Source organism: Pristis pectinata, chromosome 12 (assembly GCF_009764475.1).
Source record: "Pristis pectinata isolate sPriPec2 chromosome 12, sPriPec2.1.pri, whole genome shotgun sequence".
Lineage (NCBI taxonomy): Eukaryota > Metazoa > Chordata > Chondrichthyes > Rhinopristiformes > Pristidae > Pristis > Pristis pectinata.
This window is the reverse complement of record NC_067416.1, coordinates 19,823,518-19,895,606: the sequence shown is the minus strand read 5'-3', so window position 1 is coordinate 19,895,606 and position 72,089 is coordinate 19,823,518. Positions and strand designations below refer to the sequence as shown.

General features: G+C 38.3%; 2 protein-coding genes and 1 long non-coding RNA gene across 3 annotated transcripts; all 3 read right to left on the bottom strand.

Moving 5' to 3' along the window:
• Nucleotides 1-22,448: 22,448 nt before the first annotated feature.
• Nucleotides 22,449-38,432, bottom strand: LOC127576913 (deleted in malignant brain tumors 1 protein-like). The gene is made up of 10 exons (XM_052027734.1): nt 38,313-38,432; nt 37,279-37,302; nt 36,399-36,471; nt 35,162-35,173; nt 30,967-31,114; nt 29,545-29,753; nt 25,364-25,539; nt 23,790-24,190; nt 22,633-22,904; nt 22,449-22,553 (listed from the first exon to the last, which is right to left on the bottom strand). Exons 1-9 carry the CDS (start codon nt 38,430-38,432, stop codon nt 22,652-22,654), a joined length of 1,416 nt encoding a protein of 471 aa, XP_051883694.1. The 3' UTR covers nt 22,449-22,553; nt 22,633-22,651.
• A 124-nt stretch (nt 38,433-38,556) lies between these two features.
• Nucleotides 38,557-41,392, bottom strand: LOC127576507 (uncharacterized). The gene is made up of 3 exons (XR_007957242.1): nt 41,285-41,392; nt 39,758-39,787; nt 38,557-38,568 (listed from the first exon to the last, which is right to left on the bottom strand). It is a non-coding gene; the product is annotated as an uncharacterized LOC127576507 (long non-coding RNA).
• A 1,089-nt stretch (nt 41,393-42,481) lies between these two features.
• LOC127576912 (uncharacterized) lies at nt 42,482-60,374 on the bottom strand. The gene is made up of 16 exons (XM_052027733.1): nt 60,333-60,374; nt 60,065-60,220; nt 58,477-58,506; nt 57,221-57,247; nt 56,974-57,096; nt 54,886-54,912; nt 53,894-54,049; nt 52,306-52,335; nt 51,050-51,076; nt 50,803-50,925; nt 48,715-48,741; nt 47,720-47,875; nt 46,120-46,149; nt 44,864-44,890; nt 44,617-44,739; nt 42,482-42,523 (listed from the first exon to the last, which is right to left on the bottom strand). The coding sequence occupies exons 1-16, from the start codon at nt 60,372-60,374 to the stop codon at nt 42,482-42,484; spliced, it is 1,146 nt and encodes a 381-aa protein (XP_051883693.1).
• Nucleotides 60,375-72,089: the final 11,715 nt, after the last annotated feature.

Sequence of the window (72,089 nt, the reverse complement as noted above, 5' to 3'; positions counted from 1 at the left end):
CAAGGTAGAAGGGATTGTGGGATGGAAAGGAAGTGGGATATGAGATGAAGGATTCAAAGAGAGCATAATGATATCCTCATTGATCTCTGAAACACAGCAGACCACTCTTTAAGATCTGCCATATGATTGCCAGCACCCTCATCTGAGGCATGGTAAGACCCCTTTGCCAATCTTCTGCCACAGTCTGAAGTTGTGAATAACCTTCTCCTGCAAGACAGAGAGAAGAATGTATGTGTGTTGCAATATGTATAAATGTGATATATAAATAGCTAGTGGTGTGTGTAAGGTGTGAGATATATGAGTCTGTTGGAGAGGTGGTAAGTTACTGAGTGCAGTAGTTACTGATAGCAACTGCTAATGGATGGGAGCCATCCCTGCTTCCACTAATTCTGACCACTGATCATTAATCTCTCTGGCTTCCTCCTTCAGTGCTGTATCATTTATTCTTTTGGTAGCTTTCTTTGTCCCCGAATACATGGGATATTTCTTCAGTTGTCTATTTCTTCTACCAGGATGTCATAGAAGAAATAAGAGCTTGATCACAGGTCTGCTCTGCACTTGTCAGTTCTCCCAAGCTGCACAATGACTTTCAGTAGGGATAAAACAGAAAAAGCAGGTAATACTCAGATGATAGGTCTTAAACCTAAAATGTTAATTCTGTTTTCCTTTCCACAGATGCTGCCAGGCCTTCTTTATTTTTATTTCAGGCTTCCATCAGCTGCAGTATTTTGATTTCATAGATTTCCAGCAGGGATTGGTTTTTGTGGTTACCTCTCATTTAAGAGGTGCACACGTGAAAACCATTAATGATGGTTAGTTTCTTCAGGTATACAGAACTCTCAGAATCAACATTGTGTGTGCTATTGTGGGAACTTATCATGTTCAGCAGTTCCTGTGAGCAAAGTCCTTGCATGAGATGCGCACAGAACTATTGAGCACTAATGGCATACACAAAAACCAGTGGAAACCTCTTTGCAAAGATAGTTTAGTGTTGGTAGTTCTACAAAATCCTCACAATTAATTTGACAAGACTTTCTCAACCCTGTAGTCATAATGACTTTCATGTGAGATGTGCTGTTGAAGTATATCTTTTGATAACTTTACAATGAATATTTGGATTCCTAGGGGATTTATCTGAATTAAACAACCTTGTTTGGACACCCTAGACAGAAAACAATAAAGAAAAAAAGTTACTTTTATTGCTGACACTAAATGCAAAAAAACTGACCACTAAATGTACTTGACTGATACACATTCAGAAGTGAAATTTAGAAACTAGCAACTAAAAAAATTCTCCATGTTTGAATTACATACATCAATCTTATACCTGCCATAAAATATTATCCTCTATTACTATCTTTAAATACTAATTTGTACTTGATGATTTGGTTTAAAAGCCCCTCCTTCAAAATTCAGGGAACAGTGTAAATATGTAATGAATATAATTATTTTAATAAAAGCAACTGAATAAGGGATAAAGGGTAAACATTGGATTCAGTTAATTAAATATATCACATTGTTCCAGCATGTTAGATTTCTGAAATTGAAATATGGTCCTAACTCCATAATTAACATTTCTTTCTTGATCAGTGGAGAAGGTAGATAGTTAAGAGATCTTGCAGAAACCTGGTATTTCCCTGAGGTCTGAATGGATCTTTCCAGTCTATCCATTCCCTAGAATAGCTTGCCTGTGGATATTGGATCTGATACATGGGTACAATTTGGACTTCACTCCCCGTTCTTGAAAAATGATTTGACAAATGTTTACCTCAAATTTTTAATTAAACATCATCAGTCAAAGGAGGAGGTACTGGGAAGCAACTGCTGCATGTTGAACATATTGCACAAAACAAGAGAAGAAGGTCATTTAAACTTCTCTGAGCTATAAAACAATTCATCCAAGAATTCTCATCCCAACCTTTGATAAGAGCAAATTTGTTATGATAAAGCAAAATACTCCAGATGCTGGAAATCTGAAGTAAAATCAGGGAGTGCTGGAAATATTCAGCAGAGCAGGCAATATCCAGGGAGAAAGGAACAGTGCTAATATTTTTAAGTTTGATAACCTTTCATTCTTTCATGTAAGGTCATCGACCTAAAAGATTGACTCTGTTTCTCCTTCCAATTGACACTGTAGATAACTGGAAGTTGGAAAAGAACAAAATGCAGCAATGAACAATTACTTCTGAATGAGCAATGCCCGATCATTTAAGGGGTGACCCAGCATTCACTATCAACATTGGAGTAAGAGTTTTTGTAAGGTCCAAGAGTGTGATTATTACCCATCAAACTGTAACCTGCCCAAGAATGGAAATCTGCAGAATAAGCACATTTATTGTATTCTGAAAGAGATTTTTTATTGCCAATCATTTCTTTATCATTACTAGTTATAATAACCTGCGGAGGGTTCCTTCTGGCTGACCGTGGAATTTTTCATACTCCAAATTATCCATTTGATTATCCAAATAACGCCGAATGTAACTGGTACTTAAATGTGGACAAGGACCAACAAATAAGGATAGAATTCATAGAAATGCAGTAAGTAGCGGTATTTCTACTTCCCATTTAAACTGCAGATAATTTCAGAGATAGCTATTGCTCAATAGTTATTCTCAATGGATTCACTTAAGGATAATCATTAATATGGGTGAGAACTTTTAATCCGAATTAATTACTATCAAAGGGGTGGTATTTCTCTTGTTTACCAGCTGCATTGATAGATTTCCAGTACAGAAAAACCTAATCTGACTCAAGTACCAGTTTAGTTCCTCTTTAGACAACTGCATTGCAGATCTTTACAAGGTCCTACGAGTTGAGCACAACTCAACATCTCACTATCAGTCAAGCGTCAGAATTAATCAATTCAGAAATAATGCGGGCTCAGCCTTCATCAGCAGCTGTGGAGCTGGAGGTTGAGGTGGAGGTGGTGGAGGGGGAAGAGGAGGAGGAGGAGGAGGAGGAGGAGGAGGAGGAGGAGGAGAACATCCTCCTGAAAAGACAGAATAGCACTTTTCTTGGAGGGCAATATCAGAACAACAGATCCTAGTGAACCCACTTCCAATTCCTTAGGCCACTACAATCCTTTTGTTACTGACTACTACAGCAACTGGTTGAACACGACAACAGACAAAGTGGAAATTATCATTCCAAATCATTCTTATAAACCCAGCCAAGTAAAGATTAGCTGATCACATTTGTTCATTCCTTTGGTGCCTGTCTTCCATATTCCTTTACCTGCCCTGGTGCTACTACAGGCTGCTTACCCAGTGGCTACAACACAGCTGGTGGCAGGGGGCTGACAGGCAGTGCAGGAACCATCAGTAGGCACTGAAGAGTGACTTTGAGGAGTTCTAGTCCTTGAGGGCCCAGCTCCAGTCTGCACGATTCTGCCATCAGCAAGGGAAATCTAGGCTGGCTGGCAAACTAGACGACAGCAAGGTTACTGTCAGCATGACTGGGGTAGGATCACAACTGCTATCATCCAATGAAAGGACAGCAGATTGGTGTTCCATGAAGCCACAGCCACACCCCTCGGGCAGAAATGCAGACAGTTTTCTCATCTGTTGTTTGACATATTGCTTAAATGCTGTGACACCTGTCGTGGTATCCACATCCATGAATGTAGTGGCCTTGAGTCTGCAGAGTTGAAGGATGAGCTTATTGGTTTCATTTGTGTTGAAAAGGGATATCTTGTTTGCCCTGCAGACCATCAAACGGCCTTTCATTATGCATATCAAACAGTGGGCTGCCTCATTGCAGTCAAAATCTGCATCCTCTGCAGCTGAACTTGTGGCTGCTCTCATTCTCAGTGAGTTGGTACTTATCCTTCACCCCATCCATTCATGTCCAGAAACCAGTTATGTGTAACTCCCACTTCTACATTAACCTCATTATATGAGGGTTACTCAGAACGCAGTGTCTGAACTGGTGGCTGCATGCCTTAGATTGAGAGGTAGATTTCTTTGACCTTCACTCTCATGCTGCAGAACCATCATTGCCTGGATAGGAGTATATATTATCTATCTGAAAGGTGAAAGGCACAAGGGTATGGTTGGACTGAGGGGGGAGGAAGTTAGAGCTACATAGTCACTTCACCTTCAGGGATCTGAGATGAAAGGGAAGTGGAACTTGAGAAAGAGGATTAGATATTAGATATTATTATCCTCAATGGACTCTGTTATTCAGCTGGCTACAAATACTGTGTTAGCTGCACCAATAATGGTCAGCATTTCCTCTGTGTGAGAGTGTCCTGGGACATACAAAGTTAAGTCTTGGTCGCGATTAAGAGAGATTGGTGGTAGGTGAGTGATAGGTATGTATTTCATTGAGCAGCACTGAGAAGTGGGATATTGGATCTGGACCTTGACTACGTGTGTGAGATCACTCAACATTTTCCTGCACTGCACATGTCCTTTGGGCTCGACGGCTAATATTAACTTCAAATGTAATTTCCCATTGCCACACTTGTGTCTGACTGCTGTAGTTTCTCCCCCACTTGCCTCATCCACCAAGGCCTTGGAGAGGGCCAGTGGGGCAGTAGGGAGGCGGAAAATAGCTGCATCTATCCCATTTGCAATCAGCATGACTTCTAACAAATCCAAAAGACCTGTGGGTTAATGCCACCAGTTTAAGAGGTGTGGGTTGGCTTTAATCAGCTCTTGCTCATGAAATCAATTCAGCCACTGAAGAAAATAGACCCTGTGGTGATGCACTTAGGCTGTAACTGAAGACACAATGAACTTGCAGCACAAGTTCTATGTGCATCATGCACTGGATCAAGCAGGCATGGGTAATCATGTATTGCAACCCCAGACCTGTTTACCAGCTATATCTAGTTTAACCCTTTACCTTTTGGATACATATCTAATATCTCCCAATGGTGTTTTCATATGCACATATGAGTTGCATGGTTTCTGAAGTAGCAGCTTTTTGAGACAAGGAGAAATTTCTTTACTCAGAGGGTGACAAACCTATGGAATTCTGTACCACAGAGGGCTGTAGAGATCACATCGCTGACTCTGTTTGACAAGGAGATGGACAAATTTCTAGACACAAAAAGCATCAAAAGGTATAGGGAAAGAGCGGGAATATGGTGTTGAGACAGATGATCATCCATGATTGTATTGAATGGTGGAGCAGGCTCAAGTGGCCAAATGGCCTACACCTGCCCAGACTTTGCTAAGTTGCTATGTTTCTATGTAATCTATGGTCATTCTCCACAGGCTGGAATTTGAAACAAATTGCAGATATCATTTTGTTGCATTATATGATGGGCCTGGAACAGAATATCCTCTGATTTCAACAGTGTGTAAAGGAACAGGTCTATCATTTCTATCATCGTCCAACAGAATGATGGTTGTTTTTAAATCTGGTAACACTGGAAGTGGTCGTGGTTTTCTTGCTTATTATTGCTCCGTTGCATTACAAACAGGTGAGTCTAACCCTGTTCAATGCAGTTTACTTAAGAACAAAATAAAAATGTTTTAACATGTATAACTAGCTTCAAACAGTTATTATGACTCAGCCATCATTTCCATCCAATCTTATGTCAGGTAAATTAAACTCAGTTTTAATTTCATTACCAAACATTTAAAGAGAACTTTAACAAAGAAATCAAGGGCATTATGGTCAAATGCAATTTTTCTGTGAACTTGGAAATCATGCTTTATCTCATGAGTAACAGAACCAAACAGGTTTGGAGATTCTGTGTAACATGTCTCCTCTACCTTTGTTCTGCACACAATCACCTTTCTATTTACCGTTCCTTGTCCTTATTCCACTATACCATAGAAAACTTAGAGTGGGACAAAAGTGTAGGGATGAAAGTTAATTGAAAATTAAGAATGTAAAGTGGAAATGGAAATAAATTTGCTGCAAAATTAAGGAAAATCCAAAGATGTTTAATTATAAAGAGTAAGAGGATAACCATGGAAAGAGTAGAGCATAATAGAGACTAGAATGGTAATCTGTTTATGGAAGCAGAAGTCACGTATATAGTTCTAAACAAATGCTCTGTGTCTGTTTTAACAGAAGAACAGGGTGATGGGGGCATTCTAGTTTGGGAATAGGGGAGTGACATTTTGGATGAGATAAAATCTTTGAAATTAGATAATTCACCAGCCCCAGATTAATTGTATCCCAGGCTGTAAAGAAAGAAAAAAAATTATTGAGGAATTAACCATTCCAATCCTCTCTGGCTTCAGGTCTGGTGATGGAAGGCTGAAAACCATTAACATTTTACTATTGTTTAAAAAGGGAGAATGCAATGGACCAAGTAATTATAGACCATGCACTAGACAAATTATCGGAAAAAATTCTTGGGAACAGTATTAATTATTGTTTAGAAACCCAACAATTAATCAAAACTGTTTTTTTCTTTTCTTATTTCCCTGATTCTACCATTGGCTTCTCCAAACATTGATTTTCGATTACCTTCACCTTGAGCAGGTGCTGTGGGCACAGTCTATTCAGCTGATTAACTCTTTTTAAAGTTTCCCTGTTCGTTTTTAAATTTCCCAGAAACATCCTGCAGTTCATCAGTCACTCTCTGTGGCACAAGTAAATCATGAAAAATTTCACCTAAAGCTGTCATTTAGTAGCATAAACTCCACAAAAGTAAAGCAATGTGTATTTTTGTTATTTTAGAAATTATATTTCTATATGTAATCTTGCAATCTATGAATGCAATCTATGAATGCAATCTATGAATCCCTACACTTTGAGGAAGCCTGCAATGGCAGCAAATACTCATGTCAGGTTTGGCTGCTTGTATGAATTGATGTGGAAATGGAGTAATAGAGTCATACAGCCATTTGGCCCTCCATATCCGCACCAACCAGTGGGCACCATTTGTATTAGTCCCATCTTCCAACACTTGGCCCGTAGCCTTCTATGCCCAGGTGATTTAAGTGCTTGAAAAACATGATGACGCTGGAGGAACTCAGCAAGCCAGGTCCTGACCTGAAACGTTGACCGCCTGCTTTTCTCCATGGATGCTGCCTGGCCTGCTGAGTTCCTCCAGCATCATTGTGTTTTTCATTTAGATTCCAGCACCTGTAGTCCTTTGTCTCTCTGATTTAAGTGTTTGTCTAGACCCTTCTCAAATGCTGTCAGTGACTTTGCTTCCACCATTCTCTCCAGCAGTGTTTTCCAGGTACTAACCACTCTCTGGGTGAGAAAGTTCCCCCTCAGATCCTCTCTAAATCTCTTACCTCTTAACATAAATCTATGTCTTCCAGTTTTATTCACCTCCGATAAGGGGAAATGTTTCCTGAAGTCTACACTATCTGTACTCCTCATAATTTTACACACCTCAGTCGTTTCCCCTCTTAACGTCCTTCACTCCAGGAAAAACAGACCCAATCTCCCCAGTCTTTCCTCATAACTGAAATACTCAGGCAACATCCTGGCGAATCACCTCTGCACCCTCTCCAGAGCTATCACATCCTTCCCATAGTGTGATGAGTCAGACCTGCACACAGTACTCCAGCTGAGGTCTGGCCAATGTTTTATAAAGTTCTAGCATAACTTCCCTGCTCTTGTACTCAATTCCCCAACTAATGAGAGCCAGTATCCCACATGCCTTCTTAACCATGTTATCTACCTGCGCTGCCATCTTCAAGGATCTTTATACTTGCATGGCAAGGGCCCTCTGTTCCTCAATACTCCCTATGACCCAGGACATTGTGTATGTCCTAGCCTCATTGGTACTCCCAAAATGCATCACCTGGCATATATCTGGATTAAGCTCCATCTGTCATTTCTCAGCCCATTTCACCAACATAATGATATCACCCTGTAGCCTAAGACTACCATCCACATTGTCAGCAACTCCACCAATCTTTACATCATCTGCGAACTTACTGACCATGCCTCCTATATCCACATCCAAATCATTCACATATATTACAATTAGCAAGGGTACCAGCCCCAGCCCCTGTGGAACATCATTGGTCACAGCCATGCAATCACAAAAACAGCTATCTACCACCACCCTCTGTCTCCTATTGCCAAGCTAATTTTGGATCCAATTTGCTAATTTGCCCTGGATCCCATGGTCCCTGATCTTTTGGGCCAGTCTCCCGTGTGGGACCTTGTCAAAAGCCTTGCTGAAGTCTACGTAAGCCACATTACTGCACTGTTTTCATTAATACACTTTGTTACCTCTTCAAACCAATCAGATTGATGAGGCAGGATCTGCCCTTGACAGAGCCAAGCTGGTCATTTCTGATTAGTCCCTGTCTTTCCAAGTGATCATTAATCCTGTCCCTCAGAAACGTTTCCTATAACTTCCCTGTTAGTGATCTTAGAACTCAAGCCTGTAATTGACAGGTTTTTCCCTGTGCCCTTCTTTAAGCCCACTGAAGCATCAAGCACCTCCTGTTTATTTATGCAGACTTGCACCAGAACTTCACCTTGCCCTTCGCTGAGTCCTCCAACTACAAAATCCATTTCCTTTGTGAATACCATTGGAAAGTATCCCATTAGGACCTTATCAATACCTTCTGGCTCCATGCACAGATTGCCCCTGTTGTCTCTAATGAGCACTATTCCTTCCCTGGTTATTCTTTTGTCCTTAATATATTTATAAAACACATTGGATTTACCTTAATCCGGTCTGCTAGTGAAAGAATAGATGAAATCCTATCTTGTGGAATAGCAAGTGTTAATGAAATTCTTTATGCAATGATGAACCTGCAAAGTGTGATGGTGGCATATATCAACAAGAGAGTATTTCAGAAACTAGGAAACTGAGAGCTGGGGTGATTTTGAACTTGTGCTCAATGCTTTATGAGGTATATTTGAGCAAGGACAGACTTCTGTAAAAGCATAACCTGCATAGACATTGTTTCTCTAAGAAGTGTGGATAAGAGCCTGGCTCTCTGTGAATCCTTGATGGATAGGGTACTGAACCCTTATTGCTTTCTGTAACATGGTCTCTGTGGGTGCCAGCAAACTGTCTTTTGCTTGCCATGTAATTTATGAAGAAATATGTTAGGTCTAGTAAAATGGGCATTGGGAGACAGGTTTGATGACAGAGAAGTGCTTAAAAATCTAAGGCAAATTTAAATGTGAACAGCACTCAGAGTATGCTGTGAGTAAGTAGAGCAGCCATCTGTCTATGAATGCAGATTTAGTGCAATTGGCCCTTAAATAGTATTGTTCTTGAGCCTTCAACCTTAGTAAAAACTGTTCCTTCTTTGAATGAACATTAATAGACATTTTTCAAACCAATGTGGACAAAATTCTTGTTGATGACAAATATTGGGCTTTGCACCACAGTTGACCTTCGGGCAAATTTGATGACAGAGAGAAAAAAACAGCAAATATAAAAACCTCTCTAAAAATTAAGCAATTAGTAAATGATCAGAAGGTGACATTGACTGGTGCTAAGACACCCAGAAACATGCAATTTTTTACTACATAGCATTAGCGCTATTTTCAACAACACAAAGCTTTTGTTTTGGCATTGCCCATATAAATAACTTGGCCAACATTTCTTGACAATATCTCCTACTATCCAGTCAAGCTGCTTATCATGTGAAGGATGTTCAGGTACATTCTATCAATTATAGTTCAAGAATACCAGTTAGGACATTACATATTTGTCAACAAGGCACCCCAGTGTGTTAATCTAATCTCTGACATTTAACAGCAATCCATTCACTTGTTGCTTGGAGATGGGAAGGCTTGTACCAAAAAAGCTTCTTGAAGGCATTTAACCTCCATTCACTGACATGGTATCTAATAATTTTAAAATCCAAATTATCTGAATGAAATAATTTTACCAAGAAGTGCAGGATGTGATATTGTAATTTATTTATGTTGACCTATTATTTGTCAAATATATTACTTTATTATTTATGCCCAACACCCACAGTTGATGAGTTTTAATTTACCTTTTACAGACAAAATTACAACATCAAAAACAGGTAAAGCAATTATAGATCTTCCTTATCCAAATTCATAATCAAGAATTGTAAAGAAACATAGTGCAATATAACCTTACCTAATCAGGAGTGATGTGCTTGTTGGATATTGTATTTGAATGGAAGAAATCCATCCATTTTAAAAGACTATGCTGCTCTACAGCCCTGCTCACAGCAGATTGTCCAAAATTTCATACCTATCTTCCACTGTCAACCTGCTAGATGTTCATCAGTTGCAACATGAGAGAGCAACCAGTCAAAAGTTACCAACCTCTGGATAGCTCACCTTCTGCCTATCTCTGCACCGGTGAAAAAGCAGCAGCAAGCAGTCGTTAATGATTTTCCTGAGGTTGCCTATGTTCAAATTAATAAGGGTAGCTGCTGACTCCAGTCCTGGGGAACTCTGGAAGAAGTGCAATGGTCCCAGATCTGATTCAGTGAGCATTCATGTAAAACCCCTCCTTTGATCAGCACATCATCTACAAGAGAGTTCTTCCAGCAAAAAGGAGTCTTACTAATTTTCTTTGGTGACATAAAAATAAATATTTGCAATAAAAATGTAATTTCTTGGGCTGAAATCAAAAAAATTCAAGAAAAATGCACGCCTGTATTTTTATCTGCAGCCATTGATTGTAAAATGTTATTATACTAGTTCCAGTGCATTATGCCCCATTTACAAAGTTTGGTTACATTGTCTTCAATGGAACTAAATTATGGAAGCAAAATATTATGCATCACTGCTGCTGAAAAGAGCATTTAGCACCACCTTCTGGAGTACATTTCTGGGTAGAGTTCTTTTATTTTTAAGGTTTTCCAGCAAGACAGAGTTGCCGGATATTAAGAGAATTAAGGGATACATGGTTGGTACAGGAAAGTATCACTGAGACAAAAGATTAGTTATGGTCTTATTCAACGATGGAGCAGGCACAGGGGCCAAATGACCTACTCTTGCTTCTGGTTCTTATGTCTCTAAGGTTCAGGTAAATTTCCAAATAGGTACACATGAGTTGAATTGTTGCAGAGTTCTTTTGGAAAGGACGTGAATTGGAAACTTCTAAACAAAAATGTCCTGAAATATTCCTTAACTTTGAATTTCTATTCACATCATGCATAGCTTCCTTTTTTAAAGTCATCAATTGTTATATGATGCAATTTGTGATGAAAAACTTAATATATGAAATTTCCGCAGGGAATACAATAGTTTCCAAAGACGCACTTTGTTCATGCAAATCTATACTGGTCAGCAAGGCCAAGCAAATCCCAGTCTAGTAGTTAGGCTGACTATCAGTGCAGCATCTGTGCTGTTGAGGCATATCTTAGCAATCATAGTTTGAAAATACTACACTTATGGTAGTCTATCATTAGAATTTCTAATTACAAAAATCATGGGTGAATCATACATTATACATCTTATACTGCCTTCAATTAGCACTGAAGTGAGCACTTGTAATCATATAAACCAATCACAAATTTGTCAAAAATGTATTTGTTTAAAATTGACTGCCACAATGATTGATTTTTAACATGCTTATTTACTCTTTTCAGAAGATCAAAGGAAACCATTAACAGGTAAAGCCACTTGGCATGGTGATCTTCCTGCTTCAAATGCACACTAATGAATTTCAATGAAATAATAGGGAATTTTATAATGTTCCATAATCAGAGGGATTGATCAGCAGATTCTTTTATGGAAATTCAAACTTCTTGAGTGTGCAGCATATCGATTACCCAGCATGGTCAATATCTTCTGCATCAACATAAAACAAGTGACAGATACCTTTTTTGATGGGGAAACTTAGATTTTCTTTCCTTGTGTAAGGTAGAAAGTGGCATGAGAAAGCTCAGAAATGTTGTGGTTTGGAAGATTCCTTCATGAACACGTTTTTCATTCCAGCAACTGGAAAACAATCCGTTTACACTAATAGGAATGGCTTTCAGGTCATTAGCTCCATTCCACAATGTTGTAAACCACTATGGGATTATTGTTGAAAGAAGGAACCTGTTTGAATGAAGACTGCTTGGGATTAAGGTACATAATGCAGGCCCCTTAAGACATCCACACAGTTAGGATCCAAACACAGTAAAACAATTGTTTATACAAGAATGTTGCACCAAAGATTCTGACTGCTTAGCAGGTCAGAAATTCCATTTGTTGAACCCTGACAAGAAACATTAATAATAAGTATTGAATTCACATTGAATAATTTCACCATCAACAGATGAACAATCACTGAACAAGAAAAAATGATTGAATCAAATCTGAAAAAAAAATTCAACAAGTTAAGCACTCACCTTTGGCCACTGAAATCTTCTACTTCCCAATCCAAATATCAGATTAAACATCAGGTGAGGTGTTGTTGACATACATCACAGCAATTATAGTCCAACTATTGCACAGTGAAAATTACAATTCCCAGGGAATTTATCAACAGGAGTCAGAGTCCCTTTGATCAGGTTAAGGTCTGAACACAGGCCAGTAATCTGGCCTCACAGTAACAAGAGGAGGAATGGCCTGCAAATTCTTTGAAAGTGATTTCAAATTATGTTGATTTAACAAATGGTATTCTGACTCCTTTGAAGACCAAAACATGTATGACCTATAATGATGTGAAGCAGCACAGGGTGGAGAACTGATAATTTACATAACTCAACTTTATGCTTATCAAACATGTTATTTTATTTAATTATGATTGACTATCACGGTTGATTTTTAATTTTTTTCTCTTTTTAGAAATTGGCAGTGAACTAGCAACAGGTAAAGCTTTGCTGCATGTTTATCATATTTATTGAAATGCTGAATTAAGAATGTTAATGAAACAGTATAAAAAATTCTCCGGCATCCAGTCTGTCGATCACTGTAAGAATTCCATAAATTTCAATGAGATTTCCCCTCATTCTACGAAATTCTAGAGAATACAGGCTTTGTCTACAGCAACACACACAAAATGCTGGAGGAACTCAGCAGGTAAGGCAGCATCTATGGAGGGAAGTAAACAGTCCATGTTTCAGGTTGAGACCCTTCTTCAGGACTAGAAAGGAAGAGGGCAGAAGCCAGAAAAAGGTCAGGGGAGGGGGAGGAGCACAGGCTGGCAGGTGATAGGTGAGTCCAGGTGAGAGGGGGAAGGTAGTGGTGGTAGGTAGAAGAGGTAAAGGGCTGAAGAAGAAGGAATCCAGTAGGAGAGGGCAGTAAACCATGAAATGAAGGGAAGGAGGTGGGGAATAGATGGGCAGGTCATGAGGGCAGGGGAAGTGAAAGAGAAGGGGGAGGGGGCCACAGGAATGAGGGAAAACAAAGTGAGGGGGTCAAGGGGGGGGGGGGGTGTTACCGGAAGTTAGAGAAATCAATGTTGAGGCTGTCAGGTTGGAGACTACCAAGGCCAAGTATGAGGTGTTGTTCCTCCAACCTGCATCTGGCCTCAACGTGGCAGTAGAGGAGGCTGTGAATAGACATGTCAGTATGGGAGTGGGATATGGAATTTAAGTGGGTTGCCACCAGGAAATCTTTGCTTTTGCGGCAGACGGAGCAAAGGTGCTCGACGAAGCGGTCACACAATCTACATTGGGTGTCACTGAAGTAGAGGAGGCTGCACCGGGAGCACCAGATGGAATAAATGGTGGTGAGGGAGGAGGTGTAGGGACAGGAGTAGCACTTTGTGTAGGGATAGGTGCCGGGAGGGTCGTCCTTGGGGAGGGATGAGTGGACAGGGAGTACTTATCCTTGGCACTTACCTCTGCAACCGCACAAAGTGCTACACCTGCCCCTACACCACCTCCCTCATCATCATTCAGGGCCCTAGACAGTCCTTCCAGGTGAGGCAGTGCTTCACCTATGAATCTGAGGGTGTCATTTATTGCATCCAGTGCTCCCAGTGCAGCCTCCTGTACATCGGTGAGACCCGACGCAGATTGGGTGACTGCTTCGTCAAGCACCTTTGCTCCATCAGCTGCTAAAGCAAAGATCTCCCGTTGGCCAGCCACTTCAATTCCACATCCCACTCCCATACTGACATGTCTATCTATGGCCGCCTCTACTGCCAAGTTGAGGCCAGATGCAGGTTGGAGGAACAACACCTCATATTCCGCCTTGGGTGTCTCCAACCTGACGGCCTCAACATTGATTTCTCTAACTTCCGGTAACCCCACCCCTCTCCCCCCACCCCTTTGTCTTCCCTTATTCCTGTGGCCCCCTCACCCCTTCTCTTTCCTCTTTCCCCTTCCCCCACCCTCATGACTTCCCCATCTATTTCCCACCCCTTTATTCCATGGTCTCATGTCTACTCCTATCGGATTCCTTCTTCTTGAGCCATTTGCCTTACCTACCTATCACCTTTCAGCTCCTTACATCTCTCCCCTCGCCCAATCACTTACCTTCCCCCTCTCACCTGGAATCACCTATCACCTGCCAGCCAGTTCTCCTCCCCCTCCCCTGACCTTGTTATTCTGGCTTCTGCCCTCTTCCTTTCCAACCCTGACGAAGGGTCTTGACCCGAAACGTCGACTGTTTATTTCCCTCCATCGATGCTGCCTGACCTGCTGAGTTCCTCCAACATTTTGTGTGCGTTGCTCCAGATTCCAGCATCTGCAGCCTCTTGTTTCACAGGCTTTGTCTAGTAACTTTTGCAGTTTGTGCTCATGTTACTTAGATTGTTGTGGAGTTCTATTAGAAGGGAGAGAACTAGCAAATGTTCACATTTCTCAACATGAAATGTAAATCTTTAAATAAGTATTGAATTTTTTTTTTCATTTTGTACTTCCCAACTATCTTAATGATTATTGTCATGTGAGGTGTGTTGACGAATTATGTCATGGATATCCAATTAGCAGCACTGAAAATTATGATTTTCTTGAGAACATTACAACAGGAGTTGCATTGCCTGGTTAATTAATTTGAGCTTCAGGGCAGAACAGTAATCTCCCAGGCACTGGAACTGGGTGTACAGGGAAAACATCTCAAAAACATTTCTTACCTACATTTATAGCTTTCAAGCTATTAGATGGCTTTAAAGACAAAAGGGGTGATGGTAAGAAGGCTGGGATAAAATCCTAATTTTTCAAATCGAGTTCATATCTGTCAAATATAAGATCAGGTCCTTGTTTACTATCAACCACACTGTTACAGAATGTTATTTTCTACTTGCTTACTCCATTTGATAGACCAATAGAAGTAAGAAAAGGCAGATATACTGTATATGCTTAAAACGTTTATACAAATGTGTGCTAAAGAATATTAATGAAACAATATGAAACACTATAATCTTATGTTAACAGGAGGAATGGTCTGGCCTGCCTTTACTGTTCCCCTTCCAATGTTCTCCCCATCAACATTCACAGTCAAAACTCAATTAAGAATATCAGGTTGATGAATGAGCTATGTGAGCTGTTATCATCAAAAGGATCCAAATCTTAATGAGAGGAGTGGTGAAATTATTGGATGAAAATATGTTATTTTGTTGCTACTTATTTACAAATTTCTTTGTTGTTTTTAGCTGGACAAGCATGTAATGATTACCTTACTGCAAGTAATGGAACTTTTACAAGTCCCAATTTTCCAAACCAATATCCAACCAACTCAGAATGTGTCTGGTATATTAGTATAAGCAAGGCCAAAAGGATAATGGTCGTTTTCACTACTATTGAGTAAGTAATAATGTTTTCATTTTCACTTGCTGTAAATAATGTCAGAAATATCTAAAGCAGCAGGAAGCAGGTATTAGTAGGACCGTTCAAATCAGCGAGGATAGCCACCCAGTACAGCAGCAGAAACTCCCTGAAGAGTTTTTTGGCCATGTTTTAATTTGAGTCAGGACAGTAGGAATGTCAACAAATGAAAACCTATTGCATCGATTTGTGAAATCTGATCTGTATAAAGAAAAGGAAATTGAGTAGATATTTTGAGTTCTCCCAGAAAATGTAGGTCTCATCAGTCTTTATTGTGGCATGAGAACACAGTTTCAATAGATTAAACTCTCATTCCAGAAAAAGAACTACCTTTTATTTTTGAAACACTTCTTTGCTAATTACTCTTAAGAGATTTTAGTAAATTTTTCAGAGATGCTCACACAACTCATAGTTCTGGGGCATAAATTGATCCTTGGTCACATGCGTGACATGCACAAAATTGGACCACTTGCTTGTTGCACTTCCCTTCAGTTGCATTGGCCCCAGTGTGCTCAGGTCATAAGTACAAAATTATTAGAAGGAAGGAAACAGTCAATGAGAGTTGAATGTCGGAAATAGTGACTAAAACATTTTGCTGTCTTCCTTGAATGGCTTGGAGAATTGCTTCAGCAGTATTCCTTCAGGAGATTAACAAAACCAGGTAACGTCCCTGTTCAGCCCAATAATTCGTTATAAGTGGAAAGTCTGAGCTGGATATCTGATGAGCCCATTCTTATTTCATGTTTCATTACTTTTAGAATAGCAGTTGGTGTCTGAAATATGTGTTGCAAGTGTTATTAAATAAAGAGACATTTTTTAAAAAGAATTATGATTGCAAAATACTTTTTCAAGCTATGATTTGTCTCTCCACAGCTTGAATGCTTCAGGAGATTGCTCAACTGACTATATTGAAATATTCGATGGGGCTTCGTTAGACTCTCCTTTGCTCGGAACAATATGCACTGGATCAAATATAGAATTCATATCAACATCTAACAATATGATCATCACTTTTACAACTCATTCTAGTTCAACTGGATGTGGTTTTAGTGCAGAATACAACTCTGTGTCTTAGTCTATTCTTGCTCAATGCATACATTTTGAATGCCATAGTAATGATCTAAAATGCATGACTAGTTTCAGTGAACCATTATGAACCTACAAAGAAATCCATCCATTAAGCTTTATAGAAATTAATCCATTTTTAATTGCAACATCGAACATTTAAAGCAGGACTTTAAGTGACACCCATTTCTGCACCAGGCTTCTCTCTAAAATTGAACAACATTTTTCACAACCTTGATTTTATTTTTGACATTGAGATTTGTTTCAGGGTATGTTTCATTGCGACCATTAATACAACATATTCCCACTTGCATAACATGCTTGACACTACTTTTGCCTCACGCCTCTGCTGCTGAAGCCCTCATTCATCAAGTTATTAACTCAATGCCAGGTATTCAAATACATTGCTCATCAGCCTCTCTTGTTCTACCCTCTGTAGGTTTGACATCAGCCAAAATCATATCTTAACTGACGGCAAGTCCAGTTCATCCATTTTGCTGAGTTACTTTAGAATGTTTTAGAATTTCATTTACAGCGTAAACTTTATTTGAATTTTATTTACCTTCTAGCCCAACGAGTCCACGCCGCCCATTTTAAACCCAAATTAACCTACCCGTACGTCTTTGGAATGTGGGAGGAAACTGGAGCACCCGGAAGAAACCCACGCAGACACAGGGAGAACATACAAACTCCTTACAGTCAGTGACGGGAATCGAACCCCGATCGCTGGCGCTGTAATAGCGTCGTGCTAACTGCTACGCTACCGTGGCTCCCAGTTTCATGGTCTTTTCTTATGATATGGAATAAAGCCATTCAGCCCACTGAGTGTATGCTAGCTCTCAGAGAAATCCTAAGAATCCCATTCCCAACTTGCTCATTTCCCCTGCCATCCACCTACACCAGGAGGTAATTTACAGCAGCCAGTTAATTTACACCCAGCATGTTTTCGGGATGTGAGAGGAAACAGGAGCACCTGAGGGAAATAAAAGCAGAAAAAGCTGGAAAAATTCAGCTGGTGAACAGCATCTGTGGACAGAAAAACAGTTAACATTTTAGGTCTGGTCCTTCATCAGAACACTTTTGCCTGAGGGAAATCCATCTGTCTCAAGGAGAATGTGCAAACCTTGCATAAACAGCACTGGAGGTCAGGTTCGAACTCAAGTCACTGGAGCTGTGAGGCAACAGCGCTATTTGCAAACCATATCTGTAATTTCTTCCAGCCCTATAACCTTCCAAGATGTTGGAAGTCTTAAAATTCTTCCCTCTTGAGCATCCCTCAACTTCCACCACTGACAAACATTCCTCCAATTGTCTGGAATTTCTTAAATTCTCCTAAATCGTATATCTTTGTACAAATGTTTTGTGATCTATTATTTACTATTCTTTATTTCTATTAATGGCTTAACATAAACTTTTTTAGAATGCCCCTGTGAGTATTCTTGCCACCTGAAAGGTGCAAAGTTAATGGATGCCATAATAATTGTTGTCATTCACTAATGCACAAATGGAAGACTCTGATCGTGAGGTGCATCTGTGCTGCACAGACCCTTCACTGTGCCATTTGAGAAAAGCCACTTCAAAAAATGAACAAGGAATGTGAGATGCACGGGGCCATAAAGGATGCGAATAAACAGAAAGGAGTCCAAAGTCATATAAAGAGATAGTGTGCAGATTGTAATGGAGGATCACAGAGTCTAGGAATCAAAAATGTCCATTGGCAAATGCAGAGTTTGAAGGGGTGGGAATATAGAATCTGAAGAAAAATGACTTGCTGAAATAGACCTCTGGAGCCCAGAGACAGAGAGTGCATTGTGAGGATCACTATTGGCTAAACTATAGCCTGAGAACCACGTCCACTCACATACTGAATAAAACACATGTTAAGCACCCTGCTTGCTGGTTAATCCCTTAGAATATCAATGCCAGTTTCCAGATCCATGCCACCTCAGCAAAGCACAGTCAATTAAGAAATGACTTCATATCTAATTACTTCATAGTTTAAATTTAGTGCAAAGGACTGTATGAAATTTAGTTATTTGAAATTAACAATATATTAAATATAAAATAGTTAATATATATATACAGTATATATGTTTATAGCTACATAATTGGTTTGAAACTATAATTCTTTAAATATGCAGACTCACAAAAGCACACTACTTAAAAAACAAATTCAGTGTGACATTTATCCTGTCTTTGATGAATCTCATCACTTCAACATTGAAACTGTGGAGGAAACAACAGAGAGAACATTCTTCAGTAGCTTTGTGACATTCTTCCTGGAAAATCAATCACCAAGTGCCTTTAATGAAAACATAGGTAGTGGTTTGATATTTTAAAATTGATTTACTCATAACAATCACAAAATACTTGAACTTAATTCTGTTAATCAGTGGTGTAACATGTGTAACATAAAAGTTGATAGCTAGTCAAATCACTGAATAATCAAAATTAAGACAAGCTCTTTAAATTGCTTCATAATGATTCTCAATTGACTTATGTTGATAATATAAATGTTAACCTGAATAAATGAGAATAATTTACAAATATTGCAGTATCTCAGTATGCCCTTTAATGCCCTTTGTTGGAATTTACTGTGAATTGTTGAAATAATTTGTTTAATCTCAAATGACCTCCAGGAATAAATAAAATCTGCTGTTAAGGCAGATGGTGGCTTTTTACAACCTTTAAAACAATAAATATGTATTTCATAAGTTCCTCCCCTGAATTTTATCAGAACCATTCAGTACATACTTCTCATGAGTACAAAGATTTGTGGGACACTCAGACAGTAGAACTTTAAAGTCATGTTTCCCAGGCTAGATTTTCTTTTGACTGCAGGAAATCTACCTGGTTGGCAGTGAGTAAGGAAATTCTACCAAGAACATAGCATATGAAAAGCAGACCAAAGCTGCACACAGTACTTCAAGTACAATCTCACCAAGGCCCCGTATAATTGCATAGGTCACCTTTACGCCTGTATTCAAATCCAGTTGCAGTAAGGGCCAACATACCGCATGGTCATGTTGGGCTTAATGGTTCATATCTGTGCTGTACAACTCTATGGCTCAATGACCATTTGCCTTCCTAATCACTTGCTAAAGCTGCACGTTGGCTTTCAGTGACTTGTGTTCTGGGATACATAGATCTCTTTGAACAGCAACATTACTCAGTCTCTCACTATTTACATAATACTCAGCTTTTCTGTTTTAAGCACCAAAATATATTTTTCTTCATTGTATTGCATCTGCTGTCTTCTTGCCATTCACTCTGCTTGTCTATATCCCCTTGAAGCTTCTCTGCATCCACTTCCCTACTCATAATCCCACCTGGTTAACACCATCAGCAAAACCAGAGATAAAACATTTGGTCCTGTTGTCCAGATCATTATCATAGATTGTTTATAGTGAGTAGCTGGGTCCCAAATTGAGCCCTATGGTACCACCAATGTCACAGCCTGCCAACCAATAACCATTTTTCAATCCATGTGCCTTAACCTTGTTGCCCAACACTTGCACTGGACCTTAGAAAAAGCCTTCTGAAATTCCAAATTCACTATATCAAATAGTTCTCCCTTATCTATTCTCTTAGTTATATTCTCAAGGAACTCCAGTAGATTAGTCAACTTGGTTTTGCCTTCATAGATCCATTCTAACTTTGCTCAGTCTTATTACTCTTTTCAAAATATTCTGCCACTACATCCTTCATTATCGATTCTTCATTATAGATTTCAGCATTTTCCCTGCTAACATCATTAATCTGTAGAATGCCTACTGTGATGAAAACGACTTGGAACTTACTTTTTGAATGTCTAAATTCATCCTCACTTGAATCTTCTTTTTTTAGTTTGAGGCCCCATCTTCACCCTTGTTTTAGTGATTTGCCAGGAATCTGCTTTCAGCCAGATTTAACTGGAACCAATTCCAGTCGAACAGATCCTTTTTTTTCCAGTATTAGTGCTTGTGTCCCAAAAATCGAAAGTCTTGGGTCCCAAGCCAAACATTAAACTGCCTGATTTGTTTGACCCTGTGTGAATCTTTGGGTGGCTCGGGGAACAATCCCTGGAGCATTACCTTTAGTTTCCTATTTGCTCCCAAGTCCCTCAAATTCTTTTTAGCAGAACTTCTTTCTGACTTCGATGGTTGCTATGAGGAGCAAATGGACCCTTCCCATGGGGACTTCTGATTCTATATGCAAAGTACATTACATATCCCCCTGACTATATTGACCCAACAACTACCACATTCTTTTTCACAGCTCCCACTTGAGTCCTGCAGTCTTTGTTCTCATCCACAGAAGTAGCAAATATCTCATACCTGTTGGGCAATTTCAAAGACTGAGTCTAGGTCCCCAGTACGTCCTTGGTCCCCAATCACAATTACTATGGTATGAGGACAGAACTGGCTAAAGTGAACTGGGAAAATAGAGCAAAGGCCAACTCAGCAGTGACAGACATTTAAGAAGAGGGATCATGGGCTGAAAGTCCATAGCTCCCTGAAAGTGTCAACACAAGTATATAGGGTGGTAATGAAGGTACTTGCCTTCATCGGTCAGGGTGCTGAGTATAAAAGTTAGCAAGTCATTTTGCAGCTATATAAAACTTTGGTTAGGCCACATTTAGAGTATTATGTGGCCTAATAGTATTAGCCCAGAGTATTCTGGTAGCGCAATACAGGAAGGGTGTGGAGACTATGGAGAGGGTGCACAAATTTCACCAGGATGTTGCCTGGATAAGGAGAGGTTGGACAAACATGGATTGTTTTCTCTGGAATGACAGAGGCTGAGAGGTGACCTGATAGAAGTATATAAGATTACGAGTGGGTAGATGGAGTCTTTATCCTAGGATGGAAATATCAAATACTAGAGGGCATAGCTTTAAGAGAGAAGGAAAAAGTTTAAAGGAGATTTACAAGGCAAGTATTTTACATTAAGAGCAGTAGGTGCCTGGAACATGCTGCCAGGGGAGATGGTGCTGGCGGAGACGATAACAAAGTTCAAGAGACATTTATTCAGGCACATGAACAGGCAGGGAAGGGAGGGATATAAACCATGTACAGGCAGATGGGATTAGTTTAAATTGGCATCACAGACGACACAGACATTATAGGCTGAAGGACCCCTTCCTGCTCTGTGCTGTTTTATGTTCTTTCATTAGAAGTCGGAAAAGGAAACAAGCATGGGAATGGGTGAAGAGAACAATGTCTGTGATAGGTGGAGACGAGGAGAGACTGGATAAGGCATATTGCAGTAAGGCCAGCTGAGAGAGCATGGTGAAGGTTTGTTAATTCCTGGTGACCTGAAACATTAACACCATTTCTCTCCCCACAGCTGCTGTCTGACCTGAAGAGTGTTTCCAGCATTTTATGTTTTTATTTTATATTAATAAAAGGAAGTCTCCACACATTAAAGTAAACACTGATTAGATTGTGCCTTGCTTTGAAAATGCTTTATTGCTTCACTTTTTAATTACAGTCAATATTTTTTGCACTGGGTTAATGGAAACAGAAACAAATGGACAAATAAATACAGATAAAATTTGTGTTCTAATTAGGAGTTATGATAGATGACATATTCTCATAAACAAATTCAAGAACCAAGTTCATCACTTAAGATAATCTTAGAGTTAATTTTGATCATGCAAGTAAATTTGCTGTACAATTAGTTAGGAGTATTTTAGATCTGATCAGGTAGATTATTGATTGAAAGTATCACTTCACAGTAGAATTCCACATACAATGTAAAAGACACTCATAAGCATGTTCTCTTTGCAGGTTCCTGAATAGTTTTATCACAATGGCAACCAATAGTGAAACAACTACAGACAGAGCCAGCAGAGGCAGGATAAATGGTAAATTGGATTGGATATTTGTCTCATCAGCCTTGTCCACTTCTTTTCCAGACCTGAAAGATATTACAGTTTATTACTTTCAAGACAGTATCTCTGCAGTGAGGAATTCAGAAAATACTATGCTTATCTCACCTGAACCTTCATAATATTTTTAATCTTTTTTGAGTTCAATTGGTCCCAACATAACATCGACATTTCCCTTTGAAGAGACCATGGCTCTCTTTTGCCGAGACATGCACCCACGGTAACAGCGGGAGGAGTAATCGTAAGCTTCACATATCACAAGTTTACAATGCAGGTAGACTGAGGAATGCGAGTTCAGGAATTTAAAGGCACTGAACCTGAATCGTGCAATGTTGTTGGCTGGTGAGGGATATGTTTCATATGTCTCATCTCTCACACACCTGTAAAACAAATATTTCAAGATTACTTCCATGAAAAAAGCAGAGTTTCAATGCAACTTTAAGCACATTGCTTTACAGCTAATACATTTGAGAGTGCTTTGCGCAATATGCAAAACAAGTTAGGTAGCTAGCTAGCAAATTGCAGTTCCTTATTTGCAAAGTTATAGACAGTAGCATTCTCAAGTTCCAGTTGAATTATATCTTAATAAACAGCCAGGTCCCTCCTAGCACTATCAAGGCAGGTAAAAACAAGTGTGCTTGTACTTTATTCATCACTGTTTGGTTACGCCATCAATAAAGTCAAGATAGTATTTGGTCATTGACTGACCAACATGTTGGTGGAATGTCTGGATAGGTGGAAGATGAAATTTAATGCTGAAAAATGAGAAGTGTTATATTTTGGTCAAAAGAATGAGAAAAGTAACATAAGTCAGAGGACACAACTCCAAAAAGGGCACCAAAACAAAGAGAATTTGGAATGTATATGCATTATTCATTTACAGTAAGAGAGCATGTTGAGAAACCAATTTAAAAAGGTATATGGGATTTTCGACCTTGTAAGTGAAGGCATAGAGTAAAGAATCATGATTAATCTTTATAAAATACTGGTTTGGATTGAACTATAGTAACATGGCTAAATTCCGAAAAGATGTAAAGGATTAGGAGGCAATGCAAAAGAGATTTACTTAATTGATTCCAGGAGTGAAAGACTTGAGTTCTGTGGATATTCAGGACACACTGGAGTTGTTCTCCTTGGATAGAGGAGGTTGTAATGACATCTGACTGATGAATTTACACAAGTGTGTACAGTGGCTGTTGCCTTTCTAATTGGTTAACTTGGATAATTAGGAAGGAAGATTACTTTTTAGTTTTTCCCAAGCTTACCCATTCTTGATTAGATCATAGCTCTTTGATGTCCAGTTGAAGCTATAAGGAGATGCAATACAGGTGTCCACAAAAACTTTAAGACCAGAATCAGAACTGTTCAGGTTAACCTGTACGAAAAGATTCTGCAGGAGATCCACATAGTAAGGTGAACCTGACACTGTTCTGTTAAATAATGATGATTCATAGAACATCATGCTTGCTCTAAACATGCCAGATTGTGTTATGTTCTGAGATATTTCAGCTGCTGAGTTTTCATTTGCCAAATACATTATCTTAACCATTGTATCCTGTTGCATTTCACAGCCAATATTGATCTGCAGGTATTGTGTACGAATTATAGTGGAGCCAGAAAGTGAAGATCTGATGGTGTTGGAATAAACAATATTGCCATTGTTTACCTATGAGAGCAAAATGAAGAGTTAAATTCAAATATTTTGTATAATTAAGTACTTTCTCCACAATATGAACAAACTTTTTTTTCAGTTTAAAAAAATCATGAAATTGAGATTTATAGTCTGAAATGCAATTCATCAGGAGAAAAGAACTGCAGTTCCATATGACTAAACTGCACACAATGTCAAGACTTTCAGGAGAAAAAAGATGTGTAGAATCTTGTATCTTCAGTTCAGAAGCAGCAAGAAAAGAATAGACGGGCACCAATAGTGAAAATAGAGAAAAATACTAAACAATTTGTGAAAGCGACTACTGGATGATGCTTTTTCAATTATCCTGTCGGGGTGTGGAAGTGCAGTGCAAGAAAAGCATTCACAAGTATTTGAAAGAGTCAAGAACTGGGCAGAACTAGGCCTTAACCAGACCATTAAAAGACTAATGTAAACTGTTTAGCATAAAAAAGAACCCCCTTTTCTTGGTTCTGCAAAAGGGAAGAGGTAAGAGACAAGACACAACATTAATATAAGAATGGAATGGTAGATTCATCAGAGAGAAAAGTTTGGTTCTAATGGTTTATCTTATAAGCTACTTGTTTAAAGTGAAGAATTGAAAGACTACATTTTCATTACACTAAGCAAGAAAAATGAAGTTCTTTGAAATATATTGAGGGTATGAATATAATAAAAAACAGATGACAGGTGTTTCTGAGAAAGTAGATGAATGTGGAGTTGAATGGTCAGAAAAAGAGTAGGGGGGACTCATTGATGTTAAGAAGAAGAGAAGACCACAAGCACATTGGGATCAATGGAAAACAAGTCAAAGAATGACCCATAATTTGGCAAAAGATAGATTGATTTAAAGGCAGTCAGGATCATAGATGGGAGGATATTAATGGAGAAGGATTGGTATAAAGCCACATCAGCAGACATTCAACTTTAATACAAAGATTCTCCAGTGTCTGAGAGCAGAAAGGTCATGTATTAACTATAAATTGTATTTAATCTGAATGTTACCATTTGCATATATTACATCAGAAAGTATTTAATCAAGGGCAAAAGTGTAATATTGAAAGAATAAGAGAGGTAATCTTAAATATTTTTACAACTATATTGGCATGAGGAATGGAAAATTTGTTGTATTTTTTTGTGTGGATCCAATCCCAGAACTATTTTCTTTACCTGTCGTATTGTACCACATTGATTAAGTGGTATTTTGAATTCCACTTCATTAGCTGTTATTATTGGCCTGCAGCTTTGATCATTCAGATAGAGACTGGACTCATTAAAGCCCAGAAAACTGAGGTAGGATTTATCAATTTTTACTTCCATAAAATTTGTTGAGCAGGTCAACATTGCTAGAAAAAATAAAAAGTATAATCTCATGAATCCTACAAATTAGAAGTATAATTTCTTTGTGAGATGGAAAACTTATGACAGTATTATATCATGTGCTATATTAGTGCACTTCTCTTGATCAATCAGTAGGATTATTGATCAGTAGAGGATTAGACATTAAGTTAGACAGAACTGTGATCAATCATTGTTTCACTAAAGGAGCACACTGTCACACGTGCCTTGCTGCAATAGCAGTTATTTCTGTCAGTTACACTATCCTTATTGAACATCATCCATCTTTTTCAAACTAAATAACCTATACATTAAGAAGCAATGCCTTCTTTCTTCCAAAAAATAAAGCAAAACACGTTATACTGCTGTAAAAAATGAGCTCTATTAAATCAGGAAGCCTTTTCATTCAACGTTATGTTGCTCTGCTGGTATTTCTCAGCACTAAATCACAGAGGGGAAATCAGGGACTGAAAATGAAGTTGTTTTCAATTACCAATAATCAGCTTCATCTCTTTACTTTAATATTTCTTTGTAAGATAAAAGCAGAAGATATACTAATGCTGAGTTTTCAATAGAACAGGGAAATTCCTGCCTTTGCTGATATTTGTAAAAGATCCTTTGAGCAGGATGTATTGTTTTTCACTAAAATTACCAAAGAAATGATGTTCCATCTCCCTGAATGCAAGCAAACAAATTTATATGTAACACAGGGATGGATGGTATTAACCCTAACCTCAACCTTAACCCTAATGCACGATATTGATATAGTTAAAAAATACTGGTATTAAATGTGCAACTGTATCCAGGGTAAAATCAATCATCCAATACCAAAAATTTCTCTTACGTGATTCTGATGAAAGGTCATTAACCTGAAACATGAACCCTGTTTCTCTCTCCACAGCTGCTGTTGGAACTGCTTTTTTGTTTTGTTTGGGAATTTATTCTTGCTTTACCACTTTTTAATTTGGGCTGCATTTTTAATGTGCACAGGAGTACCAGAGAAATTTCATTCTTTTGTGGCGATCAGGTGTCTTGGGGTTAGAGAGATTAGGATTCAGAAGAACCCATTTCCCTGAACTCCTGCCTATTCTTTTTTACTCATCCCTTACATTCTGAGTTCACTTTTGAAGGTACAAATAGCCTGGTACACAAAATCCATTAGCAGCCTACTGTTAAAATTGCAGGTAGCTCAACGAGTCAGAAAGGGAAACCTGTGGGCCCAGAATACTAGATTCAAATAGCAATCAGATCCCCATTAAGGAAGTAATAAGTTTGTCTATGGACAATATTGCCTCTACAAGACAAGGGAAAAACAGAGTTCTGGCGGAAGTTCCACAACACCACATATTTATTATACAAAGGCCTCAACCTGAATTTTTATATTTATATATTTTCATCATTATTCATCAGCGACATGTATACAGTTGTGGACAGAGTGAATTTGATTCTCAGCCATGGAAAGCACATTGTCCTTTGTCTGCAAATGCCATGCAATTTTCAAAAAGCCTCAGATCAACAATTACATGATGGATTCCTAACCAAGGTTTGGCCATGTGGAGTTAGACAAGTTTGCTACAAGAAGGAACAATAGGGATTAGATGTGCAGACTCAGACTGCAAATGATGGGAAGTGGTGATCCACAAAGATCGGTGTTGGAATCATTGTTGTGCACAATCTGAATTAGAGTTTAAAAAATGTCCATGGTACCAAGTTGGTGGTATAATTAGCACAGAGAAGGATTTGGTAAAACACACAAAGACTTTAGTAAGTTAGCAAAACTTAATTTGTAATTGGTAAACAACTATCAAAAGTAAATATGAGGTAATATATTTAGCTAAGAATAATAGGAAGACCACAAGTTCTTCATCAATATCATCCATAACTCAGCTGCCAATCCTCTTGTCTCTTTGGCAGAAGGTTGTGGGTCTTTGAACACACAATAATCTAGGTGGATATTTGAGGACAATGCTAAGAAAAGACTTCCAGAAGGATAGATTTGGAAGTATTTTAAACTTGCATAGAATCTTGGTCAAACACAGTTGGAATACACAGTTTGATCTTCGTATTATAACAAAGATTTTAGAGGACCTGGAGATAGTACAAAAAGAATTTACCAGAATGATAGGAAATGAATGTGAGAGTTTGTATCTGTCAAGACTGGTTATATTTTCTCTAGATGCTCTGACAGATGTCTTGAAAAGGTTTGATAAAGAAAATGTAGGTGTGGTGATTCCACTTCCTGAAGAAGCTTGAAAAGGGCTGCATATATATCTCAGTCACCAAAAAGTTCTCTAGAGGATTTAGGAGTAAATTTACCAAAGGAACCTAGAACCTGCTACAACAGGGAGTAGTTAAAGTAATTAACATAGATAATTTCATGGGGAATTTAGATAAACTAATAAGGGAGAAAAGTATAGAAGAATACATTGAAGCATTTAGCTGTAGAAAAGTGGGAGAAGGGTTATATTCACTTACTTATTATAATGCAAAAGGAGGTCATGCAGCCCAATAGGTCCCAACCCATTAGTGCAGTCACCCCTCCTTATTTCCTTGTAACCCTCCCTGCACCTTATCTTCCTTGATGTGTCCATCAAAATTCCTTTGGTTCCATTACATTCACCTACACTAGATGGTAGTTTATAGAGCCAGCTAACTACCAGAAAATCTTTGGGATGTGGATGTGGGAATGATTGTAAACACCACACAGATAGCAGGCCAGGATAAAGCTCAGGTCCCCAGAAGTGTGAGGCAGTGTGCAACCAACACTGAGCATAAATGTCAACATAAACCAGCTGGGGCTCATGCCCTGTTCCTGTATTGTGAATATTTTGTAACTTATCAATTTAAATAATGTAAGTTTACATAATTTAGTCTCTTCCCATTCTGGATGAAGCCTGAAGGAAATTCTATATAGTGTTGAGAGAAACATGCTTTAGCAAACAGAACAAAATGCTTGCTTTGACCTCTCAGGTCTTGCTTTCATCTTGTAGTAGGAGATGATCAAAGAGATGGGAGTTGTTGAAGTTGAGTAAACAAAACAACCCGAGGAGTAGATTTCAGTGGTGTGTTGAGGAGATAGGATGGATTATAGATTAAAGTGGGAATTAGAAATTTAGAAAAGAACTGGAGAAAAGATATAGATAGCTGCCTGGAGTTAATTGGGTGCCATAGGTAAGTGAAGAAGAGATGATCAGGGTGTAGAGAAGAGATCAGAGGGAAACCAAGGAAAGGTTTGGAGAGCGGATTTGGGAGGAAATGACAGTGTCACAAAGAAAATGGCAAATAATGATGAGAGACAAGTTGAGGAAGAAAAGGATCAATGGGGACAAGGCAGGTGGAAGATTGGTTGGGGAGGATATTGTTGGGAGAAATATGAAGACCAAGGAGTGGACAGGATGCCAGTAGTAGTGCAGTCCAACTGCAATGGGTGATTAGAGGAGAGAGAAAAAGAGATGAGGTGGGAGGGCACAGTCAAAGACTGGAAAACCACTGAGGCTTTTAACACAAATTAATAACTTCTATTGAGGAAGAAAGACCAGTCCTACCATCTTCATTACCAGACTCCCTGGATAGGAGGCCAGGCAGGGACAGGCCCTTCAAATTATTCAAGAATAGGTTTTAGCCCACCAGGGAAGATTTACTCCTGTAATCAAAGCTTGCCACATTGTCAGCCATGTACGAATGGTAGAATAAAGCACAAATAATGTGGACTCTTTGTATGATTGCAAATGACCCCGTGTCCTCCAACTGGTTCTGCCTCACATGCACAGAGTACCACACTACAACTTCCTGAAGTGGACCATGGTTCTCCATTATGATTAGCAAACAGGTTTCCAGTAGAATTTAATGCATAAAAATGATATGCAACGTAGTAAATTTCCAAATAGCTATTTTTAAACTTTATGATTTTGTTTGTAATAAAGGCTTGTTAAGGTAATTTAAATGCCTAACATCCCTCAGTTTCCAATTTCTCTAGTATGCAATTTTGAGACAAGTATTTAAATAAAGCTCACCATCACTGCTGGGCAGAGTGTGGTAGTTTGCAGTGAAACCACGTCTGGTTACGCTGGAATCTGATCGAAAATAAACTGTCATACTGTTGGATGATGATATAAAAGGTTCATTTGGTTCATTGCAGAGCTTTGCAAGCAAAGGAGAATTTGTTGTAGGTCCATTGTATATTGCAACATAATCATATGAGCAACCTGTTGTAGCCTCGAGGCTGTCAAGAACATAATTGCGGTTAATAAATGAGACAATGATAATTATAAAAGAACATAAGAAAAAACTGGCCAGTCTTTGGTACCCAGTCCGTCCAGACCATTCCTTCAATGTATTTGGTGCAACACAAAATCTGAACTATTCATTTGCAAAATCACTTTTCTGACCCTTCAAGTTGAATCAGCATTTGCTGGAATATTTACCCAGTTTCAACTACCACTATTTAACACAGTCTTCTTTTTTCCTACATATGATAATTTTGTACATGTACCCTTACCTTTCTAATCTCAATTCACATTAAATAGCTTCTTTACATACTAAATATGCCTCTTGATATTTACCCCATCTTTGTGATGTATCCTAGCATAGAATTGGTAAGGCACAAGAGGAGGCCACATGACTCATTAGGTTCATGCCAGCGGTTTGTACAGCAATCCGGTTCGTTCCAGTCCTTCCCATCTTCCCCCATTCCTGCAATTTTGCTTTTCCTCACTTGTCTGTCCAATTCCCTTCAGAAAGCCCACCAACTTTACAACCAGTGACATCTGAATCAAAAGCACACACTGCTTAAAAAACCTTTACTTCACATATTCACTGTAACTATTGCCACTCAATCTCTATCTCTGAATCATTCCCTTATGGGATTAGATTTTGTTTGATTTAAAATATCCAAACCCATCATGATCTTTGTTCCAGATTTATTTCATTCCATGAATTCTCTAGCTATCATTGTAAGATTCAAGCTCATGTCTCCACTACATTAGTCCAGCCCCCTAGAGAATAGTCCAGCAACTTAGCATCCATGCTACCATACCATTTTTGATTTGATTGTTCTCATATCTAGTAGTTTTCTAGTCAAGGAGCATCCATAATCAGTGAACATTTACCACATTCAAATCAGTTTGTTTTCAAAAAGGAGGGTAAAATGAAATAGGAAATTACAGGCCAGCTTACTTAACACCAGGTAAAATGCTAAAACTTATAATTAAAGAGGTTTTGGCAGGGCACTCAAAAATATTCAAAGCAATCAAAATCAACATGATTTTGTAAGAGGGAGGAAATATAAGATCCAACACAGCTTCTTTTGCACACAACTTCAAATGTTTCATCCCATGAATGCATTGAATTAATCTGAATTAATCAGCAATTGTTACTTGACAGCAAATACATGGATACTACTAACATGATAAAATAAATGTGACAACTTCACTTACTCTACATCAGTAAACTGCAGATATATTACTTGTGTGCTGTTTACTCTTATGTACCAAATGCAGTCTGCATTATTTGGATAGGAGTATGGATAGCCAGGACTGGTAATAGATCCATTGGGATCATCGAGGTAACCGCCGCATGATCCATCTATGAATAATAAGGAAATGGACAAGTTTAGGTGAGACAATATGTGGGAAAATTAAGCAACTTATTTTTTTGTCTCTTCCCCAGTATTTGTTATCAATTTTCCTTCCTTCAGTGCTCAGACAAATCACTCTTCATTGGAATAAGCTTCTGCAGCTGCCAGTCCACCTCTCCTACCTGTCTTATGGGACTGTTGATCTTACAGAGTCTAAACAATGAATGTTCATGTCTTTCCAATGTTAGCTCCTGGCCTCAGTGAATCTTTATTTTACCTCTCTTTCTAATCTGGATATTGTGGCCATTTCTAAAGCATGTACATTTGCCCTGCTGGAGTTGGGATGATTGAAAAGTAAGTCAAATCTAGGACTTCCATTATTTTAAACCTTAGCTACCGGAAGGACAAGACAAACTTGCCACATTGTAAGCCAATTATAAGTGATAAAATAATAGACAAATATTGGTGGCTCTTTATTGTATGACAACTGACATCACTGAAAATAACCCTGTATCCTCCAATTATTTCTGCCTTATATGCATGGCGAACCACACAAGTATGATATGCTCTTACCAAGGTTCTTGAATGTGGTTAGAAGTGCTATGCAGTTATTGTCATATTTCTAGATGTTCATAATGAAAAGACCTTTTAAAGCAATTTAAACATGTGACATGTTTCAATTCCTAATTATCAAATATGAAATTTTGTGACAAGTAATTTCACAAAGCTCACCATTATTGATGGGCAGAGAACGGTAGTTTGCAATGAAACCACGTGAGGTTACACTGGAATCTGTTCGAAAATGAATTGTCATACTGTTGGATGATGATGTAAAAGTTCCATTTGTTTGGTGACAGATTCTTGCAAGCAAAGCAGAATTTGTTGATGGTCCATTGTAAATTCCAATGTAATCACATGAGCAAGCATCCGAACAAACTTCCAGGCTGTCAAGAGAATGGTCACAGTTTGACAATGAATTTCATTGTAATTACTTTTTATTTATTAATTAACTTAATAAGTAAGGCAATGATAAATACGTCTACATGAATAATCACTGGTTGAAACTATCAGAGGAACTCAACATAGAACAATTTGGAAGATGGGAAAGAGTGTAGCATATCTAAGTTTGCAGATGACATTAATTTGAGTGGAAAACCAAATTGTTCAGACGATGCAGAGAGTCTGTGGAGAGATATAGATAGGTTAAGTGAGTGGGCAAGGGTCTGGCAGATAGAGCACAATGTTGGTAAATGCGAGGTCATCCACTTTGGAAGGAAAAACAGAAGAACAGATTATTATTTAAATAGTGAAAGATTGCAGCATGCTGTTGGGCAGAGAGACTTAGGAGTGCTTGTGCATGAATCGCAAAAGGTTGGTTTGCAAGTGCAACAGGTTATCAAGAAGGCAAATGGAATGTTGGCCTTCATTGCTAGAGGGATTGAATTCAAGAGCAGGGAGGTTATGCTGCAACTGTACAGGGTACTGGTGAGGCCACACCTGGAGTACTGCGTGCAGTTCTGGTTTCCTTACCTGAGGAAAGATATACTGGCTTTGGAGGCAGTGCAGAGGAGGTTCACCAGGTTGATTCCAGAGATGAGGGGGTTAGCCTATGAGGAGAGATTGAGTCACCTGGCACTACACTGGAATTCAGAAGAATGAGAGGGGATCTTGTAGAAACATATAAAAATCATGAAAAGAATAGATAAAACAGAGACAGGAAGGTTGTTTCTACTGGTAGGCAAGACTGGAACTAGAGGACATAGCCTCAAGATTCGGGGGAATAGATTTAGGACAGAGATGAGGAGAAACTGCTTTTTCCAGAGAGTAGTGGAATTCTCTGCCCAGGGAAGCAGTGGAGGCTACCTCAGTAAATATACTTAAGACATAGTTAGACAGATTTTTGCATAGTAGGGGAATTAAGGGTTATTGGGAAAAGGCAGGTAGGTGGATTTGAGTCCACGGCCAGATCAGCCATGATCTTATTGAATGGTGGAGCAAGCTCAACAGGTCAGATGGACTACTCTTTTTCCTATTTCTTATGTTCTTATGGCCTTGCTCCTTACTGTCTGCCTGCCCTTTCTCTGCAACTGTAGCACTATATTCTGCATTCTATAATTGCTTTTCCCTTGTAATACCTCAATGTACTAATGTGATGAAATGATCTATATCAATGTCATGTAAAACAAAGTTAGTGTAACGTTATTACAGCACCAGCGATCCGGGTTCAATTCCAGCCGCTGTCTGTAAAGAGTTTGTACATTCTCCCCGTGTTTGCATGGGTTTCCTCCCGCATTCCAAAGACATACGGGTTAGGAAATTTTGGGCATGCTATGTTGGCGTCAGAAGCATAGCGACACTTGCGGGCTGCCCCCAGAACACTCTACGCAAAAAAATAGATGGATTCCACTGTATGTTTCAAAATACATGTGACTAATAAAGATACCTTATATCTTATAAGTTTTTTTACACAGAGAGTGGTTGATATTGGAACTCGCTGCTGGAGGAGGTGGTGGAATCAGATTCATTAAGTATGTTTAAGAAGCACTTAGACAGACAGTTAAATAGGCAAAGCATAAAAGGATGCTGACGTAATGTGGGCAAGTGGGATTAGTGCAGACGGGCAAAACGGTTGACATGGACATGGTGAGCCAAAGGGCCCGTGTCTGTACTTACAACTCTATGACTAAACTCTGCAGATAAAAGCAAAAGAACTGTTTGTGATTATTACATCAAAATCAATTTGTTTTCAAAAAGTGAAGGAGAAAGAAATCGTGAATGATAGGCCAGTCAGATGAACATTGAAATAGGGAAAATATTAGAACCTGTTTTCCCAAACGTTCTGGCACAGTACATAGAAACATTCAAGGAAATCATGCAAAGCCAACATGGCTTTTGAAAGGGACCAACACTTGATCCAATGCAGCTCCTTTTGCACACAATTTCAAATAATTAATCCCACTAACATATTAAGGTAACCTGAATCATCTATCAGCAATAGTCAATTGACAGCAAATGTCCTGGCACTGCTTATGCTATAAAATGAAGGAGAAAACGTTTACACTTACTCAAGTTCAGTAAACTCCAGATTTATTTTTTGGGTGCTGTTCACTCTTATGTACCAAATGCAGTCTGCATTATTTGGATAGGAATATGGATAACCAGGACTGACAATAGATCCATAGGCGTCATAAAGATAACCTCCACAAGATCCATCTATGAGCAATAAGGAAATGGATAAGTCTAGGTGAGGCAATATGTGGCAAAAATAAACAATTATTTATTTTTGTCTCTTTCCCAATTTTCGTTGCCAACTTTCTTTCCTTCAGTTTCTTGCAATATGTTTCTAAAGCAGCTGATCATCCTCTCCTATTGCTGATTATACTGAGCCTTGACAATGAATATTCATGCCCTTGCAATGACAGCCATTGGCTTGTGGACGTCCTCACTGAACTCCTTAATTTACTTTCCCTTCCAATTTGGGCTCCACAGCCAATTCTAACATCCTGACTATTCCCTGATTATAATGAGAATCAAATCTCAGAATTCCATTTTTTTAAAACTTTATATTTCCAGAGCTTTTGGTGGAACCCAATGTTATCCCTCATCTACAACAATCAACAAACATGCTTCCTTAAGAATTTGAATTTAAGAGGCCACTTATGAAAAATATCCCAAGGATGAATTTTTTGAACATTTGGTGTGAATGGAGAATGGATGAATTTATTTCTGCAAAAGTTTATGATTCCAAAGCAAATCCAGTCATTTTTCAATGATCTATGGTCTTTTGTTACTTCAGTACAGACCATTAGATCACTGCATCTTCTGAAGTATTCTGCAGATTTCCATTGCTACATTGTATTAGTTTGTTAACTATAGTGTTGTCATTATTAAGTATTCACCAACATTTAAGATTCAGATATGAAAATAGCTACTTGGTGAAGACATACATAGCTCCTTTGTAAGGGTAATTCAACCCCATCATAAATCATAGCTTACTTTTTTGTGGAAGTTGCTATAGCTTTAGATAAAAATGGGTAGCATTTGAAATTAGTTACCTGTTACTGATTCTGAAAAGAAGGAAAGAAAATAAAATTAGAAAAAAAAATTAACTTACCATAAACAAATAATAATAAATTATTTTTGACAGGGTATCATTTAAATGGTGCAACCATTAAAGTTTTAACATTTTAATGGTCAATTTACCCCCAACAGTTCAAAGTCAAAATTTATCCACCACAGAACTGAATAGTTCTAATCACATTAACACATCCTGTTTGCACATCCCTTCAAATCCTCTTCCACCCATTCAATCTAATCTTGAAATGATGATACAACTTTTGTCTCAATTACTCAACCTAAAAGTGAATTATACCTCCTCACTTGTGACTTCTAAATCTCACCCTTTTCTTCTGTTGTTTCTCTTGTTCTCCATTCTGGGACTGTTAATTATTGTAAACAGTTTGCTTCTATCTACCTGCATCATTGTTCCATAAGTTTAAACACTTCTATCAGTACCCTCTGCATTTTCAATTATGCAAATAACAAAGAATCAAATTATTTAACTATTACTTCATTGCTCATTATACCAGGCAATGTTCCAGTGAACCTGGTCAGTTCCTACTAACTTTGTAGCTCATTATAATGTTGGGTGAAATATATTTCTTCAATACATTTTCAAGATTCATTCTTAGACAATGGAGTCTCTAGCAATGCCAACACCTAAATATTCCTGAGAAATGCTGATGGGAGACCACTTGAATAGCTACAGTCCTTCTAATGTTCCCTATAGCATCATTAGATTGGGAATTCCAGGAATTTGACCTGGTGATGATGAGGATTTGCAAATCAGGTCATTGTGTGATTTGGATGGGAGTTGAAATTGCTGGTGTACATACAAACCATCTGTCCCTTTCCTTTGGGTGATGGTCCTTTCAAAGTGGTCATAATAGATTACTGCCATACATCTTATAAAATATACAGAGGGCATCCAATTGTGGAAGAGATGGGTGTCTAAGATAATTGCCACTGAAGCAAACAATCTTGTCCTGAATAATGTTGAACTTCTGGAGTGTTGAAGCATTGTCTTTTTCAAAAGACTGGCAGTCCCAGTGAGTGCCATTTATCTCTTCCAGAAAGGGTGAGAGGATGCTCCGCCAGCTCCTTTTGACAAATGACCGATGTGTTTTTCAAGTGGCAAAAGCTTCAATGAAGTTTGATGGTACTGACTCAACAGTTAGTGCTGCTATATTACAATTTCAGGGGCCTGGGTTCAATCCTGACCTTAGGTGTTACCTGTGTGAAGTTTGTATATTTTCCCCATGTCAGTGTGGGCTTCCACAAGGAGCTGTGTTTTCCTTCCATCTCCCTAAAATGTGTTGGTAGATTAATTGGCAAATGTAAATTTCCCCTCACTGTAGATAAGTGGCAAAGAGAGGAATCAAAGGGGAGTGGATGGGCCTGTGTGAGAGAGGATGCCTTTTGCTGCTTCACCAGTCCTATCTGAAATACCAAGCTATACTGCTGAATATCTTGTATCAGCAATAATTACCTGAGACATTGAAAAGCTGCTAGGCTTGGCTGGATTATTGCGTAATTATATCAATGATATGATATTGTTTACTCCAGTTTCCAGGACAAAGGAGAGCTGGAGTCCTTCTCCCAGCTCACAAGAATACCTGAGGGGAATGGGGCAGTGGTGTGGCTGCTTTTGCTCCTGTTCCCCAGAAGTGATAGTGGTCAGAAATACAGACCGAAGTGAATTTCTACGACTTCTTTCTCCTTTGCTGTCCCATCACCTCTCACAAATGAACACATGAAAAAGAAGTAGGACTAAACCACATTACCCCTTGAGCTAGTTCTGCCATTCAATAAGATCAAAGCTAACCTAGTCTTAGCCATAACTCCATATTCCTGCAAGTTTCCCATAACATTGCAGATCACTTCACAAGAATCTGTGATGCTCTAATGAAGTGCATCAAAAATATCACAATGAAGAACACTTTGCATCGTTAAAGGAATAATGTTGATTTTGTACAGCACTAGAATCATCAACTCAGCAAAATGACTCTTTGTGAACAGTCACTAGGACTAATGACTAATTTGTAAGTAATGCATCAATGAATAAGCCAACAGATTTATAAGATAGTTTGAACAGAAATATTACTGAACTGACCTGTTGTGTAAAGTCCACAGTATCCTAAAGAAAAACACATACAATTTATTTGCATTGTTAAGCATATTTGGTCAATCTTCTTCCAGTCATACTTGTAAAAATAATAATAGGACACATGATAGAAATGAAACTATCAGCAACGGCTATGATTCAAATTAATGAATACATTATTATTTATTGGGATAAGGGCACTGCAGACAAATCCAGCATTTATAGTCCATCCCTTTTTATGCTTGAGAGTGTGGTGGTGAGCCACTTTCTTCAACTACTGCCCTCCCTCTGGTGAAGGTAATCCCATGATGCTATTGCATAACAAGTTCACTATTTAGACCCAGCAACAAAGAGAGAATGGCTAATTATTTCCAGGAAGGGACTTTGTGCATCTTGGAGGGGAACCTGCATGTGGTGGTGTTCCCATGCACCTACAGCCCTTGTTCTTCTTGGTGACAGAGGCATTCTTGGAGTAACCCGGGTGGGTAACTGCAGTGCAAGTTGTAGATGGTACACACTGCAGCCACTGTGCATCATTGATGGAGGGCATAAATATTTGGGTTCACAGATGGGAAGCCAATCAAGTGGGTTGTTTTGTCATAGATATTAACGTGAATGAAATTAATCAACATATATTACAGTAATGATTCCTTTTCATCATTCAGTTTCTGTAATTATTTTGAAATGTGTCACACCCCTGCAGTATTTACATCCTGCACATCACTAACGATCTCTCTCCCTTCTTAGTGAGGTTAAACTCAGGATGAATATTGACTAGAAACAACTTAAAAAGCTGAAGGAAATGTTTTAAGGCCAGACACCTGTAACTGAAGCCTGTTGCTGAATTTCATACTGACTCAGTTTTAATATTTGCAATGATAGAAATCAGATCTCTCCTGACTAGGATCTCATGCATCATGTTATAGGAATAGCAATAATTTTCCACAAAGTTTTCTTGATAATTTTGTAAACTGATTTATGATCTTAATATTTTACTTTCAGCATGCATTTAACCAATAGTTTACTTTGGAATGTTCGCTTACCGTAATCCATGTAAGCACAGTGGTCACAGAAATCGTAACAACAGTTGCCATTGTAACGACAATTGTAATGACAGGAACATCCAAACGAACTTGTCCCACAGTTGTATCTGCAGGAACCATATCCTGTAATGAAAGATACGGTACATTTGAATGAAGTTCGTAATTTAAAAATTTGAAATAAATCAAATGAGGTTTTATCATTTTAAAGTAGGATAATATATTTTCATACCTGTTGTCTCCGTTACTTCGGTCATACCTGTCGCAATAATACAAAAAAGGCAGAACTGTTTATTTCCATTCAAGTCTCAGACTTTGTTCAATCTTTCTGAACTGGATTAAGAGAAGAAACTGAAATAAAAATGACCAGGTGAAGGGATATCCATTTGTTCCATTGGGATAGAGCACATTAAATGTAACCACTGGTGGAGCATTGCCAATCTGTGTGGATGCCTGCTCCCTCTGTCCTAAGGAAGTGTAGGAGGGTGACCCACTATCTAGATTTTTCAACGTAGGCCCCAAAATGTGAATACTGTTCGCAATAATTATCTTCAGAATGTGCTTGTTCTGCTCAGCAAGTCCCACATTCTAGTCTGGCGATATAAATTATTATTTACCCGATATGTCGTTTGTTAACTTAAAGATTACATTTCCTTTCTCAAGTGCTGTAAATGGAACCAAGATGTTTCAAAGGAAATTCTCCCTCTGTTCAGAAGACAGGGGTCTTCCACTGGTGGAGATTTAATCCTTTGGATTAAATCTCCACCAGTGGAAATTGTAAATGATGCTTCTAAAGATTTTGGCTCTGGAATTTCGTTCAAGTGGAGCTTGGCACACTTCTTTAATGGTTCTCTTGTACTCCATAATCCCTCAATCAAGATCATAGTACATTCCTGTACCACTGCTAATTGCAGGTGACATTCTATATTTGTTCATTTGAACTGCAAGGTTATAAAAATGGCCTTTCCTCTCAGTTATCATGAAGAATTTTGTTTAAATTTTCTGTATTGGTTCACTGATTCGTGTTTTCATAATCAGGACCACACTTTGGCATCAAACTTATTGAAAGTCTTTCTCACCTTTTTAAAATAAAATGATCTTTTGTCAAATAAGAAATTAGCTACAGATTTATTAAAATGATTGTCAAGGAATAACTGTATAATTTCAAATTGAAAATGTACCTACTCATATTCACATTTTCTCTTCAGATGCAAAACTGGATTTTTAATTCTGATAATCAATACAGATTACCAGAGTGACAGTAATGCCCAAATGAAGTCCATCAAAACAATACAATGAAGAACTCATTGCTTTACTGTGGGACTGCTTATCGACTTTAGGCAGCGGTATACAAGTGTTTCATCATTCTGAATAACAATTGATTTATAAAACCTCTGACAATGAACACAACAAATTTATAAGAAAGATTAACTTTAAATGTTACTGACCTTGCACAGTTGTGTAACCACCACAGTATCCTAGAGATAAAGACACCAGTTATTTGCCTTGTTATTGCTTTTTGTCAAGTCATACTCGGACATATTAATCAGACATGTGTTAAAAATGAAATTATCAACTTCTTCTATGCTAGAAATCAATGAACAAGTGCGCAGCAACAGCTAAGAAAAGTCCAAGTGGTGGATCCAACCTGTCACAAATAACATACAGTAAATAAAAACCCACCACAATCTCCCATCAAACACTCCACCCACCCACCCACCCCAAAGACACCATCCAACCCCCACACGCACGCGCGCACGCACACACACACACACACACACACACACACACACACACACACACAATCCAACCGTAAAACACCACCACCACCAGAAACCTTGCAAACTCATGAGTGAGATCATTATAATCTCAAGGAAGTTTGTAAAAAAACGTGTAAAATTCCATTCCAATTTAAGCTAGTCTAGGAACCTACTCTGGTCTCACTAATGATCTAGGAAAACCTTCCTTTTTATAGGTGATTTCCATCAAAGCCAGAAACAGGCTCAGCTCTTGTCTGAAGGAATTCAGAAGTCATTATTCACTGCCTGAGTCAAGAGCCCATTGTGCATGTCCTCTATTCTCAGGAACAAGAAACTTGTGAAATCTATTAAATGAAAACCAAAAGAACTACAGATGTTGGAAATCTGAAATTAAAACAGAAATCTCAGCAGTTCAGGCAGGATCTGTGGAAGGAGAAACAGTTGACGTTTCAGGTTTGCGACCCTTTATTAGAACTGAGAATGACTGAGGAAGAATGTATTTTACTTCTTAGAAATCCATTCTAGGTCCACCAGACTATAACTTCAGACTGTCACCCCTACTTGCCCTGAAACAAACAGGGTCCACCAACACCAACTACTCCTGCCAACACCTCTTCAATTTCATCAGATCACACCAATCCTTCCTTCTGATCTGATGCACAGACAAGATGCTTAATTGTGGTTTATGTAGAAGCAAAGTGTTCCTGCTCTTGAGTTTGAATATTTTAATCATAGAGGATATGCATCATATCCAAATAATGTGTTGTTTTGAGCAAATATGGAATGCTTTTTAAGGCTGGCTGTAATTTAGCTGAATATAACTTGGCTTGTGAAATGAGTTGAATTCAACTGGTGAATTAGTGAATTTTGAGTGAATTTATATAGTATACAAATATTCTGTCTGCCTATATATTCATCCATTCTTGTATCTGTGTTCTCATGTTCCAGCAGCAGGAGGGGATCTTGTGGTGCAAGCAGTGCATTTCCACAGTTTCTTTGTAGACAAAGGCCTGAGAGTTCATAATTCTGCTCTGTCTGTTGCCCTGATACAAGGTATTTCATTTTATTGGTTTGGCTTAACAATGGCATGAATACAATTAATGAAGTTAAATATTACAGCAATGGTCCAGATTCACAAATTTCCATAGCCTTTTTATCATGGAATGTTTTAACTTTAACATGTATTTAAACATTGCTTTCTAAATGTTCCCTTACCATAATCCATGTAAGCACAGTGATCGCAGAAATCTGGACAGCAGTTGCCATAGTAACGACAGTTGTAATCACAGGAACACCCGAATGAAGATCCCCCACAGCTGTATCTGCAGGAACCGTATCCTGTTGTCCAGTAAATTGCAGTTGTGTCTGTCAAAGTATTAAAATAAATGCAGAAAGATTTTATTTATGTTCAAGCTTCAAACTTTGTTCAAACTTGCTCAGCAGCAGTAAAGAAAAAAACTGAAGTAGAAATCACCAGGTGAGCTTCACATATCACTTGAGTACTTCTCTTGTACATGTCCACGAGCCTTCAAATGGTACACTGGTGATTATTCCTGTATCAATGCACCTACTCTGGAGATGACATGTTTGTTTTTTGTTAAATTGAAATGTGAAATTATAATATATGGCACTGCTCCTCAGTTATACTGTACAATAGTTTTTTTGCGCTATTTGATTCATTATATGTTTTCACAATTAAAGGCAGACCGCAGCAACCAAAATTCCCAAAATTGTCTTTGCCATGTGCTCGTACTGAAGGCTACAAGAGTATTTTTTTGTGAAATCTGGCAAGGGTCTAACCATAAAGTGATTCAAAATAATTAATGTTTACATATGTGGCACAAGGAATAGGACTCAGACATAGCATTTTCACTTCAGATGTAATGCTGGACTCCTAATCTCTGATGAGCAATAGAGATTAACATACTAGAGTGCCACAGATGCTCAAATAAAGTGCAATGAAACAGTACAATAAAGAACACACAGCTCTGCTGTGGGAACGATACAGAGATGTTAGACAACAGTATTTAAAGATTTTTTCAATCAACAAGATTATGCTCAGAGTGGTCAAAAGAATGATATTTGTTTTGTGCAAGAAACAAATTGAAATTATGCATCTGCAACAGACTGAACATTTATGATTCAGTTGCAATATTGGACTACTAATCACTGATGAACAATAAGCATTACCACACGAGAGTGTCAGTGATGTTCATATAAAGCGCAATGAAACTCTAGAAAGAAGAACACACTCCTCCATGGTGGGAGTGATGAAGAAACTTTGAACAAAATTATTCAATGTTTTTATCTAATTAACAAAATAATTCCCAGGCAACAGCCTTTGTGAAGAATAATTGACTTTGTAAAGGTGCATCAACATACAGATTAACAAATTTATGAGAAAGATTGACCTTAAAAATTACTGACCTGGTCCACTTGTGTCATAACAGTATCCTACAGACAAACAACAAAGCAAATAATTTGGATGTAAGTGCTTTTGATTAATCTTCCTCCACTTATACATTTATGGAAAGCAAAGAAATGAAGTGGTTAAATTCAGCTATGATTGAAATTAATGACAAGTGCACAACACCAGCAAAGAGAAGTCCTTGTGGTGCAGCCAAACTGTCAAAAGCAATATACAATATATACAATTCCTTCATCTGCCCACACTCCCCTTCACAGCTTCACACCCAGGGACCTCTCAAACTCTTGTTGTGGAAGTTATAATCTCAGGTAAATTTGAAGAAGACAAATGTAAAATTGGTCCCCAGTTGAAACTGACCAGAGCCAGCAATGGTCTAAACAGTAAAGTTGGAAAACCATCCTCTTTAACAAGGTGATCCCAATCAAACACAAAAAGAGGTCCAGCTATTCTCTGAAAGAATTCAGTCAATCATTATTCTCTGTCTGAATTAACAGCTTGTTTTACAGGTCCTCTTTTCTCTGAAACAAAAAATAAATCCAAATATCCATTCCAATTTCACCTTCATATAATTTCAGAATGTTTCCCTTTGCTCCCCTGCCCCCAACCCTAATTGGTTGTAAAAAATGTTTGCAACAGGAAAAATGTCTGTAAACACCTCACTGAATTCTATCAAACCATCCCACTGTTTCCTGCTGTACTTATACTCAAGAATATAAAAGGCTGGATTCTGTTTATATAGATAATATGATTTCTTTTTTTGAAATGGAACAATTTAGTTACAATGCCTGGAGTAACATATGCTTTAAATGGGGCTTTGCCCCACAATCACAGGCAAATGTGGGATATCTGTTAGAGGATGCAAGTACGTGACCTAATACAGCTCAGTATACTGTAATGTGAATTGTCACACTTACATGAAGCATATTCTAAAATCCTACGTACTATACAAATATTCCATGTGCCCATTAATTCATCCATTTTAATCCATAAGTATTTTAGTGGAACAACTACATGCAAATAATTGATTCCCAAATGTGCTTTACACACAAGGCCCAAAGATTACTAATGTTACCTCTGTTATTGTTCCCTCTGTTGCACAGATACAAGGTATTTCATCTTACTGAGTTTTGCATAATATTGTTACAAATTAATCAACAAATATGGCATTAATAGGTCGATTTCAGTGACTATTTCAGAAGGTAACATTGTGCCACAGCCTTGCAATATGCCCACATGGAACACTGTCCAAAAGAGTACATGAAAGACAGCAGAAGGTTGAAGAAAATGTCACAAATCTTGCATCTATCTTGTGTTCTGTAATGACCTTGTATTCCATTCATAATCATTTCAAAATGTGTTCAGTTTTGGTCAACCTGCTATTGGAAAAATGCCATAAAGCTGGAAAGGACGCAGAGGAGATTTACAAGAAAGTTGCCAGGACTGGAGGGACTTTTCAGTTTTAGAGAGGGTTGGAACAGGTTGGGTCTGTATTCATTGGGGCATAGGAGAATCAGAGGTGATCTTATAGCAGTGCATAAAACCATGAGAGGCATAGATAGGGTGAATGCGCACAGTCTTTTTCCCAGGGTAAGGGAATCAAGAACTTTAGGACATAGGTTTAGGGTGAGAGGGGAGATATTTAAGAGGAACCGGAGGGCAACTTTTTCACCCAGAGGGTGGTCAATCTATGGAATAAGTTGCCAGAGAAAATGGTTAAGGTAGATACAATAACAACATTTAAAAGGAACTTGACAATACATGGATAGAAAGAGTTTAGAGAGATATGGGCTAAATGCAGGCAAATGTGACTGGCTTAGATGGGAATCTTGGTCGGCATGAACGAGTTTGGCCAAGGGGCCTGTTTCCGTGCTGTATAACTCTATGACTTTATCACTCTATCACCCAACATTAATATTTGAAATAATACAGTCCAGAATCCTTTGGATCACATTATATGCTGCCTACAACGTTCTCACATCTGCAGAAGCCAGATACACTGCTATACTGCAATAACCTTCTTAAAGGTTCTCTTGATAATTTGCAGACAATTTATGCAATCTGACTATTTTAATTTCAGACTGCATTTAAATATTAGTTTGCTTTGTAAATATTTCCTTACCGTAATTAATGTAGGCACAGTAGTAACAGAAATCAGAGCAACAGGTGCCATAGTAATGACAGTTGTAATCACAGGAACAACCAGATGAAGATCCCCCACAGTTGTATCTGCAGGAACTGTAGCCTGTTGTCCAGTAAATGATAGGTTACAATTGAATGAAGTTTGCAATTTACAATTCTAAGATAAATGTAATGCTAGTTTATCCATTTAAAATGGATCAATATTTACTCAAAGAACATTTTCATACCTGTTGTCTCCATTGCGTCAGTCGTAACTGTCAAAATAATAAAATTAAAAGCTGAATCATTTATTTCTGTTCAAATTTCTGAACAGCTTTCAAGAAAGAAATTGCAGTAGGAGTGACTAGGAGAGGGGAAATCCATCTGTTATAATAGGATTGAGCACATCATAGACAGCCACTGGTGGTGGATTCACAGTCTGCGTGATCGCCTGTTCTCTCTAAGACAAGAAAACATAAAAGGCAGATCCCACCATCTACTTTTGTCGGTGGGTCAATGCAGAACCCAGGCTGTTTCTTATTATTAACATCAGGATGTACTTGTTCTACTCAGCAACTCCCACTGTCTGGTCAGCTAATGGAAATTATTATTCATTCAGAAGTAAAATGGATCTGATACGTCATTGCACAAACCTAAAGATTACATCTCCTCTCCCGGTGCCATTTGTGGAGCCGAGAAGTTTTGAAGGGAATTGTCTGCAGGCTGTGGAGCCTGTAGATGTTGGGATGAATCCCCACCAGTGAATTTCATAAATGCTTCGGAAGACCACAACACAGGAATTTTGCACAAATGGAGATTCAAACATTCCTTTAATATTTCTCTTGTATTCCTTCACGATCCCTCAGACAATGCCATCTTACGTTATATTCCCATCCCACTGCTAATTCCTTGTGACATTTCGTATTTGTTCAACTGAGTTGTAAAATTGTAAAAGAAAAATAGCATTTCTTCTCAGTTATCATGAAGTATTGTGTTCACTTTTCCTGAGGTATTTCATTGATCGTGTGTTTTCACAATCAGAACAGGACCATGGCAACAAATTTACTGAAGGTCTTTGTCACTTTCTTGAACAAAAAAACCATACAAATAATGTTTTGACAAAGGTGAAAATGGCCTAGATTGATTAAGAATGATCGCCAAGTAGTAGCTCTTGCAAAATTTTAATTGGAAAATGAAGGAATCATTCTGATTTCACATTTTCCCTTTGGATGTGAAGGTGGACTCTTCATCTCTTATGTGTGATACTAATGACCACACCAGAGTGTCAGTGAAGCTCAAATACTGTAATGTGCATCAAAGCAGTACAATGAGAAGCAAACATATTTTCTATGGGACAGATACATATCTTAGGAAGCAGTATATAAAAATAAGATCAAATGAACAATAAAATTACTTGAGGAGAGCCATTATATTATGAAAAATAATCAATTTCTGGACCTCACACAACAGATTTATGAATGTTTGAACTCTAAATATTACTTACATACTGCCGATGTGTAACCACCACAGTATCCTAGAGACAAGAACATTATTATGCCTCTCAGAGTTAAGTCAGCTTCCAGTCAAGTCAGCTTCCAGTCAAATTCACAAATATTAATCAAAGTCACAATGGCATTGAACTTTGGCTAAGATTGAACTGAATGAGCACGTGCACAACAGCAATAAAGAAAAGTCCCTGTGGTGCAGCCAAGTTATCACAATAAGTGTATAACATAGGCAAACCCACCCTAACCCCACCCATCACCTCATAATTCACCAGCATCCCTGAAACTTTGTGTGAGGTAACTACAGTCTCAAAAAGTTTGCAGAGGACAGGTTTAAAATTCCTCTCCAATTGAAGCATGTCCAGGAGCTCATTATGGTCTCAATAATAATGCAGAAAAGAAATCCTTTTTACAGGATGACCTTCATCAAATTCAAAAACTGATCCAGCTCTTGCCTGCTGAAATTCGGCAAATCATTACTCTCACTGCCTTATTCATCAGGCTTTTACACAGGTCTTCCATTCTCAGGAACTGGAAACTCCTAAAATTCACTGTAGTTCCACCTGTATATCACTTCAGATTGTCACCCCTGCTCCTCCTTTTTCTTATTGGTGGAAACAGACAGGTTTCACCAAAGCTAATGTTACCCAACACCTCTTCAGATCTATCAAACAATCCCAATCTTTCCTCCATTCTTGATACACTGACAGTTTAAGATTCCAGATGCTGGTACATGTAAAAAAAAGTTTTTGCTCTTTAGTTTGAAAAGACGTCACGAAAATTATGCCCTGGGCTAGAGTGACTTGAGGACTTTCCAACATTTTTAACAAATATGTGACCCCTCTTGGTGGCTGGATGTAATATAACTGAATGTAACTGAGTATGTTATGATCTGAATTATTGCGTTCAAATGAAGTATATTTTGAAATTCCACACCTTCCTATGAATGCAATGTACAAAAATTCTATGTGCCTATTTATTCATCCATCATCATACATATATTCTGATGAATCTGCTGCAGAGAGGAATTTTGTGATGCAAGTAATGGATCTCCAAATGTCTTTGCAAGACTAAGCACCAAGAGTTCATAATCCATTTCTGTCTATTGCCCAAGTACCTACTATTTCATTTTATGGGCTCTGGCGTGAATAAGATTAATTAATGTAAAAGTTACAGCAATGATTGACTGAAATGTTCAGTTTCAGTAAATATAAATTATACTGTTGCAATTATGTTTCAGTAAAAATGTTGTCCTGTCAGAACTTACACCCTGCCAGTCACTAATGATTCCTATCCTTTCTCAGCAGAATAAACCTCACGTCAAATACTGTCCAAAACACTAATACATGACAGCAAGCGCAATACATTGAAGAACCTGTCTGAAGCACTGTAGACCGACAATTTCCATCTTTCTTCATGGCCTGTTATTCACATTTTAAGTAATATAGTCCATAATCTTATGGATCATCGGCACCCAGAGGCATTGCTTCATCACAATAATCTTCCCTAAGGATCTCCTGATAACTTGAGAGTATTTGTATAATCAGAACATCTTACTTTGGCATATATTTAAACATTGTTTTCTAAATGTTTCCTTACCATTATCCATGTAAGAACAGTAGTCACAGAAGTCAGGACAACAGTGGCCATAGTAACGACAGTTGTAATCACAGGAACATCCATACGAAGATCCCCCACAGTTGTATCTGCAGGAACCGTATCCTGTGGTCCAGTAAATGCTTGGTGGAGTTGTGTCTGCCAAATTATTAAGAATAAATGCAAAGCTATTTACTTATGTTCAATAATAATAAAACTTCGTTCAAACTTGCTGAACAGCAGTAAAGAAAGAAACTAAAGTAGAAATCACCAGGTGAGCTTCACACATCACTTTAGCACTTCTCCTGTACATGTCCACTAGCCCTCAAATGATACACCAGTGATTATTCCTGTATCAATGCACCTACTCTGGAGGTGACAATGTTTGTTTTTTGTTAAAATGTAATGTGAAATTATAATATATGGCACTGCTTCTCAGTTATACTGAATAATAGCTTCTTTTTGCACTATTTGACCTATTATATGTTTTCAGAACCAAAGCCAGACCACAGTAACCAAAATTGCCAAAATGAAACAGTACAATAAGGACCAAACTGCTCTGCTGTGGAAATGATGTAGAGACTTTATACAACCGTATTCAAAGATTTTATCCAATCAACAAGATGATGCTCAGAGTGGTAAAAAGAATGATGTACGTTTTGTGCAAGGAACAAACTGAAATTATGCGTCTGCAACAGATTGAACATTTTTGATTCAGTTGCAATACTGGACTACTAATCACTGATGAACAATAAGCATTACCACACGAGAGTATCAGTGATGTTCACATAAAGCGCAATGAAACTCTAGAATGAAGAACACACTCCTCCACGGTGGGAGTGATGGAGAAATTTTGAACAACTGTATTAAAAGTTTTTAAAAATTGACAAAATAATTCCCAGACAACAGCCTTTGTGAAGAATAATTGACTTTGTAAAGGTGCATCAACATACAGATTAACAAATGTATGAGAAAGATTGACCTTAAACATTACTGACCTGGTCCACTTGTGTCATAACAGTATCCTACAGACAAACAGAAAAGCAAATAATTTGGATGTAAGTGCTTTTGATTAATCTTCCTCCACTTATACATTTATGGAAAGCAAAGAAATGAAGTGGTTAACTTCAGCTATGATTGAAATTAATGACAAGTGCACAACACCAGCAAAGAGAAGTCCTTGTGGTGTAGCCAAACTGTCAAAAGCAATATACAATATATACAATTCCTTCATCTGTCCACACTCCCCTTCACAGCTTCACACCCAGGGACCTCTCAAACTCTTGGGTGTGGAAGTTATAATCTCAGGTAAATTTGAAGACAAACGTAAAATTGGTCCCCAGTTGAAACTGACCAGAGCCAGCAATGGTCTAAACAGTAAAGTTGGAAAACCATCCTCTTTAACAAGGTGATCCCAATCAAACACAGAAAGAGGTCCAGCTATTCTCTGAAAGAATTCAGTCAATCATCATTCTCTTTTAACAGCTTGTTTTACAGGTCCTCTTTTCTCTGGAACAAAAAGTAAATCCCAATATCCATTCCAATTTCGCCTTCATACAATTTCAGAATATCTCCCATTGCTCCCCCCGCCTCCACCCGATAAACACCTCACTGAATTCGATCAAATCATCCCACTATTTCCTGCTGTACTTATACTCAAGAATATAAAAGGTTAGATTCTGGCTTGTATAGACAATATGACTTCTTTTCTTGAAATGGAACAATTTAGTTACAATGCTTTGACGTGGACTGGAGTAACATATGCTTTAAACAGGGCTTTGCCCTACAATCACAGGCACATGTGGGATATCTTTTGAGCATGCAAGTACATGACCTAATACAGCTCAGTATATTGTAATGTGAATGGTCACACTTACATGAAGCATATTCTAAAATCCTACGTACTATACAAATATTCCATGTGCCCATTAATTCATCCATTTTAGTCCATAAGTATTTTAGTGGAACAACTACATGCAAATAGTTGATTCCCAAATGTGCTTTACGCACAAAGCCCCAAGATTACTAATCCAAGCTGTTATTGTTCCCTCTATTGCACAGTTACAAGATATTTCATCTTACTGAGTATTTCATAATATTGTTACTGTTACAAATTAATCAACAAATATGGCATTAATAGGTCGATTTCAGTGACTATTTCAGAAGGTAACATTGTGCCACAGCCTTGCAATATGCCCACATGGAACACTGTCCAAAAGAGTACATGAAAGACAGCAAAAGGTTGAAGAAAATGTCACAAATCTTGCATCTATCTTGTGTTCTGTAATGACCTTGTATTCCATTCATAATCATTTCAAAATGTGTTCAGTTTTGGTCAACCTGCTATTGGAAAAATGCCATAAAGCTGGAAAGGACGCAGAGGAGATTTACAAGAAAGTTGCCAGGACTGGAGGGACTTTTCAGTTTTAGAGAGGGTTGGAACAGGTTGGGTCTGTATTCATTGGGGCATAGGAGAATCAGAGGTGATCTTATAGCAGTGCATAAAACCATGAGAGGCATAGATAGGGTGAATGCGCACAGTCTTTTTCCCAGGGTAAGGGAATCAAGAACTTTAGGACATAGGTTTAGGGTGAGAGGGGAGATATTTAAGAGGAACCGGAGGGCAACTTTTTCACCCAGAGGGTGGTCAATCTATGGAATAAGTTGCCAGAGAAAATGGTTAAGGTAGATACAATAACAACATTTAAAAGGAACTTGACAATACATGGATAGAAAGAGTTTAGAGAGATATGGGCTAAATGCAGGCAAATGTGACTGGCTTAGATGGGAATCTTGGTCGGCATGAACGAGTTTGGCCAAGGGGCCTGTTTCCGTGCTGTATAACTCTATGACTTTATCACTCTATCACCCAACATTAATATTTGAAATAATACAGTCCAGAATCCTTTGGATCACATTATATGCTGCCTACAACGTTCTCACATCTGCAGAAGCCAGATACACTGCTATACTGCAATAACCTTCTTAAAGGTTCTCTTGATAATTTGCAGACAATTTATGCAATCTGACTATTTTAATTTCAGACTGCATTTAAATATTAGTTTGCTTTGTAAATATTTCCTTACCGTAATTAATGTAGGCACAGTAGTAACAGAAATCAGAGCAACAGGTGCCATAGTAATGACAGTTGTAATCACAGGAACAACCAGATGAAGATCCCCCACAGTTGTATCTGCAGGAACTGTAGCCTGTTGTCCAGTAAATGATAGGTTACAATTGAATGAAGTTTGCAATTTACAATTCTAAGATAAATGTAATGCTAGTTTATCCATTTAAAATGGATCAATATTTACTCAAAGAACATTTTCATACCTGTTGTCTCCATTGCGTCAGTCGTAACTGTCAAAATAATAAAATTAAAAGCTGAATCATTTATTTCTGTTCAAATTTCTGAACAGCTTTCAAGAAAGAAATTGCAGTAGGAGTGACTAGGAGAGGGGAAATCCATCTGTTATAATAGGATTGAGCACATCATAGACAGCCACTGGTGGTGGATTCACAGTCTGCGTGATCGCCTGTTCTCTCTAAGACAAGAAAACATAAAAGGCAGATCCCACCATCTACTTTTGTCGGTGGGTCAATGCAGAACCCAGGCTGTTTCTTATTATTAACATCAGGATGTACTTGTTCTACTCAGCAACTCCCACTGTCTGGTCAGCTAATGGAAATTATTATTCATTCAGAAGTAAAATGGATCTGATACGTCATTGCACAAACCTAAAGATTACATCTCCTCTCCCGGTGCCATTTGTGGAGCCGAGAAGTTTTGAAGGGAATTGTCTGCAGGCTGTGGAGCCTGTAGATGTTGGGATGAATCCCCACCAGTGAATTTCATAAATGCTTCGGAAGACCACAACACAGGAATTTTGCACAAATGGAGATTCAAACATTCCTTTAATATTTCTCTTGTATTCCTTCACGATCCCTCAGACAATGCCATCTTACGTTATATTCCCATCCCACTGCTAATTCCTTGTGACATTTCGTATTTGTTCAACTGAGTTGTAAAATTGTAAAAGAAAAATAGCATTTCTTCTCAGTTATCATGAAGTATTGTGTTCACTTTTCCTGAGGTATTTCATTGATCGTGTGTTTTCACAATCAGAACAGGACCATGGCAACAAATTTACTGAAGGTCTTTGTCACTTTCTTGAACAAAAAAACCATACAAATAATGTTTTGACAAAGGTGAAAATGGCCTAGATTGATTAAGAATGATCGCCAAGTAGTAGCTCTTGCAAAATTTTAATTGGAAAATGAAGGAATCATTCTGATTTCACATTTTCCCTTTGGATGTGAAGGTGGACTCTTCATCTCTTATGTGTGATACTAATGACCACACCAGAGTGTCAGTGAAGCTCAAATACTGTAATGTGCATCAAAGCAGTACAATGAGAAGCAAACATATTTTCTATGGGACAGATACATATCTTAGGAAGCAGTATATAAAAATAAGATCAAATGAACAATAAAATTACTTGAGGAGAGCCATTATATTATGAAAAATAATCAATTTCTGGACCTCACACAACAGATTTATGAATGTTTGAACTCTAAATATTACTTACATACTGCCGATGTGTAACCACCACAGTATCCTAGAGACAAGAACATTATTATTTGCCTTCTTCAGAGTTAAGTCAGCTTCCAGTCAAATTCACAAATATTAATCAAAGTCACAATGGCATTGAACTTTGGCTAAGATTGAACTGAATGAGCACGTGCACAACAGCAATAAAGAAAAGTCCCTGTGGTGCAGCCAAGTTATCACAATAAGTGTATAACATAGGCAAACCCACCCTAACCCCACCCATCACCTCATAATTCACCAGCATCCCTGAAACTTTGTGTGAGGTAACTACAGTCTCAAAAAGTTTGCAGAGGACAGGTTTAAAATTCCTCTCCAATTGAAGCATGTCCAGGAGCTCATTATGGTCTCAATAATAATGCAGAAAAGAAATCCTTTTTACAGGATGACCTTCATCAAATTCAAAAACTGATCCAGCTCTTGCCTGCTGAAATTCGGCAAATCATTACTCTCACTGCCTTATTCATCAGGCTTTTACACAGGTCTTCCATTCTCAGGAACTGGAAACTCCTAAAATTCACTGTAGTTCCACCTGTATATCACTTCAGATTGTCACCCCTGCTCCTCCTTTTTCTTATTGGTGGAAACAGACAGGTTTCACCAAAGCTAATGTTACCCAACACCTCTTCAGATCTATCAAACAATCCCAATCTTTCCTCCATTCTTGATACACTGACAGTTTAAGATTCCAGATGCTGGTACATGTAAAAAAAAGTTTTTGCTCTTTAGTTTGAAAAGACGTCACGAAAATTATGCCCTGGGCTAGAGTGACTTGAGGACTTTCCAACATTTTTAACAAATATGTGACCCCTCTTGGTGGCTGGATGTAATATAACTGAATGTAACTGAGTATGTTATGATCTGAATTATTGCGTTCAAATGAAGTATATTTTGAAATTCCACACCTTCCTATGAATGCAATGTACAAAAATTCTATGTGCCTATTTATTCATCCATCATCATATATATATTCTGATGAATCTGCTGCAGAGAGGAATTTTGTGATGCAAGTAATGGATCTCCAAATGTCTTTGCAAGACTAAGCACCAAGAGTTCATAATCCATTTCTGTCTATTGCCCAAGTACCTACTATTTCATTTTATGGGCTCTGGCGTGAATAAGATTAATTAATGTAAAAGTTACAGCAATGATTGACTGAAATGTTCAGTTTCAGTAAATATAAATTATACTGTTGCAATTATGTTTCAGTAAAAATGTTGTCCTGTCAGAACTTACACCCTGCCAGTCACTAATGATTCCTATCCTTTCTCAGCAGAATAAACCTCACGTCAAATACTGTCCAAAACACTAATACATGACAGCAAGCGCAATACATTGAAGAACCTGTCTGAAGCACTGTAGACCGACAATTTCCATCTTTCTTCATGGCCTGTTATTCACATTTTAAGTAATATAGTCCATAATATTATGGATCATCGGCACCCAGAGGCATTGCTTCATCACAATAATCTTCCCTAAGGATCTCCTGATAACTTGAGAGTATTTGTATAATCAGAACATCTTACTTTGGCATATATTTAAACATTGTTTTCTAAATGTTTCCTTACCATTATCCATGTAAGAACAGTAGTCACAGAAGTCAGGACAACAGTGGCCATAGTAACGACAGTTGTAATCACAGGAACATCCATACGAAGATCCCCCACAGTTGTATCTGCAGGAACCGTATCCTGTGGTCCAGTAAATGCTTGGTGGAGTTGTGTCTGCCAAATTATTAAGAATAAATGCAAAGCTATTTACTTATGTTCAATAATAAAACTTCGTTCAAACTTGCTGAACAGCAGTAAAGAAAGAAACTAAAGTAGAAATCACCAGGTGAGCTTCACACATCACTTTAGCACTTCTCCTGTACATGTCCACTAGCCCTCAAATGATACACCAGTGATTATTCCTGTATCAATGCACCTACTCTGGAGGTGACAATGTTTGTTTTTTGTTAAAATGTAATGTGAAATTATAATATATGGCACTGCTTCTCAGTTATACTGAATAATAGCTTCTTTTTGCACTATTTGACCTATTATATGTTTTCAGAACCAAAGCCAGACCACAGTAACCAAAATTGCCAAAATGAAACAGTACAATAAGGACCAAACTGCTCTGCTGTGGAAATGATGTAGAGACTTTATACAACCGTATTCAAAGATTTTATCCAATCAACAAGATGATGCTCAGAGTGGTAAAAAGAATGATGTACGTTTTGTGCAAGGAACAAACTGAAATTATGCGTCTGCAACAGATTGAACATTTTTGATTCAGTTGCAATACTGGACTACTAATCACTGATGAACAATAAGCATTACCACACGAGAGTATCAGTGATGTTCACATAAAGCGCAATGAAACTCTAGAATGAAGAACACACTCCTCCACGGTGGGAGTGATGGAGAAATTTTGAACAACTGTATTAAAAGTTTTTAAAAATTGACAAAATAATTCCCAGACAACAGCCTTTGTGAAGAATAATTGACTTTGTAAAGGTGCATCAACATACAGATTAACAAATGTATGAGAAAGATTGACCTTAAACATTACTGACCTGGTCCACTTGTGTCATAACAGTATCCTACAGACAAACAGAAAAGCAAATAATTTGGATGTAAGTGCTTTTGATTAATCTTCCTCCACTTATACATTTATGGAAAGCAAAGAAATGAAGTGGTTAACTTCAGCTATGATTGAAATTAATGACAAGTGCACAACACCAGCAAAGAGAAGTCCTTGTGGTGTAGCCAAACTGTCAAAAGCAATATACAATATATACAATTCCTTCATCTGTCCACACTCCCCTTCACAGCTTCACACCCAGGGACCTCTCAAACTCTTGGGTGTGGAAGTTATAATCTCAGGTAAATTTGAAGACAAACGTAAAATTGGTCCCCAGTTGAAACTGACCAGAGCCAGCAATGGTCTAAACAGTAAAGTTGGAAAACCATCCTCTTTAACAAGGTGATCCCAATCAAACACAGAAAGAGGTCCAGCTATTCTCTGAAAGAATTCAGTCAATCATCATTCTCTTTTAACAGCTTGTTTTACAGGTCCTCTTTTCTCTGGAACAAAAAGTAAATCCCAATATCCATTCCAATTTCGCCTTCATACAATTTCAGAATATCTCCCATTGCTCCCCCCGCCTCCACCCGATAAACACCTCACTGAATTCGATCAAATCATCCCACTATTTCCTGCTGTACTTATACTCAAGAATATAAAAGGTTAGATTCTGGCTTGTATAGACAATATGACTTCTTTTCTTGAAATGGAACAATTTAGTTACAATGCTTTGACGTGGACTGGAGTAACATATGCTTTAAACAGGGCTTTGCCCTACAATCACAGGCACATGTGGGATATCTTTTGAGCATGCAAGTACATGACCTAATACAGCTCAGTATATTGTAATGTGAATGGTCACACTTACATGAAGCATATTCTAAAATCCTACGTACTATACAAATATTCCATGTGCCCATTAATTCATCCATTTTAGTCCATAAGTATTTTAGTGGAACAACTACATGCAAATAGTTGATTCCCAAATGTGCTTTACGCACAAAGCCCCAAGATTACTAATCCAAGCTGTTATTGTTCCCTCTATTGCACAGTTACAAGATATTTCATCTTACTGAGTATTTCATAATATTGTTACTGTTACAAATTAATCAACAAATATGGCATTAATAGGTCGATTTCAGTGACTATTTCAGAAGGTAACATTGTGCCACAGCCTTGCAATATGCCCACATGGAACACTGTCCAAAAGAGTACATGAAAGACAGCAGAAGGTTGAAGAAAATGTCACAAATCTTGCATCTATCTTGTGTTCTGTAATGACCTTGTATTCCATTCATAATCATTTCAAAATGTGTTCAGTTTTGGTCAACCTGCTATTGGAAAAATGCCATAAAGCTGGAAAGGACGCAGAGGAGATTTACAAGAAAGTTGCCAGGACTGGAGGGACTTTTCAGTTTTAGAGAGGGTTGGAACAGGTTGGGTCTGTATTCATTGGGGCATAGGAGAATCAGAGGTGATCTTATAGCAGTGCATAAAACCATGAGAGGCATAGATAGGGTGAATGCGCACAGTCTTTTTCCCAGGGTAAGGGAATCAAGAACTTTAGGACATAGGTTTAGGGTGAGAGGGGAGATATTTAAGAGGAACCGGAGGGCAACTTTTTCACCCAGAGGGTGGTCAATCTATGGAATAAGTTGCCAGAGAAAATGGTTAAGGTAGATACAATAACAACATTTAAAAGGAACTTGACAATACATGGATAGAAAGAGTTTAGAGAGATATGGGCTAAATGCAGGCAAATGTGACTGGCTTAGATGGGAATCTTGGTCGGCATGAACGAGTTTGGCCAAGGGGCCTGTTTCCGTGCTGTATAACTCTATGACTTTATCACTCTATCACCCAACATTAATATTTGAAATAATACAGTCCAGAATCCTTTGGATCACATTATATGCTGCCTACAACGTTCTCACATCTGCAGAAGCCAGATACACTGCTATACTGCAATAACCTTCTTAAAGGTTCTCTTGATAATTTGCAGACAATTTATGCAATCTGACTATTTTAATTTCAGACTGCATTTAAATATTAGTTTGCTTTGTAAATATTTCCTTACCGTAATTAATGTAGGCACAGTAGTAACAGAAATCAGAGCAACAGGTGCCATAGTAATGACAGTTGTAATCACAGGAACAACCAGATGAAGATCCCCCACAGTTGTATCTGCAGGAACTGTAGCCTGTTGTCCAGTAAATGATAGGTTACAATTGAATGAAGTTTGCAATTTACAATTCTAAGATAAATGTAATGCTAGTTTATCCATTTAAAATGGATCAATATTTACTCAAAGAACATTTTCATACCTGTTGTCTCCATTGCGTCAGTCGTAACTGTCAAAATAATAAAATTAAAAGCTGAATCATTTATTTCTGTTCAAATTTCTGAACAGCTTTCAAGAAAGAAATTGCAGTAGGAGTGACTAGGAGAGGGGAAATCCATCTGTTATAATAGGATTGAGCACATCATAGACAGCCACTGGTGGTGGATTCACAGTCTGCGTGATCGCCTGTTCTCTCTAAGACAAGAAAACATAAAAGGCAGATCCCACCATCTACTTTTGTCGGTGGGTCAATGCAGAACCCAGGCTGTTTCTTATTATTAACATCAGGATGTACTTGTTCTACTCAGCAACTCCCACTGTCTGGTCAGCTAATGGAAATTATTATTCATTCAGAAGTAAAATGGATCTGATACGTCATTGCACAAACCTAAAGATTACATCTCCTCTCCCGGTGCCATTTGTGGAGCCGAGAAGTTTTGAAGGGAATTGTCTGCAGGCTGTGGAGCCTGTAGATGTTGGGATGAATCCCCACCAGTGAATTTCATAAATGCTTCGGAAGACCACAACACAGGAATTTTGCACAAATGGAGATTCAAACATTCCTTTAATATTTCTCTTGTATTCCTTCACGATCCCTCAGACAATGCCATCTTACGTTATATTCCCATCCCACTGCTAATTCCTTGTGACATTTCGTATTTGTTCAACTGAGTTGTAAAATTGTAAAAGAAAAATAGCATTTTTTCTCAGTTATCATGAAGTATTGTGTTCACTTTTCCTGAGGTATTTCATTGATCGTGTGTTTTCACAATCAGAACAGGACCATGGCAACAAATTTACTGAAGGTCTTTGTCACTTTCTTGAACAAAAAAACCATACAAATAATGTTTTGACAAAGGTGAAAATGGCCTAGATTGATTAAGAATGATCGCCAAGTAGTAGCTCTTGCAAAATTTTAATTGGAAAATGAAGGAATCATTCTGATTTCACATTTTCCCTTTGGATGTGAAGGTGGACTCTTCATCTCTTATGTGTGATACTAATGACCACACCAGAGTGTCAGTGAAGCTCAAATACTGTAATGTGCATCAAAGCAGTACAATGAGAAGCAAACATATTTTCTATGGGACAGATACATATCTTAGGAAGCAGTATATAAAAATAAGATCAAATGAACAATAAAATTACTTGAGGAGAGCCATTATATTATGAAAAATAATCAATTTCTGGACCTCACACAACAGATTTATGAATGTTTGAACTCTAAATATTACTTACATACTGCCGATGTGTAACCACCACAGTATCCTAGAGACAAGAACATTATTATTTGCCTTCTTCAGAGTTAAGTCAGCTTCCAGTCAAATTCACAAATATTAATCAAAGTCACAATGGCATTGAACTTTGGCTAAGATTGAACTGAATGAGCACGTGCACAACAGCAATAAAGAAAAGTCCCTGTGGTGCAGCCAAGTTATCACAATAAGTGTATAACATAGGCAAACCCACCCTAACCCCACCCATCACCTCATAATTCACCAGCATCCCTGAAACTTTGTGTGAGGTAACTACAGTCTCAAAAAGTTTGCAGAGGACAGGTTTAAAATTCCTCTCCAATTGAAGCATGTCCAGGAGCTCATTATGGTCTCAATAATAATGCAGAAAAGAAATCCTTTTTACAGGATGACCTTCATCAAATTCAAAAACTGATCCAGCTCTTGCCTGCTGAAATTCGGCAAATCATTACTCTCACTGCCTTATTCATCAGGCTTTTACACAGGTCTTCCATTCTCAGGAACTGGAAACTCCTAAAATTCACTGTAGTTCCACCTGTATATCACTTCAGATTGTCACCCCTGCTCCTCCTTTTTCTTATTGGTGGAAACAGACAGGTTTCACCAAAGCTAATGTTACCCAACACCTCTTCAGATCTATCAAACAATCCCAATCTTTCCTCCATTCTTGATACACTGACAGTTTAAGATTCCAGATGCTGGTACATGTAAAAAAAAGTTTTTGCTCTTTAGTTTGAAAAGACGTCACGAAAATTATGCCCTGGGCTAGAGTGACTTGAGGACTTTCCAACATTTTTAACAAATATGTGACCCCTCTTGGTGGCTGGATGTAATATAACTGAATGTAACTGAGTATGTTATGATCTGAATTATTGCGTTCAAATGAAGTATATTTTGAAATTCCACACCTTCCTATGAATGCAATGTACAAAAATTCTATGTGCCTATTTATTCATCCATCATCATACATATATTCTGATGAATCTGCTGCAGAGAGGAATTTTGTGATGCAAGTAATGGATCTCCAAATGTCTTTGCAAGACTAAGCACCAAGAGTTCATAATCCATTTCTGTCTATTGCCCAAGTACCTACTATTTCATTTTATGGGCTCTGGCGTGAATAAGATTAATTAATGTAAAAGTTACAGCAATGATTGACTGAAATGTTCAGTTTCAGTAAATATAAATTATACTGTTGCAATTATGTTTCAGTAAAAATGTTGTCCTGTCAGAACTTACACCCTGCCAGTCACTAATGATTCCTATCCTTTCTCAGCAGAATAAACCTCACGTCAAATACTGTCCAAAACACTAATACATGACAGCAAGCGCAATACATTGAAGAACCTGTCTGAAGCACTGTAGACCGACAATTTCCATCTTTCTTCATGGCCTGTTATTCACATTTTAAGTAATATAGTCCATAATCTTATGGATCATCGGCACCCAGAGGCATTGCTTCATCACAATAATCTTCCCTAAGGATCTCCTGATAACTTGAGAGTATTTGTATAATCAGAACATCTTACTTTGGCATATATTTAAACATTGTTTTCTAAATGTTTCCTTACCATTATCCATGTAAGAACAGTAGTCACAGAAGTCAGGACAACAGTGGCCATAGTAACGACAGTTGTAATCACAGGAACATCCATACGAAGATCCCCCACAGTTGTATCTGCAGGAACCGTATCCTGTGGTCCAGTAAATGCTTGGTGGAGTTGTGTCTGCCAAATTATTAAGAATAAATGCAAAGCTATTTACTTATGTTCAATAATAATAAAACTTCGTTCAAACTTGCTGAACAGCAGTAAAGAAAGAAACTAAAGTAGAAATCACCAGGTGAGCTTCACACATCACTTTAGCACTTCTCCTGTACATGTCCACTAGCCCTCAAATGATACACCAGTGATTATTCCTGTATCAATGCACCTACTCTGGAGGTGACAATGTTTGTTTTTTGTTAAAATGTAATGTGAAATTATAATATATGGCACTGCTTCTCAGTTATACTGAATAATAGCTTCTTTTTGCACTATTTGACTTATTATATGTTTTCAGAACCAAAGCCAGACCACAGTAACCAAAATTGCCAAAATGAAACAGTACAATAAGGACCAAACTGCTCTGCTGTGGAAATGATGTAGAGACTTTATACAACCGTATTCAAAGATTTTATCCAATCAACAAGATGATGCTCAGAGTGGTAAAAAGAATGATGTACGTTTTGTGCAAGGAACAAATTGAAATTAAGTGTCTGCAACAGATTGAACATTTTTGATTCAGTTGCAATACTGGACTACTAATCACTGTTGAACAATAAGCATTACCACACGAGAGTGTCAGTGATGTTCACATAAAGCGCAATGAAACTCTAGAATGAAGAACACACTCCTCCACGGTGGGAGTGATGGAGAAATTTTGAACAACTGTATTGAAAGTTTTTATCAAATTGACAAAATATTTCCCAGACAACAGCCTTTGTGAAGAATAATTGACTTTGTAAAGGTGCATCAACATACAGATTAACAAATGTATGAGAAAGATTGACCTTAAACATTACTGACCTGGTCCACTTGTGTCATAACAGTATCCTAAAGGCAAACAACAAAGCAAATAATTTGGATGTAAGTACTTTTGATTGACCTTCTTCCATTCATACTCAGTAACATTTATGGAAAGCAAAGAAATGAAATGGTTAACTTCAGGTGTGATTGAAATTAATGACAAGTGCACAACACCAGCAAAGAGAAGTCCTTGTGGTGCAGCCAAACTGTCAAAAGCAATATACAATATATACAATTCCTTCATCTGCCCACACTCCCCTTCACAGCTTCACACCCAGGGACCTCTCAAACTCTTGGGTGTGGAAGGGTACGGGATATCACAGACCGTGTCGAGAATATTCTGAGGGGGGAGGGTGAGCAGCCAGAAATCTTGGTACATGTAGGTACCAATGATGTAGGTAGGAAAAGAGAAGAGGTCCTGAAGGAGGAATACAAGGCATTAGGGAGAAGGTTGAAAAGTAGGACCTCAAGGGTAGTAATCTCAGGACTACTACCCGTGTCGCGTATCAATGACAGGAAGAATAGAAAGCTCTGGCAGTTAAATGCGTGGCTGAGTGACTGGTGCAAGGGGCAGGGCTTCAGATTCTTGGATACCTGGGACCTTTTTTGGGGGAGGCAAGACCTATTTGCTAAGGATGGGTTGCATCTAAACTCCAAAGGGTCCAATATCCTGGCGGGAATGTTTAATTTAGTTGTAGGGGAGGGTTTAAACTGATCTGGCAGGGGGATGGTAACCAGGATGCTAGGTTACAAGATGCTAAGGTGAGGGAGAAAGTGTATAGAAACGAATCCATTGAGGATGGCAAGAATGACAGGCAGGTGATAAGTCAGGATAATTTACTGAATAATAGAAGTACGACAAATCCGGATGTTAGGATACAGAATGTTAGGATCGGGGATGAGGATGTTCGGATACAGAATGTTAGGATAGGGGATGAGGTCTACACGAACATGTCTAAGATAGTAGGTAGCGAAGATAGTAAGAAGGATGGACAGGTAGAAAGTCAGGATAATCTGCTGATCAATAGAGGTACAATAAAATCAATAGCAGATACCAGTCTAAACATACTATATTTAAATGCACGTAGCATCAGGAATAAAGTAGATGACCTAGTGGCACAACTACAGGTTAATAAATATGACATCGTTGCAATCACTGAGTCGTGGCTTCATGATGGATGTGATTGGGAACTGAATGTCAAGGGGTATACAGTATATAGGAAGGATAGGAGGGTAGGCAGAGGGGGAGGTGTGGCCATGATGGTTAGTAGCGATATAAAATCAATAGAAAGGAAGGACATTGGGTCAGAGGAGGTGGAATCCTTATGGGTGGAGCTGAGAAATAGCAAGGGTAAAAGAACAATAATAGCAGTCATATATAGGCCCCCGAACAGCAGTCAGGAAGTGGACCATAAGTTGCAGATTGAGATAGAAAAAGCATGTCAGAGTGACAATGTGAAGATAATTATGGGGGATTTTAACATGAAGGTGGACTGGGAAATGCAGCAAGGCGGTAGTACTCAGGAGAGTGAGTTTGTGGAATGTCTAAGGGATGTTTTTCTGGAGCAACTTATTGAGGAGCCCACCAGGGGATCGGCTGTTTTGGATTGGGTGCTGTGTAGTGAACCCGAGGTGATTAGGGAACTAAAGGTAAAGGAACCACTGGGAACAAGTGATCACAATATGATTGAGTTTAGTTTCAAGTTTGAGAAGGAGAAGCTGATAACTGGTGTATCGATATTTCAGTGGAATAAGGGAAATTACAAAGGTATGAGAGATGAGTTGGCCCAAATTGATTGGAGGAGTAAGTTAGCTGGAGGGACGGCAGAGGAAAAATGGAAGAAATTTCTACAGGAAATAAGGACAATGCAGGACAGATATATTCCAAGAAAAAAGAAGGTTTTGAATGGAAAAAAGGCACAGATGTGGATAACGAGGGAGGTGAAGGATAAAATAAAAGCAAAAGGGGCGGCGTACAAAGTAGCAAAAATTAGTGGGAAAACAGAAGATTGGAACGATTTTAAAAATCTGCAGAGAGAAACTAAGAAGGTCATTAGGAAAGCAAAGATGAGTTACGAAAGGAAGCTGGCGGACAACATTCGCAAGGATTCTAAGAGTTTTTTTAAATACATAAGGAATAAAAGAGAGACACGGGTTGACATAGGACCAATTGATAACGGTGCAGGAGGTATTATAATGGATGATAGTGAGATGGCAAGGGAATTGAATGAATATTTTGCATCGGTCTTCACCGTGGAGGACATAAGCAATGTGCCCATTAGTCAGGAGTCTCACGAATTGGAGCTGAGTTCAATTGAGATTAATAGGGAGAAGGTGCTTGGAAAACTAAAGGGGCTTAAGGCTGATAAGTCTCCCGGACCGGATGAGGTGCATCCCCGGGTTCTGAAGGAGGTGGCTGTGGAGATAGCGGAGGCGTTGGCGATTATTTTTCAGGAATCGATAGATTCTGGCATGGTTCCGGAGGACTGGAGGGTAGCGAATGTAGTTCCGTTATATAAGAAAGGTGGGAGGCAGCACAAAGGCAATTACAGACCTATTAGTCTGACGTCAGTGGTGGGAAAATTATTGGAGTCTATCCTCAAGGAGGAGGTTACCGAATACCTAGAGGCGCAAGGCAAGATAGGACCTAGTCAACATGGTTTTGTGAAGGGGAGGTCCTGTCTGACCAACCTATTGGAGTTTTTTGAAGAAATCACAGGTAGGGTGGATAAGGGAGAGGCGGTAGATGTTGTGTATTTAGACTTTCAAAAGGCCTTTGATAAGGTGCCTCACAAGAGACTGATTAATAAGATGAGAGGTCATGGAATTATGGGCAGGGTAGCAAAATGGGTGGAGAATTGGCTGGTTGGCAGGAAGCAAAGGGTGGAAATAAAAGGATCTCGTTCTGGTTGGTTACCGGTTACTAGTGGTGTGCCGCAAGGGTCGGTGTTGGGGGCCTCTCCTTTTTACCTTGTACATCAATGATTTGGATGATGGAATAAATGGTTGTGTGGCTAAGTTTGCGGATGACACCAAGATAAGTGGAGGAGTAGGGAGCATAGAGGAAATAGAAAGAATGCAGAGGGACCTAGACAGTTTAGGAGAATGGGCAAGAAAATGGCAGATGAGATTCAATGTTGAGAAATGTGCAGTTGTACACTTTGGAAGTAGAAATAAGCGGGTAGATTATTATCTAGAAGGAGAGAAGATTGATAGTGCGGTAGTACAAAGGGACTTGGGGGTACTTATACAAGATACCTTAAAAGTTAACCACCAGGTTGGATCGGTGGTTAAGAAAGCGAATGCTATGTTGGCATTCATCTCGAGAGGTATAGTGTATAAAAGTAAGGAAGTGTTGATGAGGCTCTACGGGGCGCTAGTGAGGCCTCATTTGGAATACTGTGCGCAGTTTTGGGCCCCGCATCTTAGGAAGGATGTGCTGACGTTGGAGAGGGTTCAGAGGAGATTTACGAGAATGATTCCAGGAATGAAAGGGCTTAAGTACGATGAGCGTTTGTCGGCTCTTGGACTGTACTCGCTGGAGTACAGAAGGATGAGAGGGGACCTCGTAGCGACATTTAAAATGTTGACAGGTAAGGATAGAGTAGATGTGGCTAGGCTGTTTCCCTTGGTGGGCGTGTCCAGGACCAGAGGGCACAATCTTAGAATTAGAGGGTACAGTTTCAAGACAGAGATGAGGAGAAGTTTCTTTACCCAGAGGGTGGTGAAATTGTGGAACTCCTTGCCACGCACAGCAGTGGAGGCCAGATCAGTGGGGGTGTTCAAGGAGGAGATAGACAGATATCTAAATAGTCAGGGTATCAAGGGATATGGGGATAAGGCTGGCAAATGGGATTAGAATAGTTTTTTTTTTTTTTTTTTTTTTTTTTTTTTTTTTCTCTCTCTTTTTTTCCCACCCCATTTCTTTTTCCCTTTTCCTTGGAGCAGACTCGATGGGCCGAATGGCCTGCTTCTGCTCCCTTATCTTGTGATCTTGTGAAATTATAATCTCAGGTAATTTTGAAGAAGACAAATGTAAAATTGGTCCCCAGTTGAAACTGACCAGAGCCAGCAATGGTCTAAACAGTAAAGTTGGAAAACCATCCTTTTTGACAAGTTGGTCCCAATCAAACATAGAAAGAGGTCCAGCTATTCTCTGAAAGAATTCAGTCAATCATTATTCTCTGTCTGAATTAACAGCTTGTTTTACAGGTCCTCTTTTCTCTGAAACAAAAAATAAATCCAAATATCCATTCCAATTTCACCTTCATATAATTTCAGAATGTTTCCCTTTGCTCCCCTGCCCCCAACCCTAATTGGTTGTAAAAAATGTTTGCAACAGGAAAAATGTCTGTAAACACCTCACTGAATTCTATCAAACCATCCCACTGTTTCCTGCTGTACTTATACTCAAGAATATAAAAGGCTGGATTCTGTTTATATAGATAATATGACTTCTTTTCTTGAAATGGAACAATTTAGTTACAATGCCTTGTCGTGTACTGGAGTAACATATGCTTTAAACGGGGCTTTGCCCCACAATCACAGGCAAATGTGGGATATCTGTTAGAGGATGCAAGTACGTGACCTAATACAGCTCAGTATACTGTAATGTGAATTGTCACACTTACATGAAGCATATTCTAAAATCCTACGTACTATACAAATATTCCATGTGCCCATTAATTCATCCATTTTAATCCATAAGTATTTTAGTGGAACAACTACATGCAAATAATTGATTCCCAAATGTGCTTTACACACAAGGCCCAAAGATTACTAATGTTACCTCTGTTATTGTTCCCTCTGTTGCACAGATACAAGGTATTTCATCTTACTGAGTTTTGCATAATATTGTTACAAATTAATCAACAAATATGGCATTAATAGGTCGATTTCAGTGACTATTTCAGAAGGTAACATTGTGCCACAGCCTTGCAATATGCCCACATGGAACACTGTCCAAAAGAGTACATGAAAGACAGCAAAAGGTTGAAGAAAATGTCACAAATCTTGCATCTATCTTGTGTTCTGTAATGACCTTGTATTCCATTCATAATCATTTCAAAATGTGTTCAGTTTTGGTCAACCTGCTATTGGAAAAATGCCATAAAGCTGGAAAGGACGCAGAGGAGATTTACAAGAAAGTTGCCAGGACTGGAGGGACTTTTCAGTTTTAGAGAGGGTTGGAACAGGTTGGGTCTGTATTCATTGGGGCATAGGAGAATCAGAGGTGATCTTATAGCAGTGCATAAAACCATGAGAGGCATAGATAGGGTGAATGCGCACAGTCTTTTTCCCAGGGTAAGGGAATCAAGAACTTTAGGACATAGGTTTACGGTGAGAGGGAAGAGATTTAAGAGGAACCTGAGGGCAACTTTTTCACCCAGAGGGTGGTCAATCTATGGAATAAGTTGCCAGAGAAAATGGTTAAGGCAGATACAATAACAACATTTAAAAGGAACTTGACTAGTACATGGATAGAAAAAATTTAGAGGGATATGGGGTAAATGCAGGCAAATGCTTAGATGGGAATCTTGGTCAGCATGGACGAGTTGGGCCGAGGGGCCTGTTTCTGTGCTGTACGACTCTATGACTTTATCACTCTATCACCTAACATTAATATTTGAATTAATGCAGTCCAGATCTCCCCAGTCCAGAATTGTTTGCAACACGTTATTCGCTGCCCACAACGTTCTCACATTTGCAGAAGCCAGATACACTGCTATACTGCAATAACCTTCTTAAAGGTTCTCTTGATAACTTTCAGACAATTTATATGATCTGAATATTTTAATTTCAGACTGTATTTAAATATTAGTTTGCTTTGTAAATATTTCCTTACCGTAATTAATGTAGGCACAGTAGTAACAGAAATCAGAGCAACAGGTGCCATAGTAATGACAGTTGTAATCACAGGAACAACCAGATGAAGATCCCCCACAGTTGTATCTGCAGGAACTGTAGCCTGTTGTCCAGTAAATGATAGGTTACAATTGAATGAAGTTTGCAATTTACGATTCTAAGATAAATGTAATGCTAGTTTATTCATTTAAAATGGATCAATATTTACTCAAAGAACATTTTCATACCTGTTGTCTCCATTGCGTCAGTCGTAACTGTCAAAATAATAAAATTAAAAGCTGAATCATTTATTTCTGTTCAAATTTCTGAACAGCTTTCAAGAAAGAAATTGCAGTAGGAGTGACTAGGAGAGGGGAAATCCATCTGTTATAATAGGATTGTGCACATCATAGACAGCCACTGGTGGTGGATTCACAGTCTGCGTGATCGCCTGTTCTCTCTAAGACAAGAAAACATAAAAGGCAGATCCCACCATCTACTTTTGTCGGTGGGTCAATGCAGAACCCAGGCTGTTTCTTATTATTAACATCAGGATGTACTTGTTCTACTCAGCAACTCCCACTGTCTGGTCAGCTAATGGAAATTATTATTCATTCAGAAGTAAAATGGATCTGATACGTCATTGCACAAACCTAAAGCTTACATCTCCTCTCCCCAGTGCCATTTATGGAACCGAGAAGATTTGAAAGGAATTGTCTGCCTGCTGTATCCTGAAGAAGATGGAGCCTGTAGATGTTGGGATGAATCCCCACCAGTGAATTTCATAAATGTTTCTTCGAAAGACCACAACACAGGAATTTTGCACAAGTGAAGTTTCAAACATTCCTTTAATATTTCTCTTGTATTCTTCCACGATCCCTCAGACAATGTCATTTTACATTGCATTCCCATCCCACTGCTAATTCCTTGTGACATTTCATATTTGTTCAACTGAGTTGTAAAATTGTAAAAAAAAGCAATTCTTCTCAGTTATCCCCTGAAGAATTTTTTTCACTTTTCCTGTAATATTTCATTGATCGTGTGTTTTCACAATCAGAACAGGACCATGGCAACAAATTTATGGAAAGTCTTTGTCACTTTCTAGAACAAAAAATAACATTTTGACAAAGGTGAAAATGGCCTAGATTGATTAAGAATGATTGCTAAGTAGTAACTCCTGCAAAATTCTAATTGGAAATGAAGGAATCATTCTGATTTCACATTTTCCCTTTGGACGTGAAGGTGGAATCTTCATCTCTCACGTGTGATACTAATTATCACACAAGACTGTCAGTGAAGCTCAAATAAAGTGCATCAAAGCAGTACAATGAGAAACAGACAACTTTACCATGGGATTGATATAGACCTTAGGAAGCAGAAAATAAACATATGATCAAATGAACAATATAATTACTTGTGGATAACCATTATGTATAACAATTGATTTATGAAGCTTACACTAACAGACCAACAGAATTATAAAAATGTTTGAACTTAAATATTACTGACCTGCTGCTGTGTAACCACCACAATATCCTAGAGACAAGAACATTATTTAGTTGCTTCCTTCAGTGTTCAATCAGATTCCAGTCAAACTCAGAATTATTAATCAAACTCACAATGGCATTGAACTTTTGCTAAGGTTGGATTGAATGAGCACATGCATAACAGGAAAAGTCTCATTGGTCCAACCAAGCCGTCACAGTCAATGTACCACAGTACATTGCGAATATAGCCGAACCTACCGTAAACCCCACTGAGCACCACCTAACTCCCCACCATGCCCAGAAACTTTGTGTGAGCTAATTACAATCTCAAGAAAGGCTGGAGAAGACAGGTATCATTTTTTTATTATAGGGTGACCTCCATCAAATCCAGAATTTGATCCAGCTTTTGTCTGATAAAATTCGGCGAATTGTTATTTTGACTGCCTAACTCACTGCCTAAGAAACTCCTAAAATCCATTCTATATCCACCTGTATATGACTCCAAATCATCACCCCACTCCTGATTTTCCTAACTGATAAAAGCAGACAGGGTTCTCCAACACAAATTCTTCCCAACACCTCTTCATTTCTATCAAATCACTCCAAATATTCCTTCATTGCTGATACATTGACAATTTTAGATGCTAGATTCTGGTTTATGTTGAAAAGAAGTTTCTGCTCTTTAGTTTGAAAAGAAGTCACAGAAATTATACCCAGGATTAGAGTGTCATGTGGACTTTCCCAAGAGTTTTGGGCAAACATGGGATGCCTTTCGGAGGCTGGATGTAATATAATCGGCTATAACTTGGTGTGTGGTGATCTGAATTATTGCATTTAAATGGAGTATATTGTGAAATTCCACAACTTCCTATGAATGCCATGTACTAACATTCTGTGTGTCTATTTATTCACCCATTCTAATGAATCAGCTGCAGGAGGGGGATTTTGTGATGCAAGCAATGGATCTCCAAATGCCTTTGATAGCCAAAGCACCAGGAGTTCATAATCCAGCTCTGCCTATTGCCCAAGTATGAGGAATATCATTTTACTGGCTTTGGCATGAATAAGATTGAAATGTAAGATTGGCATGTAAAAGTTACAGCAACGATTGATTGAAATATTCTGTTTCAGTAAATTGTACTGTTGTAAATATGTTCCACTAAAAATGTTGTCCTGTCAGAACTTACATCCTGCCAGTCACTGATGGCTCCTATCCTTTCTCAGTGGAATTATTCTCACATCAAACATAATCTTAAAGAGTGATGCATGAGAGCAACATCAAACAGTTGAGGAATATGTCTCAAACACGGTAACTGGACAATTGTCATATTTCATAATGTCTGGTGTTCATGACTGAAGTAACACAGATTGTTATGCTATTGATTACATTATACATTGCTGAAAACTCTCTAGCATCAAGATCTATCTGCACTGCGTTGCCAGAATAACCTTCCATGAGAATTTTTTTGGTAATTTTGTGAAGCTTGTTATGATTGTAACTTCCATAAATATTTAAGGATTAGTGTGCTTTTTAAGTATTTGCTTACCGTAATCCATGTAAGCACAATAGTCACAGAAATCAGGACAACAGTGGCCATAGTAACGACAGTTGTAATCACAGGAACATCCGAATGAAGATCCCCCACAGTTGTATCTGCAGGAACCATATCCTGTTGTAAAGAGAACAATAGCTTACAACTGAATGAAGTTTGGAATTTATAATTTTGACATAAATGCAATGAAGTTTTATATTTTTAAGCAATATATTCTCAAAGGACATTTTATTACCTGTTGTCTCCATTGTCTCTGTCATGCCTGTCAAAATAATATAAATACATTTATTTCTGTTCAAGCCTCAAACTTTGATCAAAATTCCTGAATAGGAAAAGAATGGAGTAGAAATGGCCAGCTGAGGAAATATCCATTTATTGCACTGGGAATGTGCACATTGAAGAAAACCACTGATGGAGAATTGCCAATCTGCTCTCTGCACCCCAATGAAGTGTAAGAGCCGGGAGCCACAGTCTGCATTTGTCAGTTAACCAATTCAGATCCTTAACTGTGAATGCTGTATCTAATAATTGACTTCAGGATGTGCTTGTGGTACTCAGCAACTCTCACTGTTAGGTCTGGGAAAGGCAAGTGTTATTTTTTCACATGTAAAATGGATCTGATTTGTCTTTGGACAGGTTTAAAAATTACCGCTCCTTTCCCTAGTGCTAGCTATGGAGCCGAGAGGTTTCTGAGTCAATTGTCTGTCTGTTATGTCCCAAAGAAGATAAGGGCTACAGGTAATTCACAGGGACCGAATCTCCATAAGTGAAATTTGTAAATGATGCTTCTAAAGATCATGACTTGGGAAATTTAGGCAAATGGATCTTCACTATCCTTTCAACGGTTCTCTCGCACTCTTCCATGACCCCTCAGACAATGCCATGATACACTAGTGATTCACTGCTAATTACAGGTGACACTTTGAATTTGTTCAACTGTGGGGTTATATTGTAAAATATAACATTTTTTTCTCTGTTGGAGACCCAGCAATCTTCTCTCTTGCCTCACATAGCAGTCTGGGGTACACCTCATTGATACATCAACAAGAAATTGTTTGCATTTTCTGTAATCTGGCCATAGCATCAGAAGTTGCTGAAAGTAAAGCCTTTGTCACTTTCTTGTTTTGAAAACCACAGAAAAAAAACATCTTGTTGACAAAATTGCAAGTGGCAATAGATTGTTTCGAATGATTATCAAGGAATAGAGCCATTTAGAGCCCATTAGAGGCCAAAGTGGCAATCTGTTCATTGAACTGGAGGATCAAAGTAAGGACATAAATGAATGCTTCCCATGTTTATACGCCAGGGAGAAGGACACTAGTTGGAGAACTCACTATGGGTGCAGTGATATTCGAGAACAAATAACCATTTTAAAAGAGGAGGTATGAGATGTGTTAGCTGGATATAAATCCCCTGTGCTCAATGAGATGTACCCCATGGGAGACAAGAGAGAAGATTGCTGGGTGTCTAACAGGAAATTTCACATTTTTTCTGGTCACAGAAGAGGAACCAAAAGACAAGAGGACAATAAATGTGGGTCCTTTATTCAATATAGGCAGCATCAAAAAGCCAGTACTTACAGGACAGTGAGTCTAATTTCAGTTTTAGGGCAAGTATTGGATAAAGTTCTGATGCTCAAATAAAATGCATCAAGACAGTATAATGAAGAACCAACTAATTTACTATGGAATTGTTATAAGATTTTAGGCAGGGTAGTAAGTTTTTAGCAAATAAATATTATTGCTTGAAGACAGCCATTATGAATATTACTTGATTTATAAAAATTCCACCTATGAATAGACTAACAAATTTATAAGTAGATTGATCTTAAACATCACTGACCTGTTGTTGAAACACCGCAGTATCCTTGAGATAAAGACAAAGATTGTGTTATTTGCTTTTTTCTGTGCTTTTTTTTTGTTAATTAACCTGGTCATATTTAGAGATATTAATTGAATATGTGATAAAATTGGAACTATCAAATTCAGCAAGTGCACAGGAACAGCCAAGGAAAGACTCAATGGTGCTGCCAACCTATCACAAACAATGTACAATATATACAGACCTCCACCCCTCACCCTGCTACATACACAAGCCCTAACTTCCCACTGCCCCCAGAATTCTTGCATTGCCTTAAGTGAGGCA

Coding starts and splice junctions, on each gene's coding strand:
- LOC127576913 (XM_052027734.1), bottom strand. CDS start 38,432: ATGGTTCCTGCAGATACAACTGTGGGACAAGTTCGTTTGGATGTTCCT. Junction 37,303..38,312: donor CTGTGCTTACATGGATTACG/GTAAGCGAACAT, acceptor GTTTTTCTTTAG/GATACTGTGGACTTTACACA. Junction 25,540..29,544: donor CACTCTGCCCAGCAGTGATG/GTGAGCTTTATT, acceptor TATTTTTTCTAG/CAATGTTGACCTGCTCAACA.
- LOC127576912 (XM_052027733.1), bottom strand. CDS start 60,374: ATGTACAGGAGAAGTGCTAAAGTGATGTGTGAAGCTCACCTG. Junction 58,507..60,064: donor CTGTTCTTACATGGATAATG/GTAAGGAAACAT, acceptor TCTTGTCTCTAG/GATACTGTGGTGGTTACACA. Junction 42,524..44,616: donor CTGTGCCTACATTAATTACG/GTAAGGAAATAT, acceptor GTTTGTCTGTAG/GATACTGTTATGACACAAGT.